Source organism: Molossus molossus, unplaced genomic scaffold (genome assembly GCF_014108415.1).
Source record: "Molossus molossus isolate mMolMol1 unplaced genomic scaffold, mMolMol1.p scaffold_m16_p_2, whole genome shotgun sequence".
In the NCBI taxonomy this organism is placed as follows: domain Eukaryota; kingdom Metazoa; phylum Chordata; class Mammalia; order Chiroptera; family Molossidae; genus Molossus; species Molossus molossus.
Window position 1 is genome coordinate 27,274,747 of NW_023425355.1, and position 67,281 is coordinate 27,342,027.

At 40.3% G+C, this 67,281-nt stretch overlaps 2 protein-coding genes across 3 annotated transcripts; one reads left to right on the forward strand and one right to left on the reverse strand.

Annotated features, from left to right (window-relative positions):
• Window positions 1-11,591: 11,591 nt before the first annotated feature.
• TSPAN6 (tetraspanin 6) lies at window positions 11,592-19,053 on the reverse strand. 2 transcript variants are annotated; one of them, XM_036270922.1, is made up of 8 exons: window positions 18,828-19,053; window positions 17,666-17,854; window positions 17,308-17,382; window positions 16,339-16,437; window positions 15,453-15,587; window positions 14,974-15,057; window positions 13,313-13,418; window positions 11,592-12,596 (listed from the first exon to the last, which is right to left on the reverse strand). In XM_036270922.1, exons 1-7 carry the CDS (start codon window positions 18,912-18,914, stop codon window positions 13,350-13,352), a joined length of 738 nt encoding a protein of 245 aa, XP_036126815.1. In that variant the 5' UTR covers window positions 18,915-19,053; the 3' UTR covers window positions 11,592-12,596; window positions 13,313-13,349. The 2 variants fall into 2 exon arrangements, with proteins under 2 accessions (XP_036126815.1, XP_036126816.1); XM_036270923.1 differs by having other exon boundaries at window positions 17,813-17,854; window positions 18,828-19,020.
• Window positions 19,054-25,859: 6,806 nt separating this feature from the next.
• SRPX2 (sushi repeat containing protein X-linked 2) lies at window positions 25,860-56,985 on the forward strand. Its single transcript, XM_036271284.1, has 11 exons — window positions 25,860-26,160; window positions 28,073-28,290; window positions 32,616-32,696; window positions 47,844-48,035; window positions 50,301-50,477; window positions 50,774-50,900; window positions 51,037-51,158; window positions 52,594-52,773; window positions 53,126-53,259; window positions 55,390-55,511; window positions 56,579-56,985. The coding sequence occupies exons 2-11, from the start codon at window positions 28,209-28,211 to the stop codon at window positions 56,757-56,759; spliced, it is 1,398 nt and encodes a 465-aa protein (XP_036127177.1). The 5' UTR covers window positions 25,860-26,160; window positions 28,073-28,208; the 3' UTR covers window positions 56,760-56,985.
• The last annotated feature ends 10,296 nt before the right edge of the window (window positions 56,986-67,281 follow it).

A 67,281-nucleotide genomic window follows, 5' to 3' on the forward strand; every position in this document is an offset into this window, starting at 1 on the left:
CATGCCAACAAATTGGACAACCTAGGTAAAATGGACAAATTCCTAGGATCATACAACCTTCCAAATCTCAACCAGTAAGAGTCAGAAAACTTGCACAACCAATAACAACTAAGGAAATTGAAGATGTAATCAATAAACTCCCTCAAAACAAAAGCCTGGTTCCAGATGGCTTCACAGGGGAGTTTTACCAAACATTCAAAGAAGAATTAACACCTATTCTCAAATGATTCCAAAAAATTGAAGACAAAGAAGACTTCCAAGTTCTTTTTATGAGGCCAGCATAATCCTAATTCTAAAACCAGATAAAGACACTACAAAGAAAGAAAACTACAGGCCAATATCCTTGATGAACATAGATGCCAAAATCCTCAACAAAATATTAGAAAACTAGATCCAGCAACACATTAAAAAAACTATTCACCCTGATTAAGTGAGATTCATCCCAGGGATACAAGGCTGGTATCACAAATCAATAAATGTGATACATCACAAAAACAAAATGAAAGATAAAAACTATATGATCATATCAGTAGATGCTGAAAAAGCATTTGACAAAATCCAGCACCCATCTCTGATAAAAATGCTCAGCAAAGTGGGACTGACTAGAGGGATCATATCTCAACATGACAAAGGCCATGTATGAAAAACCTACAGCCAACATCATACTCAATGGGCAAAAACTAAAAGTATTTCCCTTAAGAACAGGAACAAGACAGGGATACATACTTTCACCACTCTTATTTAACATAGCACTGGCAGTCTTAGCCACAGCAATTAGACATGAAGAAAAAATAAGAGGGATCCAAATCAGAAAGGAGGAAGTGAAACTGTCATTATTCCCCAACAACATGATACTGTACATAGAAGACCCTAAAGACCGCATCGAAAATCTACTATATTTAATAAACAAATTAGGCAAGCAGCAGGATACAAAATTAAAATAGAGAAATTGGTGGCATTCTTATACAACAATAATAAACACTCAGAAAGGGAAACTAAAAAAAAAAAAAAAAAATCCCATTTAACATTGCAACAACAATGAAAAATCCCTAGGAATAAATTTAACCAAGGAGGTAAAATATCTGTTCTCAGAAAAATACAGGACATTGAAAAAAGAAGTAAAGGAAAACATAAAAAAAAAAAAAGTGGAAACATATACCTTCTCATGGATTGGAAGAATTAACATCATTAAAATGTCCATACTGCCCTGGCCAATTTGGCTCAGCAGTTAGAGTGTCGGCCCGCAAACCGGAGAGTCCCGGGTTTGGTTCCAGTTAAGGGCATGCACGTCCGTTGCAGTTTGTCCATGGCCCCCGTTGGGGTTGTGCGGGTGGCAACCAGTCGATGTGTCTCTCTCACATCGATGTTTCTCTCTTTCTCTCTATTCCTCCCTCTTTCCGTCCTACTCTATCTGAAGATAAATGCAAAAATGTTCTCGGTGAGGACATACTACCCAAAGCAATCTACAGATTCAATGCAATCCCCATTAAAGTACCAATGGCATATTTCACAGATCTAGCACAAATACTCCAAAAGTTTATATGGAACCATAAAAGACAGCAAATAGCCACAGCAATCTTGAAGCAAAAAAAAAAAAAAAAAAAAAAGAACAAAGTGAGAGGGATCACAATGCTTGATCAAGTTATACTACAAAGCTGTCATAATCAAATAGCCTGGTACTGGCATAAGAATAGGCATATAGATCAATGGAACTGAACAGAGACCCCAGATATCAACCCATGACAGTATGCACAATTAATATTCAGTGAAGGAGGCAAGAGCATACAATGGAGAAAAAACAATCTCTTCAATAAATGGTTCTGGGAAAATTAGACAGCTACATGCAAAAGAATGAAACAAGACCACCAGGTTACACCACACACAAGAATAAATTCAAAATGTATAAAAGACTTAAATGTACACCATGGAACCATAAAAATTCTAGAAGAAAGTGTAGGCAGCAAAATCTCAGACATCATATATAGCGAGATTTTCACTAATATATTGCCTTGGGCAAAAGAAAAAAGTAATAAATGGACTACATCAAACTAAAAAGTTTCTGCACAGCAAAGAAAAAAAAAACGGTATCAAAATGAAAAGGGAACCCACTCTCTGGGAAAACATATTTGCCAAAGACACATCAGATAAGGGGTTAATTTCCAAAATACATAGAGTACTCATACAACTCAACAAAAGGAAGACACACAATCCAATTAATAAATGGACAGAGGACTTGAACAGACACTTCTCCAAACAGGACATACAAATGGCCAGGAGACATATAAACAAAATGCTCAACATTTCTAATCATCAGAGAAATACAAACTAAAATGACTATGAGGTATCACCTCAAACCTGCCAGAATGGCAGCCATTAACAAATTATCAAACAACAAGTGCTGGTGAGGGTGTGGAGAAAACGGGACTCTAGTACACTGCTGGTGAGAATGCAGACTGGTGCAGCCACTATGGAAAACAATAGGGTGTTTCATCAAAAAAATAAAAATGGAACTGCCATTTGACCCAGTGATCCCACGTCTAGGAATATATCCTAAGAAGCCTGAAACGCCAATCAGGAAGCATATATGCACCCCTATGTTCATAGCAACACTCTTCACAAGAGCTAAGATCTGGAAACAGCCAAAGTGCCCATCAGTAGATGAGTGGATAAAAAAGCAGTGGTACATATACACAATGGAATACTATGCAGCTGTAAGAAAGTTCTCTTACCCTTTGAGATGACATGGAAGAACCTGGAGAGTATTGTGTTAAGTGAAATAAGCCAGTCAGAGAAAGATAAATATCACATGATCTCACTTATTTGTGAAACTTAATGAATAAAATAAGCTGTCGACCAAATGAGATCCAGAGTCATGGAAGCAGAGAACAGACTTACAAACAACAGAGGATTGGAGAATGGGAGTGGTGGGAAGAGATAAACCAAAGAACTTATATGCATACATGCACAACCAATTGACACAGACATTAGGTTGGGGATAGCAGCACCATTCTGGGAGCCAAAAGGAGGGGTCAGTGGAGAAAAAGGTGGACATCTGTAATACTTCAACAATAAAACATTACAATTTAAATTTAAAATAATGAAAGTCTCACCTTGGCCCGTGTGGCTCAGTTGATTGGAGCATCCTCCCATATAGCAAAAGTTTGCTGGTTAAATTCTTGGTCAGGGCCAATATCTAGGTTATTGATTGGATCCTCTGTAGGGTTGGAGCACATATAGAAGACAACCAATCAATCCCACCCCCCTTCTCTAAAATCAATAAGCATATCCTCGGTTGAGGATTAAAAAGAAAATGAAAGTCTTATTTCCCTGTAACTGTTTAACTTTATGTATTCTTTTCTAAAATATCAGCCTTTTGTTTTCCTTTTCGAATGAAAAAAAATGGATTTGCCACATTACAGGCAAAATGTCAACCTCAGCCCTGGCCGGTTTGGCTCAGCGGTTAGAGCGTCCGCCTGCGATCCGGAGAGACCCGGGTTCGGTTCCCGCTAAGGGCATGTACCTCGGTTGCAGTTTGTCCCCGGCCCTGGTTGGTTGTGCAGGTGGCAGCCACTCGATGTGTCCCTTTCACATCGATGTTTCCCTCTCTCTCTCTCCCTCCCACTCTGTCTGTACAAAAAATGGAAAAATGTCCTCAGATGAGGATAAAAAAAAAAAATGTCAACCTCGAAGGGCAGCAAAAATACAAATCAAACCTCAATGTATCTTATATATGCCGAGGAAAAGCAGAGATGGTATTTATACTGTGTTAGAGTTTTTTCTACATGTACATACTAAAGCCCACACAGAACAGTCCGAAGGAACCAAAGTTCCTTCATTTTCAGAAAAGAAATGCATATATCATTTTACTTCTCATAATTTAATCAATTGGGTTAGCCACATCACTGGCAAAATACCAACTTGGATTCTGGCAGGAGGTTAAACACATCATGTCTCAAAGACTCCTGTGTGAGCTCTGAGGAAAAACAAAAATGACATTTATACCTAGTATTAGGTATTTATTTCCATAAATCTTTGATGCCTGCAACATACACCCAACCCCCTACAGGAATAGGTCAAAGCTGCCAAGCTTTCCACACTTTCAGAAAATATAACCATAGCTCTCTATTTCTCAAAGTGGAGTTCAGAGCTGCTTTGCAGAAAGCAATCTGGTGCCTGGAAGTAAGAAACCCACAGGATACCTTTGGCATGTCAAAGTGGAGGTGAATTTTACAGACCAGTATGCACATTGCACACATTGGCTATAAGGGACTTCAGTAACTAGAAAATAAAATAAACCTGCCTTAAAAATAAATACATCAACCCACCTTAAGGGTGATTTGTGCTGTGTTTTTTCCTTTCTCCTTTCCACATTTTCTGTTTTGTTTTTTTGTTTTGTTTTGTTTTCTTTTTAATAATGAGGGAAAACTTTTAACTTTAAAAAAACTACTTGAAGAAAACTTTAAAACGTTCTTTTAGGCCATCCTAGTGAAAAATATCTGTTGGAAAACTGCTCTGATTTCCTTTAAATATTTTCTTCTTTAGCTTCATTAATTCTGTCAACCAATGGTCCTTGAAGCCAATTCAACACCAATAGGAATCCCCAATTTGGGTTGCGGTGAAGGTAGAAACTGTAAACAGCTCAATTGTGATATAGCACGGCTGTTAGAAAAGCACGGCTTTGGAATACGTCAATAGTGATAAGGGTCAATTATGAAGCAGCAGGGCTATCGAACAACATGACTGTGAGGTAGCCCTGGGAGGAGGCAGCTCTGGGCTAAGGCTCCTATCCAGCTAGACTACTCTTCCCTGCTCTGCCTGCTCCATTCTGCTTAGCTTTGTACTGTTCTGTTCTATTCTGCCCTGCTCAGGTCTGCTCCTCTGTGCTCTGGTGCAATGTCTTTGGTGTTTCAGCTCCAGCTGGAGAAATACACTCTTCAGTGTTTGGTGGACCGGGAAAGAGTGCTTTCTGAACCAGAGAGGTAGAAGAAGATGAGTCCCTGATCCTTTATTGGTCTGTCCTCATGCAAATAAGGACTCCAAATCCTTGCAGTTTGATTGATCTAAAAGAAATTGATGGCATTCTTATACACCAATGATAAACTCACAGAAAGAGAAACTAAGAAAACAATCCCATTTACCATTGCGGCAAAAAAATTAAGATAACTAGGAATAAACTTAACCAAAGAAGTAAAGGACCTATTCACAGAAAACTACAGGTCATTAAAAAAAGAAATCGAGGAAGATATAAAAAAGTGGAAGCACATAACTTGTTCATGGATTGGAAGAATTAACATCATTAAAATGTCCATACAACCAAAGCAATCTATAGATTTAATGCAATCCCCATCAAAATACCAACGGCATACTTCACAGAACTAGAACAAATACTTCAAAAGTTCATATGGAACCAAAATAAAACCTTGAATAGCCACATAAATCTTGAAAAAGAAGAACAAAGTAGGAGGGAATCACATTATCAGATTTCAGGTTATACTACAAAGCCACTGTAACCAAACAGCCTGGTACTGGCACAACAATAGGCACATAGACCAGTTGAACAGAACAGAGAACCCAGAAATGGACCCAAGGCAATATGCTCAATTAATATTTCAAAGGTGGCAAGAGCATGCAGTGGAGTAAAGACAGCCTCTTTGATAAATGGTGTTGGGAAAATTGGACAGCTACATGCAAAAAAATGAAACTAGACCATCAACTTACACCATACACAAGAATAAACTCAAAATGGATAAAAGTCTTAAATGTGACCCATGAATCCATAAAAATCCTAGAAGAAACTGTAGGCAACAAAATTTCAGACATCATACGCAGCAGAATTTTTACTGATACATCACCTAAGGCAACAGAAACAAAGGAGAAAATGAACACATGGGACTACATCAAATTCAAAAGCTTCTGCACAGCAAACGATACAATCATCAAAATGGAAAGGCAACCCACTGTATGGGAGAGCATAATTGCCAATGATATATCAGATAATGGGTTAATTTCCAAAATACATAGAGTACTAATACAACTCCACAAAAGGAAGACAAAGAACCCAATTAAAAAATGGGCAGAGGAACTAAATAGACACCTCTCCAAACAGGACATACAAATGGTTAAGAGACATAGGAAGAAAAGCTCAACATCACTAATCATCAGAGAGATGCAAATTAAAACAACAATGAGGTATCACCTCACACCTGTCAGAATGGCTGCCATCAACAAATCATCAAACAACAAGTGCTGGTGAGGGTGTGGAGAAAAGGGGACTCTAGTACACTGCTGGTGGGAATGCAGACTGGTGCAGCCACTATGGAAAACAATATGGTGTTGCCTCAAAAAATTAAAAATTAATCTTCCATTTGACCCAGTGATCTCACTTCTAGGGATATACCCTAAGAAGCCTGAAACACCAATCAGAAAGAATACATGTACCCCCATGTTTGTAGCAGCACTATTTACAATAGCTAAGAGCTGGAAACAGCCCAAATGTCCATCAGTAGACAAATGGATAAAAAAGCGGTGGTACATATACACAATGGAGTACTATGCAGCTGTAAGAAAGAAAGATCTCTTATCCTTTGAGACGACATGGAGGGACCTGGAAAGTATTATCCTAAGCGAAACACACCAAACAGAGATGGACAGGTATCATATGATCTCACTTATTCACGGAATATAATGAACATAACAGTCTGGGAAGTGGGGTAGTCCCAGAGACGTGGAGGTGGGGTACAGACTGACAATCCCCAGAAAAGGGAGTGGTGGGGGAGAGATAAACCACAGAACTTATATGCATGTGTGCATGAACAATGGACCCGAACAACAAAGGTGGGGAAAGGGTGGGGAGTGAGGTGGAGGGGGGAATCAGTGGGGGGAAAAGGAGAAACATCTGTAACAAAAATAAATTAATTAATAAGAATTAATAAAAGTCACTGTTCTGATTGATAATGAAGCCACTCTGATTGTTAGGTAAAGATAGTGATTGGGATATAGCTCTGATTGGATGAGGTTGAAATACAATTCTAGAAACTCTTTCATACAGGCTGGCTCAGATGTCAGTGCAGGGCAGCAGTTCAGTGAAGGCTTTTCCCTAAAGTACAGTTTGTGTGAGATGCCCTTTTAGAAACAGCTTCTAGGTTTTGCTTTTATTTATTTATTTATTTTTTATTTTCACCTGAGGACATTTTTACATTTATCTTCAGATAGAGCGGGAGGGAGAGAGGGAGGAAACGAGAGAGAGAAAAAAACATCGATGTGAAAGAGACACTTAGAGTGGTTGCCACCCACACAAGTCGGGGTTTGGGACAAACTGCAACCAAGGTACATGCCCTTAGTGGGAACTGAACCCGGGACTTGCGGGTCCACGGGCCAATGCTCTAACCACTGAGCAAAGCGAGCCAGGACCTAGGTTTTGCTTTTAAATTTGAGCCTGATTAGCCATCAGGAGTTCTTATCAGTAGGTATCTTCTTTCTCAGTGTCTACAATTCCAATAGCCAAAAACTCTAATTTACTTCATTTGGGGAGCCACTAGTTTTCAACTGTTTTATCACTTTACCCGTCGAATGCTTTAATAGACAATATCCTCTTTCTGCAGTAACTCAAAGCATTTTAAAACATGTACTTGAACGTTATTAATATTCTTTAACTAGTAGTTTTTGTCCACTTTATAACTGTGATTGACTCCCCCATCCCTTACCATCAAATTCAAGGACTGTGTGGATGTGTGGCAACTATGAGCTAGGTTCTCCTAATAGATACACAAAGAAACTAAAACCGATAGGACTTCCAGTCAAGATGGCGGTAAATGCTGTACTTGCCTCTTCCCACAACCACATCAAAATTACAACTAAACTGCACAACATATATCCTTCAGAAATGCCTAAAATCAAGCTGAATGGAAGTCCTACAACTACGACATTAAAGACACCACAACAAAACTGGTAGGGAGGAGGCGAGGACAAGCTGGTCCCACATACACGTGTGGCAGATAAAAATCAGAAGGGACACCTCGGCTGTGAAGGTCCTCCCTGAGGAGCAAGAGGTCCCATCCCATACCAGGTGTTCAGCTTAGGGTTCAAATGCCAGGAAGAGAATCCCCACAGCTTCTGGCTGTAAAAACCAGTGGGAACTGAGGCTGAGGGAGGGTGAGGTTGCTGGAGCCCCAGGCAGTTCCTCTTAAAGGGCCCACACACGAATTTACTCGGACCGTTCCCTCTGAGATCCAGTGTGGAGGAGAGGCAGCTTGAAAGGCACCAGAGACATCAGGGCAAGGGCTGGAGAGGCAGCTTTCTTCTGGACAGACCTGCTGGCAGAGGCCTTTATTCTTTTGGTAAGCCCTTCTCCCACAGAGAAGGCAGACATTTGCCATATCTGGGACTCCAGCAACCTGGCTCACACTGTTTGCCATGCCCTGGTGATTCCCTGAGGCCCTGCCCCACCCAAGGTGTTTCCAGTGGCTTTACCAAGACTGGCCTGTTTCAGCTCCTGCTTCAGATTTTCCTAAATTCTCTCAAACAAGCAGCATCTGGCCACAACAAGCCCCATACCTCTCACAAAGTGGCCCCAGGCTTGGCATTAGAAGCAGCCAGCCGTGGTTCACAGCTTGGCTTTGCCTGGGCACCTCCAAGCCCAGCACAAGAAGCAGCCATCGGCATATCACTTTGCATCTTTTTCCAGGTGGCCCTGGGTAAAACACAGGCAGAAGCTGACCTTGTCCCAGAGCCAGCACACCCAGTGGACCACTTCAAACCATGTCAATGCACCACCACCCAACCACCTCCACAAGTGACACACTCAATGAGTGGACTCAGTGGGTACCAGAGCCCTGCTGAAGTAAGTCTTGCTCTGTGTGGTGGGCTCCTGCACAGCTGATCATCCAAGGTTGTCGGAGGTCAGTGGTCACTGGGCACAGCCAGTCCTTGCAGCTGATCATCCTGAGTAAATCCCTCCCGTTGATGTGCCAACAGCAATCAAGACTCAATTACAACAAAAAAGGTGTAAAGTCCACATGAGGGGTGCACCTCTAGGGCCCAGCTGGGTGACCAAGGAGGCTATGCCACTGGACCCTACAGGACACCTACAACCACAGGCCACCCTACGAAGCCTAGGAGACATAGCAATTCTACCTAATACATAGGAACAAACACAGGGAGGCAGCCAAAATGAGGAGACAAAGAAACATGTCCCAGATGAAAGAACAGAACAAACTCCAGGAAAAGAACTAAACGAAATGGAGATAAGCAATCTAACAGATGCAGAGTTCAAAACACTGCTTATAAGGATGCTCAATTAATTTAGTGAGAATTACAAGGAACTTAGTGAGGACCTCAAGAGCATAATAAAGGACTAGTCAGAAATGAAGGATGCACTAATTGAAATAAAGAATAATTTACATGAAATCAATAGTAGAGTAGGTGAAGCCAAGATGCAAACCATCGATTTGGAATATAAGGAAGCAAAAAAAACACCCAATCAGAACAGCAAAAAGAATCCAAAAAAAGAGGATAGTATAAGGAGCCTGTGGGACAACCTCAAGCGTACCAACATTTGCATCATGGAAGTGCCAAAAGCAGAAGAGAGAGGGCAAGAAATTGAAAAACTATTTGAAAAAATAATGACAGAGAACTTCCCTAACTTGGTGTATAAAATGACATACAAGTCCAGGAAGCACAGAGAATCCCAAACAAGAAGAACCCAAAGAGGTCCACACCAACACACATCATCATCAAAATGCCAAAGGTTAAAGACAAAGAGAGAATCTTAAAAGCAGCAAGAGAAAAGCAGTTACCTAGCTACCACAGAGCTCCCATAAGGCTGTCAGCTGATTCCTCAAAAGAAACTTTGCAGGCCAGAAGAGAATGGTAAGAAACATTTAAAGTGTGATGGAAAGCAAGGACCTACAACCAAGATTACTCTATCCTACAAAACTATCACTTAGAATTGATGGCCACATAAAGAGTTTCCCAGACAAGAAAAAGGTAGAGGAGTTCATCACCACCAAACCAGTATTATATGAAATGTTGATGGGTCTTCTTGAAGAAGATAAAAAAAAAATATGAACAATAAAATGGCAATACATACCTATCAACAATGAAATCTACAAACAAAATGAGCAAACAGAACAGAAACAGACTTGTAGATACAGAGAACTCTGTTTTGGTTGCCAGATGGGAGGGGGTTTGGGTGGAAAAGATGAAGGGATTAGGAAGTATAAATTGCTTATTAGACTGATGAACCTCAAAGGGAAGGGGGGAGGTGGGGCGGGAAGAGAGAAACCAAAGAACTTATATGCATATATGCATAACCAATGGACACAAGGGAAGGCAGGAGGGGGGTGGGAGTGGGGGAGAAGGAGTCGGGGGTGGGAATAAAGGAGGAACATCTGTAATACACACAACAATAAAGATAAATTTAATTAAAAATTTTTAAAAAGAAACCTAAAACCAAAGAATTGCCCCATTTACACTTGTTTTAATAATTTCCTTATTACCCTGAAGGTACTGCTTAACTCTATCCAACTTTTTAAAAATTTATTTTGATAGTATTACAGATGCCTCCCAATTATCCCCATCCACCCAGCCCCCACCACACTATTGTCTGTGTCCATGGGCTATGCATATATGCATATATGTTCTTTGGTTAATCTCTTCCCATCCATATCCCACTCCCCTCTGAGATCTATCTGTCTGTTCCATGCATCCCTGCCTCTGGACCTGTTTGTTCATCAGTTTATTTTGTTCATTAGATTCCACATATATGTGAGATCATGTGATATTTGCCTTTCTCTAACTGGGTTGCTTTGCTTAGCATAGTAAGAATGCTGAAACACCAATCAGAAAGAATATATGCACCCCTGTTCACAGCAGCACTATTTACAATGGCTAAGATCTGAAAACAGCCCAAATGTCCATCAGTAGACGAATGGATAAAAAAGATGGTACATATACACAATGGAGTACTATGTGGCTTGAAAAGAAAAAAAAAAGGGATGTCTTACCATTAGTGACAGCATGGAGGGACCTGGAGACTATTATGCTAAGCAAAATATTCAGCTTTTTTAAAAATATTTTTTCTTTATTGATTTTAGAGAGAGAGGAAGGGAGAGGGAGAGATAGAAACATCAATGAGAAAAAACCTAGATTGGCCACCTCCTGCATGCACCCCACTGGGGATCGGGCCCACAACCTGGACATGTGCTCTGACCCGGAATTGAACCGGTGACCTCTTGGTGCATGGGTCGACGCTCAACCACTGAGCCACACCAGCCGAGCAAAATATCCAACTTCTTAATGCAAACTGTACAATTTAAAAAGTTTGATCTCTAGGAGAATACTAAGAATTTGCTATTTCATAACAAAGAATGCAATCCTTTCACAGGGAATAGGTTATTGTAAACAGAGACTTTAATGTTTTGTGTGTGGTTTTATTAAATTTACTGGGGTGACACTGGTTAATAAGATTATATGGGTTTCAAGTATATCATACCAAGTAAAATAAATCAGACAGAAAAAGTTAAGAACCATATGATTTCACTCATATGTGGGATATAAAACTGAAAGCAACAAATGAATAAACAAGGGGAAAAAATCTCATAGACACAGATAACAGTATGGGAACTAATTTGTTTAAAGACAAAGTCAATAGCTCAGTTTTACATTTCATATGTAAAACTATACTCTAAGTAGAAATATGGGGCTTAGCTTTCTCAGTAGAAAACAACCATCCAGTAGATTTTCTAAAAGTGAATTTAAACACGATGATTTTAGAGGAAAACAACATTTATTGCGTAAAAGTCTTATACTTATTAAAGGCACAAACCAAAACTAAGATTATTAAAGTTGACCACAATATTGGTAATTAAGTCATATCAATCTGGTAAAGAAATACCAGCTACAGCTAATGAAGATGAGTTGTTTTAAATTTCTCAGGAAAACACAATAATCCCGACACCATTAATTAGAACCTTTCAAGTGATAGAGGTAATATAAACATCAGTATAAACACCTTAACTTGGAGGCAAAGAAATGTAAAGTATAAGTGTGCTGCTATCTGATGTGTCACAGAACATGGCAGTGCCCTTTAGTCTTGGGTACCTTAGGTCAGAGACCATTACCACCATCTGGCAACTCTGATGGATGCCATCCAACTCCTGGCTGGAATTAAATTACACAATGTCACTCTCCACCTACTAGCAGAACAGAGACTAATCGAAACATTTTAACTTCTTGATGCAGTTTATGCAATCAAACCAAATAACCTTATCAGAGAAGGGGCCAGTTCAAAGGGGTATAGTACATCAAAACAGAAAATCCACAGTGCCTTTCAAAAGCCCTACATTGAGAAAAAACAATACTCAAGCGGAACACAGCACTGTTTCATTTACAATTTACTAGCTCTTCCAGTGTTTCAGAGTGATAAGGGAATTTCAATGATCTTACATAATGAATAGGACAAAAGATGGACTTATTACATATTGAACACATGTCTAGATTGAATCAGACTATATTGGTGTAGTTTTTCGGTCTTTGGTGACATGAGGCAGTTTTCCAACCAGGTAATCTAGTAATTCACAGAGGGGAATGTAAATGTCCTAAAATGAAAGAAAAAAAAAAGTTGATTTACTTGTAACCCAAATTTCAATATCTATATTCACTTGCACACATTGTAATCTATTCTACTAATGAAGGCCTTCATGTGTTCCCACTTTGCCCTAAGCACTTTTCTAAGTGCCAGAGTAACAGCACTAAAGCACCGCCTCTGCCACTATGGAGTATATGGTCTTATTTTACACCATGTATACCCCTATTTTTAATAGTTCTTTAATAAACTATTATAGATTTTCAAAAAAAAACATGTGAAGGGGCCCAAGGGATTCATTCAGCCAGCAGCAGTCCTCACATTTTCCCCAAATCTGGTTCCTGGTTAGGCTAGATGAGTTTATGGCTCTAATAATAGTCCACTGAGGACTGTGATAATGAGAACTAGGTCAAAGACTAGAGGAAATGCCACTGTTGGTTAAGAGCAGGGTGTGCTTCCCAGGGAACATCATTTCTCTTCACTCTAGGTTCAAATTTGTTAGAAAAGGGACCACTTAGGATCTTTAGGCTGACATGTGTAGGTAAACCCAAAAAAGCTCTTCTGTCCTTTCTGGCCAGGCCCTGTATTTAGGGCTAACATAGTACAAGTAAGATTTGAAGGCACTACTGTACTGGACAAGACCATTTTGGCAAACTTACTCCATCCATCACATGCACAGGCTGAAGCAAACACCAAGACTGACACAGCTGAGGTCCAAAATGAACGCACCTTAAAGTTGGAGAGGAGTAAACCTGTGTAATGTTGGTTACACTATCTCATACTGGTTGTTTGTTATAGCGCGAGAGAGGCAGTAGGCGAGAAAGATTCCAATCACCTGGAAATAAAATACGAGCAAAATTAAACACACATACCAAAGAGCTTTAAGACCTCAGGGTATAGGTATAGTCTCTTTCACTTCTAATTCACTAATGATTTCCTTCCTGAAGTTTTTCTTGACAGTTATGTTTGATACTCTGCAGCACCTAAGTCACATTCAAAGAACATAAGTGAAGTTCTACTACTATTGTGACCTGGAATTTCACAACTGTCATTGACAAAAACCACTCAAGGAAAATCCTCAATGTCATAATTTGAGGAAAACTTTTCTTACTCTTCCTCTCAGTTATCAGAACAAACAGGGTATGGTTTAGAATAAGCAAAAATCTCCATCTGTGAGGACAGTGAGTTTCCTGGAGGGTCTAGAGCAGTGCTGCAATGCTCTGTACCACCTCTCCTGTCCAATTCGGGCTCCATGACCACCGGTGGCTTTTCAACACTTCAAATAGGGCTACAGTAACTGAGGAAACAAATTTTAAATTTTGTTTATTAGAACCTTTCAAAGGTGGCTAGTGGCTATTAGACAATGCAGATTCAGATATAGCTATGCCTGCTACTTTAGAAATATATTAAGATTAGACTTCATCAATTACATATGTCAAAATGCTTTTAGTCTTATCTCCACAATGTTTAATGGGAAAAACTCTATCCCCTATAAAAATGTCTAGAGCCATAATACAGACTTTTCATGCTATAGTGAGACATAGCAAAACTCCAGAAACATCATTTGAATCCACAATATAGCATCCACTCAAAATAATAGGTGTGTGGGTTGTATGATCTAAATTTTAATAGGCTGGGACTTATATGCAATTCATCAGGCAGCTGCAGCTCAAGAAAAAACAATTCTAATAATGTTTTAGAATCTTGACTAACTGCAGAGCAAAGCAAGGTTCCAGTCTATCTCATGTTTTGCTTAAATAAATATGATGTGCCCTGGCCGGTTTGGCTCAGAGGTTAGAGCATCAGGCTACGGACCAGAGAGTCCCGGGTTCAGTTCCCACTGGGCCCTAGTGGCTAGGGACACGTACCAAAAATAAATAAATAAATAAATAAATAAATAAATAAATAAATAAATAAGATGCTAGAAAGTTGCCATAATTAAGAGGGCACCAGGTCTTTCTACAGTTAACTGGTTTCAAAAGATATATACTGCTAGAAGTTCATTTTAAGCCTTGCTTTTTTGCATTTTCAAGGCATGACTTGTCATGGTGAAAAGAAAAGTAAAATGGTAATAAAAAACTTTGAGAACTCCATAACCGTGGAAAAATATAAAAGCCAAGACATCAAAAAATTGGAATGAAAACAGCAAAATATTCCCTTCCAAATAAGCTAAAGACCCAATCACAAATGATTTACTACATGTGCTTCATACACACAAAATAAGTATTTCTACACTGTGATGAGCAACTGAGTTCTGTGAAAACGTAACTTCTTTGAAAATGCCCACATTCTCCAGGCTTCCGAAGCAAAAACTTGAAGCCTTCAAAGTGGAAATCTTCTAGCTAACACCTACAAGAGTAATGAAATATTTCCTAAGTACAAGGCCTCACCTGGAAGCAAGCAACTCCAAAGGAAATTCCAGCAACAACTCCCATTTCTGATTCTATAATGGTCATCACCTTTATAAAACAACCCTAATGGGAGGGGGGAAAAAACATTAAGTACAGCACAAGCACTATTTTGATTATACCATCTTGGCAGAACAATGAGCTTTGGCTACCCTGGCCTTTGCCATTTTATTACAATTTACTGTTTCATGTAACAAATCCTGTCTCCTTTGAAGTGCAGTGTTTTTGACTGAAGTCTGAGGATCAGAAGTTCTATCTTTTGGATTATACATTTAAAAAGTATTTCTTGCCGGTTATATGAACTCAGGCCACAAATTTTCTGTGTTTCAGTTTCCTCATTTAGTCAGTGAGGATAATACCTGCCCTATTTCAGATCATGTGTATTGTGAATAAAAATTAAAAACTGAGTCAACTCTGTATTTAGTTAATAGCTTTAAAAAATAATTTAAAAGGCTCCTTACTTCACTGTTTACTTTATCGGCATCTCTCTGAGGAGAACAATCTTCAACTTTACAGCAGCTCTTAGGAAATCCTTTTTCTATGAAATAATCAGTCTTCTCCCAATCTCTAAAGTTGGTGGCACCACAACAATGCAACTGAAAAATCCCAACATAAACATTGATACTTCACATTACGACTGTAGTCAAACATTTAACCTATCATCTTAGATTATTTGTGTTCAAAACAACATTTATTATATGTAATGACATTTTTGTGTGGCTATCCTCAATTAGCATTATAATTCAAAAGATGAGCCCTGGCCAGTTTGGCTCAGCAGTTAGAGCTTCAGCCCGCGGATCAGAGAGTTCCAGGTTCAGTTTCTGCTAAGGGCATGTACCTCGGTTGCAGTTTGTCCCCAGCCCCAGTTGGGGTCATGTGGGTGGCAGCCACTCAATGTGTCTCTCTCACATCGATGTTTCTCTCTCTCTCTTCCTGCCTCCCCTCTCTCCCTCCTGCTCTATCTGTAGATAAATGCAAAAGAAAAGTCCTCAGGTGAGGATAAAAAAAAAAAAATGAGCATTTGTTTCAACATCAAATGTTTCCACAATTTTTATACTGGCCTTACATTCCTGCTATTGTTGGTGCTAACAGGACTTGGGCCATGATGTCAATGGGAACTGAAGAGTTGCGCAGGTAAGGAGAATGATCAGAAAAAAATTGAGATATGTCCCTTAGTATCATCACACTCTTCGTTCCAGGGACACATCTCCATTCTTTCCTAATCTAAAATTATAATTAGAGTATAGGACAAGTGGATAACACCTAGTAGTCAGGGCCCTATCCTTTTCTCTCAGAGGACAGGGAATGTGTTTCCCTCTATAAAAGCCACCACCTATGACCACTTACCGTATTTTGAATCTTGTCTACTGCATCGCTTCTATAATCTCCCGTAGCATTATACTGCTTTAAAGCTTTCTCATAATTACTCTTAAAGCTTGCCTTAATCTACAACAAAGAAACACAAGGCCAATAAATGAAGATTCTGAAAGTTCTTTTGATTTCTAGGTCAGATAAGAAATTCCCACATCTGACCAATGGTTATATCTTTGACCTAAGCCATATGCATGGTAATTAACTTCTATGGTCCAATCCTGTCCTCCATGGGATCTAGTTTAGCTGAGAAGACTACTAAGCAAAACATTACAATAAAAGATGGTTAACACTACAAGTTTAAAGTGCTGTGAGAACATGTATTTATTCCAGTGGCAGCTCTCTAATGCTGTATCCTCCACCCCCAGATCTTTATTCACTTTAAATACTATAAATTCGATGCCTATGGAATTTTTAAGCTACAAAACCTTACTTAGGGAGACTGCACTACCACTTTATAAGAAACACTCTCATTGATGAGTCTTCCCTACTCACAGAATAATTTCCTAGTCCCAGGCTTAACAGACTGATTTCTAATTCAGCATTATGGTTTTCATGATTTGCGTTAGGTATATGCAATATTTTCTAACTGTGTGGCATAAGTGGAGAGGGTATCAAATTTTTGCTTTAAATAGTTTCCTATCAAAGTTATAAATTGTATCAGCTCCACTTTAATAGGTGCTTATACACAGAAAAATTACTAGAAATACATGTAATTATGGGTACCTTTAATTTTGTTCTGGTGACTGTTAGTCTTCACGATTTTCTAGATTTTATTTTATATTAAACATGGGCTAGAATTTTTACAAGAAAGCTATTATTGTTAGCTACTGGTTGCAAAGTACAGCTTTAAACACAGCTGTAAGTGATTTTTAAACTAGTAAAAGTTGTCTTTGACTCTGTGACTTAAATTAATCTATTTTTATCTCTCAAACTCAGGCTTACCTCATGTCTGAAAACAAATCCTACGATGGCAGCAACCAGTTCAACCAAAAAAATGAGAGTCAGAAACATTGCATACTGCAGGATAAAAAGAAAGTCCAAGTCAGCATAAATAAGATACATCACAGCTGCAAAGGGAGTCAAAAGGAAAAAACGGTGTGTTCAATCAGCGTGTTTTCATTGAAAAGGACAGGGAAAGCACAACAAAAGTGGTAATTGGCAGCTGAACTATTACTTGTTTTCATAAGGAACAAGAAAAATCTTAAAAGGCCATGGCCAGTTCCAAGAAACAAAGCCCACAAGATAGCTGTAAGACTTTTCAGAAACCAAGAACTAGTTCTAAGGAAATATAAGGACTCACCAGTTTTAGCATCCACGCAGAAGCTCGGCAGGTAGCAAAACAGCCAAAGGTGCCCAAAAGAATGATGACAGTGCCAGTGCCAATGAGCACAAAGGGAACATTGGTGGCCTTCTCATTTAAAAGGGAAAAATAATTATCCAGGCTCACCTTGCCCCAAATGCCAACAGCGAGAAGGATAACACCAGTGATCTATGTGGGATATCACAGAATAGAAAGTTATACACTGTATACTCAAAGTTATACATGTATATTCCAACCACAAACCAACCACTAGGTATTTAAGAAATCACAGGTGTGACAATTGATTTAGCAGTCTGTGGCCACAGAGCTGTGGCTGAGATAGGGCACACAAGGGGGGGGGGGTTGATGAGAGGGGTAGGAAGGGGATCTGCAAGAGAGGGGTAGGAAGGGGATCTGCACAACCAGGACAGGTCTCGACAAATCCACACTCAGGATGTTAGGTTGACCTGGTAGCCAGAGGGCAGCTACAGAAGGCATCTTAATGAAATCTTGAAACTTCATCTGTTTTTTTTGTGTAAACAGAAGCCCAGGGCCTATTTGCCCTAGGGATCAACACTTTTCTTAACAGCGTTACTCCTACCTAAGGAAAATTTTCCTGGAGGGGGAGGGGTGTTTTTATGAATTCCAGAAACTTCCCCCTTCCCCCAAGTTCAGAGATGAGCACAAAGGGGTGGTGGTACACAAAAGCAAGCCCAAGGATAGACTGGCGGGAGTGGGGCCATTACCACACTTACCTGTGAAATACTCCCCTCTTATGAAGCAGTGAAAAGAAAGAGACTATTAAGCAAGCAAGCCCTCAGAGTGGCCGGCCCAGCCCTGCTTCCCGGACAGCCTCTGCGTACCCTGAAGGGTAAACTCTCTTCCTCGCCCCCCGCCCCCGCCCCACATGGAATTCAAACACTAGGCAAGTCTGGATCCCAGTGTTCAGCCTCCCGCCCGCCGTCGCCCCGCACTGCGACCCCAGCACCGGCGAGATGCCCGATCTCGAGCCAGGCGCCTAAGTCCCAACAGCCATCTCTGCCCAAACCTCTCCACCCGGTGTCTCTCTTAGAACCCGGGATCTGCGCTCCCTCCGCTCAAGGTTACACCCCCAATCCAAGCCCAGGATCCCCTCCCGTCCGCAGGCGCCTCGGTCTCTCACCCAGAAGATGAAAGTGTAGATCAGGAGGACGCTCTTGAAACAAGTAATGACTGGTTTAGTCTGCAGTCTCCTGGACGGGGACGCCATGACTAGCCCCGTACCCTGCCCCGCCGCACTAGGCGATCAGAACAGAGAAAGCAAGAAGCGGCGTCCCCGAGTCTCCCCGGAAACTGCCGAAAACACGAGCATCCACAACTGAGAAGAGCCGGAAACACTGTTCAGTTTTCTAGAGGGTAAAGTCCTGGAGGCTGTCCGGACAGTGACGACAATTTCCGAGCGCCCCCTGGCGAAGGTTACTGAAACTATGTACAAAGGTTCTAGTGTTGGGAATTTCTTAGATCTTTCAGTGGATTTTGCTTCCTTTTTTTACTAAGAATTTTTCCCGCCCCTCCTCCCCCCGCCTCTCCACCACTCTTATAACTTTATGTTGTTTCTATCACCAGCAGCGCCAGCGCTGAGAGATTCGGCCTCATCGGCCCCTAGTGCCCTAGAAGGAAAGGAAAGGAATAAAGAGAAGTTAAAAGTGACCTAAGAACATTTTATTACCTGGCAAAATACTCACAAGAAATGTATTTCCAAAGACAAAGCAGGCTGCAAAGCGATAGGATAGGTACTGTCACACGTTTTGAGACAGAAACTGAAGGGAAAAGAGCAATCTGCTTGAGTGGAGGGATTAGGCTGATTTTTTTTTTTTCACTTGTTTTGTGCTTTTCAATTTTTTGAACATTGTTTTACGCGGTGGGCAGAGGGCATAAGAATGAACGGATTGTGGGGAATAATCACTTGTTGAAAGAATTCCAAGTTAGGTCTGACCAATTGATAATAAATTTTAGAATTTCCTTTCTCATCATCCTCTAAGTAATTGGAAAAGTATTTAAAAGTAATTAATGCTGAAATGTAAATTCAGCCATTGGCTGCAAACTTTTAAAGGGGGAAGGTGCTACAGAGAATGTCAGGTAAATGTGCCCCCCCCCCTTTAAATGTTAAAACTGAAAGGCACTGTATATTCCAGCCCCCTGGTATTTCAGATTAATAACCAGCTGATCACAAAGAGGCTGAAATCTAAGGTCACACAGCTAATAGCAAACCAAAGTTTACTGTGCTAGTATTATTTTTCCTTTTAAATCCCGTGTAGGTAGTTCAGTGTTCCCATGTTATGTATCATGAGCAGGTGGATCCATTTTGTTACAGCACAGAGTATGTACTAAGGTTTCTCAACTAAAGTGTAAACTCTTTGAGATCTGAGGCTGAGAGTCCAGTGAGTGTGTATTATTTCTAGAGAAACAGGATTAGAAGACCATATCACTTGCCTGTCCAACCCATCACATCATTATTGACACACGCTTAACATCACAAATGAGCATTTAGTAGTATTGCTATGGCAAAAAGTCCTGCATTAGTGAAGGAAAGATGAATGCTCAAACCTTTTTACTTGAAACCTTGCTTTAAACATATACCACAGAACCAGAAAATAGGAAAGTTCCATTGACTTGTTAACACAGAGCTTCCCTGTACTTCGAATATTGACCTAGGACCAGCTCCTTTTAGCATCATGCCAGATGTCTGAGGTCCAAGACAGCAACTATTGGAGACTGAATTACTATACTACCAGGCTTTACACTAAAAGTTTATCCTAAAATTAGAAAAGCCTAACTTAAATACATGGCGAGAATGGGTAAATTATACATCTATATTCCTATTAGCAATGAAGAAAGATCATCAGGAAATATCGCATACATCAACCTTTCAAGCACCACATGTGCCATGGCTACAGGAAATAAGGTTTGAGGGGGATTCTAATTGTGTCAAAGCTTACTTCTGAGGCTAGATAACACTCTCTGAGGGGTTTTCCTATTAAATAAGTATAAAGGGAGGCCCTGCTAACTCCTTGTCATCTTAAATGGAAGTTTCTTCTGAAACTTAGGTTTCTACCGTGTCCTTGAAGGGATTTTTGTTGTGAGCCTCAGAGCAAAGAAATAGGTCTGTGGCTGCAGAAAAAAAAAAAAAAATATTCAAAGCAAAAGCCACATCTTATTTCCAAAAATGTGTTGATCTTCCTCCTCTCCCTTCCTCTGCCACTCACAACGCTGCTTTGTTTGAATAACAGTCGGTGCCAAATTAAACCAGAGGCTGACATAGAATTTAATATTCCTGTGGCCAGAACACCTTGCACCTTTGCCTCCCACCCTGCTACACCAGCCTCTACCACCCTCCCTCATCCCCCCCCCCTTCACCATGCCACCAAACCCAGAAGTTCAGTTTAGTTCAGATTCAAGCCTGAGTTTGGGTCCAAACTCAGACCAAGGGGGCATCTAATCACATCTAAGGCAATGTAAGGGGTAATTTTCTAAGTCAGAAGATAAATTCTTTAAAGTATTAATGATGACTGTAACATTGAGCATTGACTATGTACCAACACGAGTCATATCATGCATACATCACAAAAGCTGTTATTGTGATCTCAAGAATACTACTGGCAGCAGTTTACAGATAAGGAGACAGGTTCAGAGAGGCTAAGTAACTTGCCTAGGACTATGCACTGCCAACTTCTGTTGTCCTCATCAGAAATGGGGCCTACACTGTGATGAAATATGGCTGCCATTGTACAAACAGCTGTCTCAGCTGGGAATAACCCTACCAAAGGCTGCTATATTTATTCATTGAGCCACGAACAAGGGCTCTTTGGATCCCCTGAAGTATAAGAACCTGAGTTATTTCCCCAATTATTTTGTTTAGTTTTATGTTTGCCTTCACTCCAATAACCCAAACACCTAAAAAGTTACCCTGCCTGTCCCAGAGTGGTGTGTAGAGAGTTCTATACTTGTTTTGGTTCAACTTCTTAATTTCTCACTCTTTCTGATTACAAAAATACCTGTTTGATACTGAAAACACGGGGAAAAAAGAAAAATATTTTCTTAACTATTGTTGCTGCTTGTTTTACATTAAATATTTAGTAGGGATCTTTGTTGCTTCCCTATTAACTTGCTATAACCTTGGAGATTAGGTTTACATATTTTTCTTTGGCATTTAAACTATGCTTCCCTCAGCAAATATTATATAAACTCCTACTGCTTTTCCATTAAATTTCTGTTCCACAATAGACACACTATGATTCCTCCCCAATAAACAAAATGTTCCCTATTCCTTTCCCATCCTCCAGTCTCACTCAAAATTTCTACCCTCTACTTAAGTACTTAATGTTCAGCTCAATCTCAACTCAAAGAGAGCATTCTTCCTCCACCCCCCCAATATAACCCCACATTCTCTCACCACCCCATCTCCTCCCTACTTCCTACTTCTCCTTATCCCCACCCCCACCTTCCCCAGGTCCCACTAACCCTCCACCTCCCCCCACACTCTCACCCACCATATACATATACCTTTAACATCAGTACTCATAGTCTGACCACTCACATTAACTCAGACCCTTAGTTATTATGGTACCTGGTACTTGCCTTCTTCTCTACTTACCTATCTTATATCCTGCTGCCTACATGTTCAGAAACTACTTGAAGAGCCAGTGTGGCAGGCTCATGCACCCCCTTTTATACTCTCCCCAACACTCGAGGACACAATGCTCAATTGATGAGCTCATTTGGTGCTCAGCCAATCCCTGTTGAGCTCACTAGTCATAGCTAGTCTCTGAGGCTAATCACTTAGTAGTGACTCAAGGTTTGATTAATTTAACTTAATTAAATGTCTAAGCCATCACACTGTCATAAAACAGAAAAAATTAAGTTGAGCGGCTGCATAATGTCTTGGGATGTTACTCTACTCTGTCTTAGGAACCAGTAAAAAGACATCAACCATTTCACTCAGAATACGTCTTATCTCTTATTCACATAATGAGCTTTATCATTTTGATTTCCTAATACTTTTTCTAGGATTCCTTCAATTACCTTTGGCTAAGTGACTATCATAAAATTTTAAAGCATCTCCTACTTATTAAAACCTCATTTTACATTATTGCCAACAGATAAACATCATTTAAACATCATCGTTTAAATAAATAATTCATATGCACAGTTTTAAAAGTTAGTTTCCTGAATAGGGATACCTTTTTATTTGTATTGTTTCTTACATAGTCTCATTATTCCTTCTCTGAAATTCCCTTCTGTGTTCATTTTTCATTCACTTTTTTCCAATCACTCCTTTTAGATTCTCCATGAATCTTTTACTCCCTTTTCAGTCCTGATCTTGCCGTCTTCAAAAAAATCTTATACAGTTTGGGACACATAGAGATGAGAAGTACTTTTAAATGGTGTTAAAATTCACAATTCCAGGTTAATTTGCCTTAGTCCATTTTCTAAGAAAGTTGTTTCTAGTCTAGTCTGTTAATCTTTGCTGCAATCTCAGCTAGGCAAGTCAGTTACTAAATCCAATATTTCTTAAAGCAATATCTTATTGACTACTGATGGGCTGCATATTTAAAGTCTTGAAGTTGAAAATGATACTGAACTTTAAGAAATTTAAGAAATTTATGTTTTTGTCAGTCTCTTTGTCTTATCTTCCCAACCAAATCATATGGACAGGTGTTTTATTTAACTTTTTATCCTTGAAGTGTCTAATACAGTGTATTATCCACACATAATAGGCACTGAAGAATTTTTTTTTTTTTTACTTAAGCACACCTGTTTTAGGTAAGCTCTTTATATATATTATGCTTCATAGAATGCTGTCCCTCTTCTCTCATTTATCCCCTTACTTTGTTCTCCCTATGATTGCCATATTCTCCTCCCTTCACTTTCTTCTTGAACCTCTCTCTGCCACCCCTCTATCTTTTCTTTCCAGCTCTAATTGGAATGTGAGGCCTGATGCAGCATCTCCATCCTAGTGTGTGCTTAGACTGTGTTTGGTGCTGGGGAAATGAAGAAGACTAGGCACTCACAGTATAGTAGGGGACAGAGTTGAGTCTGAGATTAACAGACTAGCATAATAGCAGACAGAGATTGTCATAGACGAACAAGTGTGATATGTTCTATAATTGAGACATATACAAAGTGATATGATTAAAAGGAAGGTGAAGTAAATCAGCTCTGGCTGAAGTGGGCTGAGGGCAACTTCTGAGCAGCAAAGATGAATAGGTTTCCATTGACCAGGAAAGGAGGGAAAAGAATACAATGTAGAGTAAATATGTCTGTGTAAAGGCACTAAGGTGTGAAAGGAAGAACAAGAAGTTCAGTGTGTCCAGAATGAGAAGTTATGGGGTAAATGTTTAAAACTAATCTCAGGACATAGGTGGTGTTTGCTTGTGAAGAATTTGGTATGCCCTGCTAAGAGTTCAGACTGTACTCTCTGCCAAGAAGGAGCCAGTGAAAGAGTTTTTGTTTGTTTGTTTTTGAGAAAGAAAACAACCCTGGTAAAACTTATTTCTTCTCTCTCTAAATATCTCCCTTCTTTAATCTCTCTCTCTCTCTCTCTCTCTCTCTCTCTCTCTCTCTCTCACTCACACACACACACACACACATTTAATATATTCACTATTTTCTAACACATATGTTCAGAGTGAACACTTATTTTGATTTCAAGGGCCCCACAATATTGTCCTATTCCATTTATTCAACTTTGTTTACGTAACATTCCCCTGAACCCTCTAACCAGTTAACCCAGACCCCTCTGACCTAACAATGAACTCTTGTTTATGTCATCTTCCTTTCCAGAGAACAGACCAAGGGCCACCTCTTCCCACAGGGTGCTCAGAGAGTCCTCACAGTTTACACCATATATTTTGGAATTATATGGTCTCGTGCTATTTTCTAACTGTTTATGCCCCCCTTTCCTCTACTAAACATAAACACTCTGGAAGTTGGAGAATAAGCTCTTTAAGATCAAGGATCACACGGTTCTTACTCACCACTGTCCCCTAGTTCTTAGCTTATAGTAGATACCCAATGAAGGTTACTTTCCTAAGCATATAAAATTGTAATCAAGAACTGTGTTTTAATTTCTGTCTCCTTCATTCCATAAGAGCAAGGATTTTGTCTTTTTTGTTCACTTATGTCTCTCAAGTACCTAGAAGAGTGTGTGGCACATAATAGATACTTAGTAAATATTTGTTGAATTAATTATGGATTAGGATATCTGGGATATCTGTTCACCATCCTTAACAAGTAGATGTTTGATAAATGTATTGAATGAATGAGACCATGATCATATCTTCAACTTCTTTATACCACTATCACTGTTGAACACATGGTAAACACTCAATACATATTTATTATTGGTGAACTAGAAATTAAGCAGACTTGTTACTGAACTTTTTGTTATCATAAGCACATTTCTTCTCTTCATAGATGAAAAGAAGTTACCAATTTGCTTGCACACAGAGGAAAGAAACCCTTTCTACCACAATTAAAATATTTCTGCTATGATCACTGATTTTCCAAGGATGGAAATATCAAGTCTGAGGGGAGGAAGAATGTAAGGAGTTGGACTACACTGTGGTAGAATAGTCTCATTATCAGATACTAAAAAGAAAGCTTGCTTAGTAAATAGAAACATGTTTCTACATCAGAGGACACTGGGAAACAGCTTAGCAATGGCTATAACCTTGCCATGCACAGATCATCTAAATTTGCTTCAACAGCCTTCAGCTAAAGCCTCTCTAAGCATGCTTTCCCTCCACTTTTATCATGGGAAATCAGTCTTTATTCTTCAGCCAAGAAGTGCATGGTATTTTTTGTAAACAACATAATCTTATCAGAAACTGAAGTCCATAGAAGTTAGGTAATCAGTGCTAAGGTTTCAAAGTGTGTCTGACCCTGTACATATAGATGACAAGGCAATTTGGAGTGTGGGAGTACTAAGGAATTACAGGGAAATCTCCAGGGAATGTCAGTCAACTATGCTCTTCTCTTCTTCTTCGAGTTTGGGAAATTCCTTTTCATTCAAACTTGATGTGATGCTGAGTCATAAAAGGATGTGTTCTTCAGTACACCACATCTCTCGGGAGGCCCTTTAGCCAGCCTCTGTTAGTCATTACTATAAGCACTGGCATGGGGCCAGTGCCATTCACACTTTCCCCTGTTCTGCAGCAGACGACAGACCGAGTTCCTCTAATCCTTGTGTTCTTTCTCCCCAACCTCTTTAAAACTCCTTTCTGAGGAAGAAACAGCTATAGCTTGGGGGCTAATATAGCTTTAAGGAAACTTTTGGCAGATGCGGATGTCCTAACATCTGGGCAGTTTTAACAGAATCCCGGAGGCCCTGACAGACCGGGAGCCACTAGTTCTAGGAATGTTAAATTAGAAGTTTTTCGACTGATGAGAGAAGCAGAGAAAAAGGAGAAAGAGAACGAGGAGAGAAAAAGAGAGCACCAAAACCCATAAAACAGGTAAGATCTGCTGCTTAACCCTTCCACACTACACTGCCCCCCTTTCACAACCATGGGGGGTAACAAGACCCATGACTTGGGCAACATGGCTGGGGGTGAAGGTGGGGAAAGAAGTTATTTTATGAAACTGGGTCATATGCTGCTTTTCATTTGAGCTGTGACCTGGCTGCAGACACAGGTTCTCACCACCTTCCCCGATGCTCAGCAGAGGGATGGCTGACTCTGGTGAGTCAAATTCTCAGTCTGAAATTGTGGAGGAGGTGAGTGGGGAAGCCATCACAGTCTCAGAACATCAGATCTAGAAAGAAAAGCCCTTCTTGTTCCTGAACCAAAGAATTGGATTGAGGCTGAATGTGGGAGGCGGGTTCAGTGATTAGTTTATTTAGCTATTCATTTTCATGAATTTATCCTCTTTCTTATTTTTTGGTTCCCTCTTTCTGCTTTTATCTTTTTCCTTCAGCTCTGGCAGATTACTTCTCTTTCTAGCTTCCTTCTCACAACTTTCCTCTTTCCTTGCCCCCCTCATTTGCTCTCACTTTTTCTCTATCCTGCTTCCTTGCCACTGTCTAGACACAGTCTGAAGTCAAGTAGCAATAAATTGGAAGATGAATTTGTGTCATTCTTGGACTTCTCATGTCCCTTGGTGTCCCTGGCCAGAATCTGCCATCTTTTTATTTCTCCATTTCTGGGATTGACTCCTCCCCGAGCATGGCATTTCATTGAAAGTATATGGGTGAATAGGTGCTTACTGAAAAGTCCACTGGCTAGTTTATACCAATGGGCAGCAAATTTTAATACTGTCATTTATGAGGTATTTGCCTACTGGGAACCACAAAGCTCTAATTCTATTAGAGTGAGGATAGGACAGGAAATGAAAGGGCAATTGGAGCTTGCTCACCCTCTCCTCACATACCTCAGTAGGTTTTTCTCAACCTCGCTAGACTTCCTGCTGTCTCAGCAGGATAAAACTAGAAGGTTAGGCTGGACTTGAAAGCCAGAAGCCACTACCAAACCACTAAGCTTCAAAAACAAAAGCTGAGACCATAGCCAGGGTATAGGTACTGCTAAAGACATCTAGTCCTGTCCACTACAAAGTTAGTAATAATAACTAATATATATTGATTCTTTCCCTATGTGCCAGGAAACAATCTGATCTATAAAGGAGATACAAACAACAGTGTGGTGATTGCCAGAGGAAAGGAGGTGGAGGGAGGTAGAAGAGGGTATGGGGGGATAAATGGTGACTGAAGAATACTTCACTTGGGGTGGTGAACACACAATACAGCACACAGATTATGTATTGTAGAATTGTGTACTTGAAACTTATATAATTTTGTTAACCAGTGTCATCCCAATAAATTCAATGAAAAGGAAAAAATAAAGAAATAAAATAAGCTGGAATAAAGGTAGATGCTATTATTATTCTAATTTTATAGATGAGGAAACTGAGGCTCAGAGAAGTTAAGGAATTTTCCCAATGCCACATAGCTAATTAGGGCAGAATTAGATACATATTCAGATGTGTATAACTCCAGTGTTCAAACTTAGTCCATACAGGCTAATACTTTCCCAGATTAGTAGTTAAGGAAATAACAGTTAAATGGATGAAACCATCAACTGGCAGCCTTTAGATCGCAGGATTCCATCTTGATGCTATATGACTTTATGTTGGCCCTTTCCTGGTCTTGTTACTTCAATGACCCTCTCTATAACTTGGACCACGGAACATTTGCATCTGATCTCTCACCATGGTCAATTGAAAAGTGACTGTTTTATATTCTTCTCCTTCTGGGAAGAAAGAAGACTGTAAATTACAAATAGTCTTCTTATTCTATAAAATGGAAGATCCTTACAAAAGGGAGATGATATAACAGGCATTCATTAATTTAAAAATCTCTCTTCTTCCTTGCAGATCCCACATTTCTGCTTCTTGTCACTTTTGGAAGTTCATTGATGGCTGATTTATGAAAAGTATTTTTCTTTGTCCTGGTACTTCTGGCCACCTATTCCTATTCTTATTGCCCTAATAATTCCTACCCCTTAAAAGGATGACTGGTAAAATAACTCAAAGAGGAGCTCTCTCTCTGCTGCTGTTCCTTGCTCCAGCAGTGACACCAACATGGTTAGCAGGTAAGTTCTAGGAGCTGTGGCCCATTATTTCTATGGAGGGCAGGGCCTAGACCAAGTCTTGGAGAAGGGAAGAGGTAGACTGCAATGAAAGATACTTAAATTAGATACCAAGAAGAACTGTTCTCAAAAACAAAGACGGGTAAATGTTACAATAGGCTACAAAGGGAGGTGTTGAGGCAAACTAACAAGAGATATTTGAAATCAGACTGCACTGGCTAAAAAAGAGAAGGTTGGACTACATGGTTTTTGAGGCCATTGTCTCACCTGCTTTGCCTGCTTCTGCACTTAGCTTCCTCCCTCCCTCCGTCCCTCTGTCTCTCATTCCCAGATCTGATTTACCCAATGAGATTTTTATAGCCCCTTTCTGCCAAAGATGTTAATGACAATACAGATCACATTCTCTCAAACAGGAATTCCCCAGTTTCTTCTGGCTTGTTCCTTACTTCAGAAGAGATGGAGAGTTCTGGATTCCTGAATGTTTCATCCTTTGCCCCTGGAGACACAGAGAGTTGAAGAGAACAAACTCAGTGAGGAGAGAGAAAAGGGGAGTAGGAGGAATGATGGAAAGATAATGAAGGGGAAGACAGAGGTTTTTGATGGGGCCCAGCTGGCATTCCAAGTGCTAAGAATATTCTGTGGCCTGCAGTGTCTGCCTTCATGGGGGTTGGAGGAGAGTAGGGGAAACAGACAGTCCCAACCAATGGAATTAGGAAAATATCCAGAGATGAGTAAATAACAAACTGCTTCCATCATAGCCGCAGTCATTGCAGCTAAAATTTTCCACATGCCCTGGGCTTCTGGTGGAGGCCTTTGGCAATAGTTCTGTTTGCCTGGAACAGCTGCATGAAGCTTTCAAACAAATATGCAAACTTCTTCCCCTCTTTGGCTTAACCTGGCTTTGTAGGGGGTGAAGCACAAGGGCTGACATTGAGATGAAGAAATTAAAGTCAAGCCCTTTGCAGAGTGCACGCTATTTGGGGTTAAAGGAGCCATCCTCCCCAACCTTCCCAAACTTCAGTTCACGTACATAAGACCAAAACCCAGCCAAAGACCATTGAAGACCTGTAAGAAACCTCATGGAATACAAATGCTTTGACCTTTCCCGGGGTAGAAGCCTGAACTATTGAAGTCTTGAGGAAAGAGCAGTTTTATTTTAAAACTTAGATTCATATGAAGTTCTCAAAGGGCTGTTTGCAAAGGTGGCACTTCCACTTTCACAAGAATCACCAGGGTCACCACTCCTTCTGAGGAGCCAGTCTGTGAGATCTCTGACAGCCCTGCAAACCCCCTCATTCTACCCTATTCTGTTCTTAGGAGGCTAAATGGTGGGATAAATTTGGAAATTTTTCAATCCTTCTTCCCCAAATTGCTAGCTCAGCTGCCTGAGCTTGCTCCACTTATTTGTTCATTTATTCACTATATATATTGACCACTGTCTATGCATCCAGCACTGTTTCATTCCTGACTATAGTGTTGTTCTCAAATGGGAATGGTACAAAGAAAGCCAAGTATAGATTCGGGACAAATCAGTAATAGGACCCAGGAATAATAAGCAGGGGTTGGGAATGGTTAATCATATAAATAGAGCAAACAATGGGTTAAAGGTGTATATTGGCATATCTGTGCAGTTCAGGAAGTCAGACTGTATTTGCTATTATAAGCCAGGCATTAGTGTGGATCTGAAAATAGTCTTCAAATGTCAGTTACAGTTCCAACCATACCTTTGTGAAAGGCAGTAGAGGGTCTGATTGTACTTTGGAAGTTGGAGGAACTCAGTAACAGACCCCATAGTAACCACTGAGGAATGCTGCCCAGACCTCTCTCCCCCAGGACTGAAGAGGCACAAGCAGATAGAACACTGTGAAAAGGGTGACCCTCTAGTTTCTTATATCTCATCTCAGTATCCTAATATTTGCAAAAAATACCCAAAGACAGGCAGAGAAAGGACATTGAAAGCCTTAAAGTAGTAAGGTGGCTTAAGATCATTCCTGTCACAAAGCAAACTTGGCACTGGGTGCAGCTACCTCTGCACCCTGGTGGAAACTATAATTATCTGACTGAGTCTTCCCCTCAGCTTTCCCACATCCCCTGTAATTCTGGAATGATGTAAAATGCTTGGTGGCCTTCGATCCCACACAAACAGAGTAAAAAGCTGGATTGCAAAAAAGGGTTGGGATTTTTAGCCCTGCTGGGCATTGTTCAAATTCTCCCCTACTTCTATCTTTAGTGGAGTGTCTGATTTGGTATTGAGAGGGTCAGATAGCCCTGGGCTGGAATGTTCACTCTACTCTTTACTAGCTGGGAGACTTGAACTACTCTCTTCACTCCTCTGAACCTGTTTCCTCATCTGACATTAGAGAGAAATAAGGGTGTTAACCTCACTGAGAGGTTAGGATGATATAATGAGATAACACAGGTAACGGGCTGAACACAGAACACGTGCTGATTGATATTAGCAGTTGTTGTTATTATCCAGCCATAGGCCTCTGTCACTCCTATTTGCTCTTCTGGTAAACAGAAGCTTGCTCCCTGATGGCCATTTTCTGACAAGCAAAGCTCTGGAACAAGAGTGCAGGGACTGAATCCTTTAGGGAATCACACACATCTGGCCTCTTGTTTACAGAAGCTATAAGGCTTTGAGGCTAATGCTAAACTGAAACAGCTGACAAGAATTCTGCCCTTCACAAATGTCCCACATGAGAAGAGAACAAACCTGAACAGAAGTAAATGAAATACAGAACTGAAATGGGAAAATATAAAAAGTCAAGGGAAAGAGTAAAAATGAAGTCTTTCCTCTGGAATGAGGGCAAACCTACAAGGACATGATTTCATAAGGCAAACTTTCAATTTGATTCAGTCCCTTGTTCATCAAGTTGGACTGGTTTCCCAACACACACACCCACCCCCAGTCTGTGGGGAATGGAGGAGCTTCATCATCTAGCCCTCTACTCCACCCTTTTGTGAAGGGGGCCCTGAGCCTCTTCCCAGAGAGGAGGCAGGCGTGCTTGTGGTCTGAGTGTTTATACAGGCCAAAGGGCTCCAGCACTAAAATCCAGCCCTGTCCTGTAAGCACACTCCTGGAAGTGAGGAATTGTCTTTTGACTCCAGCACGGCTGGCTGCTGTATTCCTGTGCGTGCATTAGGGCTCGGGGAGAGTGGAAGGAGGGTTTCCTGAAACTTCACTCCGGAAAGGACCAAGTTGTATTCCAATTAGTTCGTGTTCATGACTGATTTCCTGCCGTCTGGTGAAACACACTGTTTAGTCTCCCAGACAGCCGCAGACCTGCCTGCACCAGAGACTGGGCCACTTAACAGAATGGGGGTGGGCTGGGAATGTTTTCCAGCTCATTGGCTACCTGCTAAAGCTCCTGCTGATTAGAGGAAACGGAAATTTCTCCAAAGGACCCTGCTTGCTTTTTCTTCCAAAACAGGACAAACTGCTCAGGACATTGAAACTATCTTCATTTCCCCTTGCCTTTTGAGCCCTCTTTCTTTGCCTTGGCATGCCACCCTTAGCAATGGCAACCAAGTGGCAAAAGGCTTGTGCCCTGTGGGCTAGTGGGAGCTTGAGAAATCATTTCCTTCTCAGGACTGTGAGCAGGCTTGTCTTGTCTCTAGTGGAAAGACCCTTACTCAGGCTCTATTTTTTTCCTTCTACCCGGGACAACTGTCCAACCTCAGAGCTTGGTCGTGAGCAACTCACAGGAAATGGGTCATTTATAGTCCAGACTGGCAGGATTGACAGGTGGTCAAGATGTTTGTTTGTTTGCTTTTTCTTTTAAATGAAGGCTTCTAGTGCTACCAGTACCCCTCTTCCACCTCACCTCAAAATCTCCCCCTTTATGCACCTGAGGTGCTGAGGTTTGCCCACAGTAGTTCTGCTGTTTTTTTTTGTTTTTGTTTTTTGTTTTTTTTATCCTCACCCGAGGACATTTTTCCACTTTTTGTTCAGGTAGAGTGGGAGGGAGAGAGAGGAACAGAAAGAGAGAGAGAGAAACATCGATGTGAAAGGAACACATCGAGTGGCTGCCACCCACACAACCGACCAGGGCCGGGGACAAACTGCAACCGAGGTACGCGCCCTTAGCGGGAACCGAACCCGGGTCTCTCAGGACCGCAGGCCGACGCTCTAACCGCTGAGCCAAACCGGCCAGGGCAGTTCTGCTGTTTTACAAGGCAGAATTTCCCCCACTAAATATCCATCTGGCTTGCCGCCCATAGAGTGTCATGTCCTTGGGAAGAGATCAAGTTGAAAAGAGGAAAGTTGGGAAAGAATTTGAGTGAGAAGTCAATATGTCACCTTGATATTGTCTTATTCATTTTAGGTTCAGGCTACTACCCAGATGAAAGCTACAATGAAGTATATGCTGAAGAGGTCCCACAGGTCCCTGCCCTAGACTACCGAGGTAATCTTCATTGCTTCTCATGCTTAGGAGGGTCTTTCCTGGCCTAAGGCCTAGGCCATGCCTAAAGCACCCTTTTTCAGTTTGGCTCATATGTGCCAAAACTGAAGCCCAGAGGATCAAGAGCTATGATTTCCAATCATGAACTTGGTTACTGATTTGCTGTGTGACTTTACCTTTCTAGCACTAAGGTTGCCAATCTCTTACTAATTGTTAAGTATTGACTGAGTACCTCCTGTAATCCTAATCCTGTGCAAGGTAAACCTATGAATGATACATAAACGTGTGCCCATGAAGGAGTTTACATTCCTCTGGAGGGAAGGATTAGTGAGGGGGCAATAAAATTAGCACATGAAGAGCAAGTGTGAAACAATGTGGTAGCAGCAAATGCAATAGGAGTTAAGAAAAAGAAGTCAGGGAAAGGGTCATGAAAGACTTTATTTAGATTAGGTTTTGAATGATGGGTGGATTTTGAGAACTAGAAAAGGAAGGAAAGGGCATTCAAAAAGGCAGATGCCCACAGATATAGAGGTAAGAACAAACCTCTTAGAGGAAGGAACTAGGAACCAGCCTAACTGGAGGAAGTAGCAGAAAATAAAGTTGAATATAAAATAGTGAGACCAAATTAGGAAAGGTTCCATGATCTACAAGGCTCTTCTAAGGAGGGACAGGAAGACTGTCTCTGAAGAATCCTGAATAGCTATTCTGTGCTAGAAGGAAAGTTAGACCAGATAATATCTCATTTCTCTTGCATTTCTAAGATTCTTTGTTTCTATGCTTTCAAGCTATGCAGAAAGTTTAGCTGTTGTACTATGATTTATAGAGAGCCATCATATGTGTTTGCCCAGGGGACTGACATGGTAAATGGTAATTTTAGAATATTAATCTCATTATTGTATATAGAAAGTAGGGATTTGGTAGGGGTAGAGCCTGAGTCAGGGAGACTCTCCAGGAATCAGTAACGGTAATGTTGGTTAGAGATGATTGAATGTAGTAGCAGAGAAATGAAGAATAAGGATGAGCCCCAGAGATGTTTCAAAGAAAGAGATGGCAAAACTTGGTACAGATTTGACGTACCAGAGGCTAAGAAGCAAAGGAATGTCTGAAAGCATCCAGTCTGAGTACCTGAAAGAACTGTAAGGCCCTGCTCAGAAAGATAAGGTTAAAAAAGAAAAGTGGTTTTGTGCAAGTGCTCTATAGATTGTGGGAGTAAAAAGATGGAGCTTTGTGAGTTATCTGCTTAGATGGATGAGCTGTCTGAAGGAGCAGAGGTCCAAGGTCAGAGCCTTAGAAGACATCTACAGATGTGAGTAGAAGAAGAGGAGTCAACAAGAGAAAAAGAGACAGTTAATGGTCAGCCATGAAGGAAGAGATCAAGATAGTATCTATTATAATACAGAAGCCACAGCAAAAGAGAATTTTAAGAAGTGTAAGGGACAAGAGATCTACTGTGTCAGATATTGCAGAGACAAATTGAGGGTATTGCAAACATAATATTTGGCAAGAAGGTAAATGGTAATCCTTGAGAAAATAGGTTCAATCAATAAATGATCAGAACTTTGGACTTCTATATGCTCCCTTCTTGATATCTTCTACTTATCTTCTTCTTGCTGCCAAATAGTCCTACTGCCTCTCTGTCTCAGCACCCACTAATTTCTAAACTCCCTACAATCTGTTTCCACAAATATCCATGCTTAAACAACATGCCTTGAAGATTACAATTATATCCCAACGCCCAAATCATATGGCCCTTTCTTGAGCTTCAATCTTCCCAGTCTCTCAGCAGCAGTGAGCACATCTCTCTCTTCTCAAGCTTCCTTCCTTAGTGTTCATAACATTTCATTATTCTGGTCAAAGTTGAAGCCAAGAAGAGAGAGGGGCTCTGTAGTGGTGATAAAACAGAGACTGAGGCATGGATCTGAACTTTGGGTGACTCTGACATGTCTCCTGAGTTCCTGGACTACATTTCCAGCTGCTATGGACACTTCCATTTGGAGATATCTAAAACCAAATTCTTTCATCTTCCTTGGAAAAGGCTCTACCAGATGATCTTCCTACTTTAGATAATGGTACCATCATTCTCTTAAAAATAACTCAATGGCTCCTTAACTAGCCCCCATCACCTTTAATAGCCCCCTTTTCCTCATCACTTCTCATGAGTCATTCATCAAGTAATGCCATTTCTTTATTGACCCATGGATTAAAACTTGTTATCTCACACTTGGATAGCAACACTTGCCTCCTAACTGGATTATCTGATTTATGTTTTCCCCCACTTTAAGCCTACTGGGCCACTGTGACGATTTCTTACAAAATTTAGCCTCAATCTAGCTGCCCAGCCTGGAAACTCATTACCCCTTCTTCCCACATGAAATTAATGCTTTACCCAGCTTAATAGAACTCTGCTCTGTTGCCTGACTGCGTTAGCCCACACTGAGCTTTTCCTCGTCCATTCATTCTTTTATTCATTTATTCAATGAATATTAATTGAGTACCTACTATGTACCTCTTCTTGAATAAATGTTTATTATCTGGAACACTCATTTGGCATTCATTATGTACTGCCTCTTTGGTTTACTTTTTATTACCTTCAACAAAATAGTTACCTATTTAACAGAAGGAGCCATGTACGATACCCGCTCAGAGCTATGTAAAGAGTAGATGCTCAAAACATGTTTACTGGCTGGTTGGCATTCTGGGAGCAGAAGCCAGATTGCAGAAGATTATAAATGGGAGAAGTGGAATAGGAAAAGCAACAGATGCAGAAGGTACTCTCAAGAGGTCTGGCAATTCTGTGATGAATATCAACTTGCCCCATTGGTTATTGTAAAACCTGTATAAAGCCCTTTTAGAAAAATATAAGCCATATGACAGCCTTTGGCTTTGGAGTCAAGTGCCTCCTGGCTCTCCTTGGGATTAGTTTCAGGGCATAAAGCTAACTGAGTGAGGTTATCAGTGTTGAGGGCAGAGGGGTGGCCAGGAAACTACAACCTGAGATTCCCACCCTCCCTTTTAAGATCTTTGTGATCTCATAATCCCAGCTTCACAACTGTAGTGCTTAAGAGACTTTCATAATTTGGGGATGTTGTCTCCAGGTGTTGTTGCTTGAAGCAGGATGAATGGTAGCTCAAACTTAGACAGTCCAGGGAATGCCATTTCCAGGACTAGATGTAGTTTACACACACAATTTCATTTGATTTTCAAAACAGCTCTATGAAACGGATTTATTGACCCCATATTACAGATCAGGAAACAAAGCTCCATTTAGAGAGTCCATTTAGGAAGCTACATTTAGAGAGTCATAGAGCTCAGAGGTGGCAGAGCAGGAATTTCAACCCAGCTCTGTCTGACTTCAAAGTCATTCTTATTCTATCTCTTTCATCAAAAATGTGACCTAGTGTTCTAAAAAGAATTTTAAAAATAAGAGTTAACCAGTAAAAACAGATCATTATTTTACCACCCATGGAGCTTGGTGCCATTTTCATTCATCTTGGACTTTCTTATTCTGACTCCTAGCTTGGAGTCAGATTCCCTTCTCTGAGGTCTGTCCTCAATTCTCTGAGCTGCCACATTCCCTGAGGATTTCAGCCCTGGGCAAGCTGGTAACTCTGCCAGGGTTGTCTGGAGATAATCACAGAGAAGGCCCTTTTAATACTGTTGTAAACACATTGTTTCCTTTGTAATTCCTGAAAAGTGATAGGTGAATAGCTGCACATATCAGAGACCATGGGCCTGAGTTCAAGTCCCAGCTCCTCCACCTTCCAGCTCTTTGACCCCAAACAAACACCTTTATGTGCCAGTCACTGTGCTATGTATTTAATAAATGTTATTTTATTTAAATAAATTACATGTTTGCAGTGGTATGGGAAGATCTCTAAAACACATTAAGTTTATAAAAAAAGTATTGATGGGAACAGTGGGCATAATATGCTACTCTATATGTTTAAAAGCAGAGAAAATAAGAATCTATAGCAATATTTGCTTGATATGCATAAACAATTAACAGTGGTTTTATAAGAGGGGAGCAAGTGGCAGTATGTGTTGGGAACAAGGGTGGGAGGGAGACTTTACTGTGTTACATTTCATACTTTTTGAATTTTGAACCATGTGGCTACATGACCTATTCAAAAATGTAAATGTGTATTTCAAAATAGAAACCTAACATGCTACAGTGGCAGATATTGTGGTTAGAAAAAATATTGGTTTTAGAGCCAGTCAAAGCTTGGGTTCAAAGGGTTCAAATCTCTGCCCCTTACTTGCTGAGGAACTGTGGGAAAGTTAGTTCCTCACTTGCAAGATAGGGATAAATGCTTCCCAACTGCAAAGGACTGTTGGGAGAACTATTTGAGATGATGGATGTGAAATGAAAATATAAAGCATGGCGCCTAGCACACAGTAGCTACTCAGTAATCACTAACACATTTCCTGCAAAATATTTTCACTGTGCAGTATTTAGCCATGTTCTTAGTTTCGGTTTCCATCAACATTCTTTAGGTACAGTTGTTCAGCGACTTATGAATCTCCATAACTGTACTGTCATATCTCCTGTATTTCTGCATCTCATCCATATCAATGGCATGAAGACATTGCCACATGCCTCACTTACTTCCACATAGTGTGCCCACCAATTTCTCCTGCTCTACCAGTCTTATGGCCATACCCCAAATGGAAATGAAGTCAGTCTTGAAGGACTGGTTCTTGAGGACACCTGAAGATCAGTACTTTTTTTTTTTTAATTTTCTTTTTTTTTCTTTTTTTTATTAATTAATTTATTTTTGTTACAGATGTTTCCCACCCCCTTGATTCCTCCTTCCCCCTCCCTCCCTGCCCTGTCCCCAGCTTTGTTGTCCATGTCCATTCTTCATTCATACATGCATATAAGTTTTGTGGTTTATCTCTCCCCCACCACCCCCTCTTCTGGGGATTGTCAGTCTGTACCCCACTTCCACGTCTCTGGGACTACCCCATTCCTCAGACTGTTATGTTCATTATATTCCACAAATAAGTGAGATCATATGATACTTGTCTTCCTCTGTTTGGCTTAGGATAATACTTTCCAGGTCCCTCCACGTTGTCTCAAAGGATAAGAGATCTTTCTTTCATACAACTGCATTATACTCCATTGTGTATATGTACCACAGCTTTTTTATCCATTTGTCTACTGATGAACATTTGGGCTGTTTATAGATCTTAGCTATTGTAAATAGTGCTGCAACGAACATGAGGGTACGTATATTCTTTCTGATTGGTGTTTCAGGCTTCTTCGGGTATATTCCTAGAAGTGGGATCACTGGGTGAAATGGAAGTTCAATTTTTAATTTTTTGAGATAACACCATATTGTTTTCCATAGTGGCTTCACCAGTCTGCATTCCCACCAGCAGTGTATTAGAGTCCCCTTTTCTCCACACCCTCATCAACACTTGTTGTTTGATGATTTCTTGATGGCGGCCATTCTGACAGGTGTGAGGTGATACCTCATTGTTGTTTTAATTTGCATCTCTCTGATGATTAGTGATGTTGAGCATTTCTTCATATGTCTCTTGGCCATTTGTATGTCCTGTTTTGAGAGGTGTTTATTTAGATCCTCTGCCCATTTTTTTATTGGGTTCTTTGTTTTTCTTTTGTCGAGTTGTATGTCTATGTATAAATTGGAAATTAACCCCTTATCTAATATATGATTGGCAATTATGCTCTTCCATACAGTGGGGTGCCTTTCCATTTTGATGATTGTATCTTTTGCTATGCAGAAGCTTTTGAGTTTGATGTAGTCCCATGTGTTCATTTTCTCCTTTGTTTCTGTGGCCTTAGGTGATGTATCAGTGAAAATTCTGCTGCGTATGATGTTTGAAATTTTGTTGCCTACAGTTTCTTCTAGGATTTTTATGGATTCATGAGTCACATTTAAGTCTTTTATCCATTTTGAGTTTATTCTTGTGTATTGTGTAAGTTGATTTTCTAGTTTAATTTTTTTGCATGTACCTGTCCAATTTTCCCAACATCACTTATTAACAGACTGTCTTTACTCCACTGTATGCTCTCGCCACCTTTGTCAAATATTAATTGAGCATATTGCCTTGGGTCCATTTCTGGGTTCTCTGTTCTGTTCCACTGGTCTATATGCCTGTTCTTGTGCCAGTCCCAGGCTGTTTTAATTACTGTGGCTTTGTAGTATAACCTGAAATCTGGTAATGTGATCCCTCCTACTTTGTTCTTTTTTTTCAAGATTGCTGTGTCTATTCGAGGTCTTTTTTGGATCGATATGAACTTTTGAAGTATTTGTTCTAGTTCTGTGAAGTATGTCATTGGTATTTTGACGGGGATTGCATTGAATTTATAGATTGCTTTGGGTAATATGGACATTTTAATGATGTTAATTCTTCCAATTCATGAACAAGGTATATGCTTCCACTTTTTTTATATCTTTCTCTATTTCTTTTTTCAATGACCTGTAGTTTTGTGCAAATAGGTCCTTTATTTCTTTGGTTAAGTTTATTCCTAGGTATCTTAAATTTTTGCTGTGATGGTAAATGGGATTGTGTTTTTAGTTTCTCTTTCTGTGAGTTCATCATTGATGTATAAGAATGCCATTGATTTCTTGACGTTAATTTTGTATCGTGCTACTTTGCCAAATTCATTTACTAAGTTAAGTAAATTTTTGATGGAGTCTTTGGGGTTTTCTACATATAGTATCATGTCATCTGCGAATAATGACAGTTTCACTTCCTCCTTTCCAATTTGGATCCCTTTTAGTTTTTCTTCCTGTATGATTGGTGTGGCTAAGACTTCTAGTACTATGTTAAATAAGAGTGGCAAAAGTGGGCCTCCTTGTCTTGTTCCTGTTCTTAAGGGAAATGCTTCTAGTTTTTGCCCATTGAGTATGATGTTGGCTGTAGGTCTTTCATATATGGCCTTTATTATGTTGAGATATGATCCCTCTATTCTCAGATTGCTGAGCGTTTTTATTACAATTGGGTGCTGGATTTTGTCGAATGCTTTTTCAGCATCTATTGATATGATCATATAATTTTTATCTTTCATTTTGTTTATGTGGTATATTATATTTATTAATTTGTGAATATTGTACCAGCCTTGCATCCCTGGATGAATCCCACTTGGGCAAGGTGAATAATTTTTTTGATGTATTGCTGGATTTGATTTATTAGTATTTTGTTCAGGATTTTGGCATCTATGTTCATCAGGGATATTGGTCTGTAGTTTTCTTTCTTTGTAGTGTCTTCTTCTGGTTTTGGAATTAGAATTATGCTGGCCTCATGAAATGAGTTTGGAATCCTTCCTTGTTCTTGAATATTTTAAATAGTTAGAGGAGAATGGGTATTAGTTCTTTTTTGAATGTTTGGTAAAATTCCCCCGTGAAGCTGTCCGGGCCTGGGCTTTTGTTTGCTGGGAGAGTCTTGATTACATCTTCAATTTCTTTTGTTGTTATTGGTCTGTTCAAGTATTCTATCTCTTCCCGGTTCACTTTTGGGAGACTGTGTTTCTAGAAATAAGTCCATTTTGTTTAGATTGTCGAATTTGGTGCTGTATAATTGGTCATAATATCTATTAATAATCCTTTGTATTTCTGTGGTGTCAGCTATTATTTCTCCTCTTTCATTTCTGATTTTGTGTATTTGGGTTCTCTCTCTTTATTTCTTGGTGAGTCTAGCTAAGGGTCCATCAATCTTGTTTATCTTTTCAAAGAACCAGCTCTTTGTTTCATTGATCCTTTGAATTGGTTTTTTGGTCTCCATGCCATTTATTTCTGCTCTGATCTTTACTATTCCCTTCCTTCTACTTGCTCTGGGGTTTTCTTTCTATATGCTTTCTAGTTCTTTAAGTTGGGAGGTTAGATAGTCTATTAGAGATTTTTCTTGCTTCTTGAGGTAGGCCTATAGTGCTATGAACTTCCCTCTCAGAACTGCTTTCGCTGAATCCCATAGATTTTGTGTTGTTGTGTGTTTATTTTCTTTGTTTTCCGGGACATTTTTCATTTCTTTCTTGATCTCCATAGTAATTCATTCATTGTTCAATAACATGCTATTAACTCTTCATGTTTTCCAATGTCTTTGCATGTTCTTGTTGCAATTGATTTCTAGTTTCATGCCATTGTGATCTGAGAAGATGCTTGATATGATTTCAATCTGCTTGAACTTGTAGAGACTTAGTTTGTGCCCTAACAAGTGATCTGTCTTTGAGAATATCCTATGCGCACTTGAGAAGAATGTGAATTCTGCCGTTTTGTGGTGTGATTCTCTGTAGATATCTACTAAATCCATTTGATCTAGTGTTTCATTTAGAGTCTGTGTTTCCTTGTAAATTTTGTGTCTAGAAGATCTGTCCAGTGATGTCAGCGGGGTGTTGTAGTCCCCTGCTATGACTGTATTGCTGTTGATTTCTCCTTTTAAGTCCTGCAGAAGATTTTTAATATATGTTGGTGCTCCTAAATTGGGTGCATATGTTTACCAAGGTTACATCTTTCTGTTGGATAGATCCTTTCAATTTTATGTAGTGGCCTTCTTTGTCTCCAGTTATGGCCTTCATTTTGAAATCTACTTTATCAGAAATGAGTATTGCTACCCCAACTTTTATTTCCTTTTGGTTTGCTTGAAATATTTTTTTCATCCCATTACTTTCAACCTATGAGAGTCTTTTGCTGTGAGGTGGGTTTCTTGTAAACAACATGTATGTGAGTCATGCTTTCTTATCCAGTCAGCTACTCTGTGTCTTTTTATCGGAGCATTCACATTTAAGGTGATAATTGATATATATTTATTTATTGCCATTTTTGTTTAGGGTGGTTATATTATTCTTTCTGTTTCTTCTACTAATTACAGAAGTCCTTTTAGCATATCTTGCCATGCTGGTTTGGTGTTAATATATTCTCTTAGCCTTTTTTTTTTTTGTCTGGGAAGCTCTTTATTTGACCTTCCATTTTTAATGATAGCCTTGTTGGATAGAGTACTCTTGGATTCAGATCCTTGTTTTTCATGACCTTGGTTACTTCATGCCCTTCCCTTCTGGCCTGTAGTATTTCTGTTGAGAAGTCAGCTGAGAGCCTTATGGGGTTTCCTTTGTAGGTAACCTGTTGCTTATCTCTTGCTGCTTTTAAAATTCTCTCTTTGTCTTTAATTTTTTGCATTGTAATTACTATGTGTCTTGGTGTGGGCCTGTTTGGGTTCTTCTTACTTGGGGCTCTCTGTGCTTCTTGAACTTGAATGCTTTCTTCCTTCACCAAGTTAGGAGAGTTTTCTGTCACTATTTCTTCAAATATATTCTCTAACCCTTGCCCATTTTCTTCCTCTTTGGGGACTCCTATGATGGGAATGTTATTACGTTTCCAGTTGTCCCACAGTTCTCTTAAGCTGTCTTCCTATTTTTTAATTGTTTTTTTCCTTTTGGTTTTCTGATTGGTTGAGTTTTTCTACCCTGTCTTCTAATTCACTGATCCCGTCCTCATCTTCCTTGACTCTGCTGGTAAGTCCTTCCAATATGTTCTTAATTCATGGTATGTCATTCTTCATTTCTATTTGGTTGGTTTTCAATGTTTCTATATCTTTACTCATGGTGCTGATGTCCTTTCTCATGTTGTTGAGCTTCCTCAAGATCATGGCTCTGAACTCTACCTCTGACAATTTGCTTAGCTGCATTTCATTTATCTCATCTTTGATAGAGTTCTCTTGTTCTTTCATTTGGTATTTGTTTCTTTGTTTCACCATTTTGGCTATCTCAGTGGGTTTTGGAGCCTACTAAATTTTCCCTGTGGGTGTTGGTGTTCTGCTGTTTGTGGCTCCCTCTTCTGGGTTTGGATGACCCTGCGTGGGCCCATGTTAAACACCACTGTCAAGTGTTACTTTCCTGGGTAGATTTGCAAGCCCAGGAAAGGATCAGTTATCCTCTAGCTTTTTCCTGGATGCTAGTAGTCTCAGTTACTCAGTGCCTTGGAATGTAGCCCTGGTGTTCTGCATAAGAAGATTTCCAGAGGGTGGGATAGATGCTGGTTATTAATGAGCCTCAATTTGCATTTCTTTCCCTCACCTGGCTGAATCTCCGAGGTGGGGGTACTGCTTTTCCCCACATCTCGAATAAGGAGCACAATGGCCACAGTCCTTTGTGGCTGCAGCTCAACAAAAACTCTGAGTGCCCTCCAAATCCCGGGTGTCCCCACAGTGGTGCATCCCAGTCTGCCTCCCTCTGCCGTAGCCCCCAGGTGAGTGGCTGTGGCTATTTTAATACTCTGTCCTGGTTCTCTGCACTGTGGAGAGGGCTTGGTCTTTATTCCCCAAGGGCATTGCTCACAGCTCAGACTGCTGCTGTCCATGGGCTCCCAGCCTGCCACCCTCTTATGCCTCCGTGGATTCTACCCATGTCCCTGGTTATATGGTCCTGTCCTACTGCTTTTCTGTTGCTTTTTTTCTGAGGATTTGTCTTAATTTTAGTTGTAATTCCCGTTTGGTCCTGGGTGATCATCTGCGTAACTTCTATTCACTCTGCCTCCATTTTTCACTTCCTCTATGCCTATCTTGTGTACAGCTGAGCTGCAGAGCCCTTCCTGGTGCCCCAGCACCCTGCAGGTCCCGTGGGTGACTGGATCGCACAGTCCCTTTGGGGACCTGGCTCTATGCCTATGTTATGGGCTGCTGGGTTGCACAGGCCTCTCTGGTGCTTCAGCACCCCGCAGGTCCCACAGATAACTAGATTGCACAGTCCCTGCAGGATCACACAGGCCTCTCTGGTGTCCCCGCACCCTGCAGGTCCCTCAGGAGGGCAGCTGGATTGCACCAATCTCTCTTGGGCTCTGGCTTCCCACTACTCTTGTGAGCTACTGGACTGTACAGGCCTCTGTGGAGTCCCCCAGTACTTCTTTTATTAACTGCGTATAAGCCTCTGCTTAAATATCCTAAAATACTATGGTATCAATGTTATCAGTCTCACTGGGCTATAGTTCCCAGAGGCTGCCTTCTTCTTCCTTCTGGGGATCTAATGTACAGCATGGTGACTATAGTTAATAATACAGATCTCTTGCCCTGGCCAGTTTGGCTCAGCGGTTAGAGCGTCGGCCTGCGGTCCGGAGAGACCTGGGTTCGGTTCCCGCTAAGGGCACGTACTTCGGTTGCAGTTTGTCCCCGGCCCTGGTTGGTCGTGCGGGTGGCAGCCACTCGATGTGTCCCTTCACGTCGATGTTTCTCTCTCTCACTCCTTCCTCTCTCTCCCTCCCACTCTATCTGTACAAAAAATGGAAAAATATCCTCGGGTGAGGATAAAAAAAAAAAGAAAAGAAAAATAATAGAGATCTCTTATCCTTTGAGACTACATGGAGTGACCTGGAAAGTATTATCCTAAGCAAAACAAGCCAAACAGAGAAAGACAAGTATCATATAATCTCACTTATTTGTGGAATATAATGAACATAACAGTCTGAGGAATGGGATAGTCCCAGAGAAGTGGAAGTGGGGTACAGACTGACAATTCCCAGAAGAGGGGATGGTGGGGGAGAGATAAACCACAGAACTTCTATGCATGTATGCATGAACAGTGGACATGGACAACAAACTGGGGACAGGGCAGGGAGGGAGGAGGAGGGGGAATCAGTGGGGGGAAAAGGAGAAACATCTGTAACAGAGATAAATAAATAAATAATAAAAAATAAATAAATAAATCTTTTGCCCTGGCCGGTTTGGCTCAGCGGTTAGAGCATCGGCCTGCGGTCCGGAGAGACCCGGGTTCGGTTCCCGCTAAGGGTGCGTGCCTCGGTTGCAGTTTGTCTCCGGCCCTGGTTGGTTGTGCGGGTGGCGACCACTCGATGTGTCCCTTTCACATCGATGTTTTTCTCTCTCTCTGTTCCTCTCTCTCTCCCTCCCACTCTACCTGAACAAAGAATGGAAGAATGTCCTCGGGTGAGGATGATAAAAAAAAATAAATGAATAAAAAATAAATAAATAAATCTTTTATCCATTTTGAGTTTAAAAAATAATAATACTGTATGCATGGTGTCAGGTGCATACTAGGCTTATCAGGGGGATAACTTCATAAATTATATAAATATCTAACCACTATGCTGCATGCCTGAAACTAATATAAAATAATATTGGATGTCTACTGTAATTTACACAATGGAATACTATGCAGTTATAAGAAAGAAAGATCTCTTACCCTTTGATATGACATGGAGGTACCTGGAGAGTATTATGCTGAGTGAAATAAGCCAGTCAGAAGAAGACAAGTAACCTATGATCTCACTTATTTATGGAACATTGTGAGCAAAATAAGCTGTTGATCAAAACAGATCCAGAGTCATGGAAGTAGGGAACAGACTGACAAACCTCAGAGGAATGGGGGGAGGGTGGGAGGGGTGGGAAGAAATAAACAAAATAACTTATATGCATATATTCACAACCAATGGACACAGATATTAGGTTGGGGGAAGTAGGAGGACGGTGGGAGCAGGGAGGAGGGGGTCAATGGGGGAAAACAGGGGAACATCTCTAATACTTCTACCAATTAAAAATAAAATAAATTAATTATAAAAAATCACATTGTACACCTTAAACATATACAGTTTTATTTGTCAAGTATACCTCAATAAATCTGGGGGGGGGGGGGAATTGGGATCATGTTTTTGTTCTTTTCCAGCTTCCCAACATGTTTTCTTTATAGCAGGATTCCTCTGGGCTAACAAATTTCAACTTATTTACAATAGCTAAGCCCTAACTTATTATTTCAGTATTTATCCTTGGCTCTATATTTCCTTTTACTATGTTTGCTTGTTCTATCTATTCCAATTTGATGTGTATTTTTCTTGACAGAATATGAAAGAGAAATAGAATGGAGGGATTGTTGAGGTCCCAGCCTCCCATATAAAGTCTTTGTGATGTGTTGTGATCACATAGTCAACAGCTCTACAACTGTAGTGCTTGACACTTTATGTAATTTGGAGATGGTGTCTCCAGATGGCAGCCTTGTGTCACAGCCACAGGCTCAAAACTAATGCTGAAAGCCACAAGTGTGTTGTTGATTGGAGGATAGCTTTCTCATTGTCATCTGTCTTCATTCTCCAGCTGCCTTCAAGAAGAGGGTCCAGCCTTTCTTTCTTCCTTTAACTCCTGATGCACTTTTATTCAAAGCCCCCTTGTTTTTGTCCCATAGGATTTGAGAATTGAATGAGCTCACATGGGGCTTCAGCCTTCCTGACCTTAGACTAACAGATTTTTGTCATACTGTGTATGCACCCTTGGACAGGTGGCCCTCTGCCTGTTTATAGGTTTCCCTTTAAAATCTGAACCCGCCCTGGCCAGTTTGGCTCAGCGGTTAGAGTGTTGGCCCACGAACCAGAGAGACCCGGGTTCGGTTCCTGCTAACTGCGTATACATTGGTTGCAGTTTGTCCTCGGCCCCACTTGGGGTCGTGTGGGTGGCAACCAGTCAATGTGTCTCTCTCATGTCGATGTTTCTCTCTCTCTCTTCCTCCCTCTCTCCCTCTTGCTCTATCTGAAGATAAATGCAAAAATGTCCTTAGGTGAGGATAAAAAAATAAATAAATAAAATAAAATCTGAACCCACTGAAGAGTCATGTCTATTGTGTAGCCAATGAGGTGACTTTATGATGCTTTTATGATTCAATGACCCTATTTAATACCTTTTGTGCTCAATACTGAACTAGGATTGGACTTTCATTCTTAAGCAGCCTTGTTTGATATTGCATTCCCTTTGTCTCTCTAGCTTCCATCTTTATATCATTTACAAATTATGTTAAATTTACTTATTGTAAAATTTATTCTTTTTGGTTCAGAGTTCTACAATCTTTGACAATTTCATAGTCATGTAACTACCACCACAGTAGCAAACATCAAGAACTTGCCCAGGGCTGCCTCCTTGAGCTTATCCCAGACCTCTACCCCTGATTTATGGAAACCACTGATCTATTCCTATATTTTTGCCTTATCCAGAACATTGTATAACTGGAATCCTACAATATGCAGCCTTTTGAGACTGGCTTGTTTCACTTCACAAACTTCATTGGAGATTCATCCATGTTGTTGCATGTATCAGCATTTCCTTCTCCTGTATGAATAAACAACAGGTAGTTTAACCATTTGCCCATAGAAGGACATTTGAATTGTTGCCAGCTTTGGCAATTATTAATAGAGATACTTTAAAATATTTTTGTACATAATTTTGTATGAGCACAGATTTTCATTTTACTTGGGTAAATACCTAAAGTGGGGCTGCAAAGTTACATGGCAAATGTATGTTTACTTTTATAAGAAACTACCAAAATATTTTTCCAAAGTGGCTGTCTCATTTTGTTTCCCTCAAGAATGCACAAAAGTTCTAGTTTCTCTCCATCCTCACCAATATTGGTTTTATCCTTTTTTTTTTTTTTTTTTTTTAAGTTTAGACATCCTAATGAATATATAAGGATATCTTGTTGTGGTTTTAATTTGCATTTCTCTAATAACTTATGATGCTGAACATCTTTTTATGTGCTTATTTGCCATCAGTATATCCTCTTCAGTGATGTGTCTGTTCATGTCTTTTGTCTATGTTCTAACTGAATTGTTTGCTTTTTTACTGTTGAGTTTTGAGAGTACTTTATGTATTCTAGATACCAATTCTTAGCTGGATGTGTGGTTTGCAAATATTTTCTCCAAGTTTGTGGTTTGTCTTTCATTTATTAACAGTGCTTTTCATACAATTTTTTTTTTATTTTGACAAGGTTCAATTTATTGATTTTTTTTCTTTTATTAATTGTGCTTTTGATATCTAAGACCTCTTAGCTCTAGAACCCAGAGATTTTCTCTGGTGTTTTTTTCTAAAAGTTTAATGATTTTACTTTTTACATGTAAATTCATGGCCCATTTTGAATTATTTTTATATGAGGTGTTAGACTTAGGTCAAGGTTCTTTTCTTTTCTTCTTTTCTTTTTCTTTCTACCTATGGAAGTTCAATTGCTCCAGCAACATTTGTTCAAATGGCTGTCTTTCCTCCATTGAATTGCTTTTGCATCTTTGTCAAAAATAATTTAAACATACTTGTGTGGGTCTATTTCTGGGCTTTTTTTTTTCCTGTTCCATTGATCTATGTTTCTGTCCTTTCACCAATACACTGTCTTAATTACTGTACTTCTAGTTTGCTTTTCTTCTATTGCTACAGTCCCCAGATGGTGTTATACATTAAATATCCAAGACGGAGAAGCCACATGCTACTCACCAAGGGGAGGGAATTATCACAGCAGCCTGGGCACTCGTTGTGAGCTCTCCTGTGACCGGGGATTTCGACTGATTGGACGAAGTTCGGTGCAATGCCTGCCAAGCCGCCGCTGGTCTGGAACCGCCTATTGCAGGCGTAAGTGGTGTGTGTGCAGATGCTGATGTGTGTATATAAGGGAGGCCGGCCAGCCAGCCAGACACTGAGTATATATGCATGGAGGTGTTACTATGCCCTCTGTCAAGTGCAAATTGAGAATTTTCCACAGGTGCCCAAAGTGGCCTTGCCCCATCCTAACGTTCTAGCTCATTTCTTCAACCTGTGGTTATTGTCCAGTTAATATGAATATTTAAGTATCAATCAGCCCTTCTGGTTTGGGGGGCCAAGGAGTGAATTTAAGACTTGGCTCTGGGGCCTGATAAACCTGGGCCTTCTTCTGGAGCTCTCAAGCATGTGTGGTCTCAGACTCTTTCCCACCTGTGGCAAACTGCTATACTTCCTGGCCTAAGGTTTTGGCAGTGAAGAAATGAGACATCTGTTACTCTTGTATTTCTTTGGCCAGTCACTGAGAATCCTTAGGCTAGAATGGGGGGGGGGGGCTAATACACATACATTTCAAATCATGTACCTCTTGGCTCCCAAATCCCTAACTTTTATTCAAGCTCTACAGCCTACCCGTTTTTGCCAACTGTGCTTGTCTGTTCATATGTCTATCTCTGAATGCCATTTGTAGGACACTCATGTGTGCAAGGCCCTGTACTGGTTTTTTCAGGAGCTTACTCAATTCCTTAGTTAACCCAAGGCAACTTATAGACTAATGGATAGAAACACAAATGTGTGCACATGAAGATGGTGTGACCAGATATAGAATGCTGAGCAATCAGAGAGAAATTAGGTTGGTCAGAAAAGATGCTATGGAGGAGAAAAGCTTGATAGACAGAAATAAGGCAGCCACCACACCCCTCTTGATAACTGTAGTCAATTTGTTTTAATATTTCAACCCCATTGTTTCCAAAATAAATTTGAATTGGCCTCACAAAATTAAATAATATAAGTGTATAAATGAACATAAAACCAGTTAAAAGAATGAAGATGTACATATTTCCAGGTGCTTAGAGTGAGTTAATTACTATATTTGAAGAGTGAATCTGACTTTGCCCTTCCTCATAAGAGACAAAAGGGCAAACACTTTAGATATATCATTTTCACTGCCACATAATACTAAGAAAAGAAATTCATCTGCGAAGACAAACTTTTTTTTTTCTTGGCCCTGATTTCAAAGAGGCAATTTTTGCATAAAGGATACTAGAAAACATAAAAGGCAATAATCTTCCAGTCTATTTTGACCAAGAAGCAAAATGAACATAGCTTATAGAATCTTTATGCAAAGCTCCAGTAATTGAATTTATGCAAGGTTAGAACTTAGAAATGTAAAGGAATGTGTGGCTTGTACACTTCTTTCAAGTATCAGGTATCTCAGATTAGACTTTGGCCACGCACAGGCTCACAAGCAGCTCATAGTAGCAGTCTCCACTTCTGGCACATGTAGTATCCAAAGCACATGGATTTCTCTCTCTTTTTTTTTTCTTTATTGATTTTAGAGAGCGAGATAGATAGAAACATCGATGAGCGAGAACATCAATTGGCCACCTCCTGCATGCCCCACACAGGATCAGGCCCACAACCTGGGCATGTGCCCTGACTGGGAATCGAACTGGTGACCTCCTGGTGAATGAGTCAGTGCTCAACCACTGAGCCACACCGGCTAGGCCATGGATTCCTCTTTAATTAAATACCACCAAAGTTGGCCCTCTAGGCAGTGGCCTGACTTGTATTCTCACCTGGACACAGGGCCAGCCTACTTTCACATGTAAGTGAGCCTCATGTGAAGAGTGCTTGTGGCAATACCAAAATTATACTAAAAAAAGGAGCTTTGAATTTGCTCAAGGATATCTAACATTTGAGGAACAAGAGATAAAAACTAAGAGCAGCGGAGGCTCTAAATGAGCCCAGAGGTTTATATGCATCATCCCTTTTAATCTGCACAACAGTTCAATGAAGTAGTCACATTTTAGTGGTGAAAACACTGAGACTTAGAGAAATGAGGTAATTTGTTCAAGTCAGAGAGCTTGCAATGGGTGGAGCTGGGATCTAAACTCAAATGTGATTCTCAAGTGCATGCACTTGAAAAGTAATCTACTTCTTTGAGAAACACCCCTCTCCAGCATTTCTGTACCTTATAATATAAAAATAAGAAAGCAGTTAAGTACAAAAATGTAAGGGCAGTTTGGGGTAGTGTTTTCTGTATTTTATGCTGTCTCTGATATCCCTGTGCTAGATGCCCAGGCATCACCTCCAGATAGTCCCACAGGCCACTGAGCTTGCCACTTGGTTTTCTTTTAGAGATGAGATGTCGCACATTGCCATTCATCACGAGTGGCACCTACACCTGCACAAATGGGGTGCTTCTTGACTCCCGCTGTGACTACAGCTGTTCCAGTGGCTACCACCTAGAAGGTGACCGCAGTAGAATCTGCATGGAAGAAGGGCAATGGAGTGGAGGCGAGCCTGTATGTGTAGGTAAATGTTGGTTACCCCCAGTTGTCCTGATGCAAAGAGTCACCCTGGTATTGTGTCCACAAAGAATGTGGAATCCTTACCGCAGAAGGCATTTCTGCTTGCTATGAGGGTGGCACTCTGGGTACATGCTTAAAGAAGCGATCACTTTCCCTGCAGCTGGGCTTTCTTCCCCAGTTTCATTGAGCATCTTAAATAGTGTATCTTTTACCTACCTAGTGGTGTGGTAGTGCTTCCATGGGTTCCCTCCAGGGAAGACGGGGGCTCACGAGTCAGCACCTGATTTCTAATCTTGGCAGACATAGATCCCCCCAAGATTCGTTGTCCCCACTCACGTGAAAAAATGGCAGAGCCGGAGAAACTAACTGCTCGAGTATACTGGGACCCACCTTTGGTGAAAGATACTGCTGATGGTACCATTACCAGGTAAGTAACAGATTCCCCTTATGCTTCCTAGAGAAGCTTCTCCCAGGCTCTAGGGCTGAGGCTACTATGATGACGTTCCCCAGACCTCTAACCTGAGGATCTCTTTTCAGTGATTTTTTCACTCTGTCCCATGTAGGGTGACACTTCGGGGCCCTGAGCCTGGTTCTCACTTTCCTGAAGGAGAGCATGTGATTCGTTACACTGCCTATGACCGAGCCTACAACCGGGCCAGCTGCAAGTTCATTGTGAAAGTACAAGGTCAGAAAGAAGTCTTCCATTTCCACATTGCGTATTATTCCTGTTCTGCCCTGACTCTCTAAGTGCTCACCACAACCCTCTCTTCTCTATGCCTGAAACAGACACCTCATTTAGATTCGGAGAGGGAAAAAACAAGTTCACTAAAAAAGGGTCATTCAGGAAGTCTGCATGATATTGTGCATACACATGTTTCAGAAATCCTGACTCCCCAACAGGATTTTCTCATTCTCCTAAATCTACATACATTTCTACAAAGATACTCTGTATCTATTTCTTTTCTTGACCTAATTATCAAATCTAATCAGCCTTCATTCTCAGTCTTTTGCCTCTGCTGAAATCAGTGGTGTTGCCTGCCTGCCTGATCCTTCCTCTTTGTTTAGTGTTGTATTGTTTTGCTTTTTTTTTTTTTTTTTCATTATAAATATAATTCATACTCATTTTTGAACACTTGGAAAATATAGAAATATACAAAGGAAAAAAGTCCATTATTGCATTGTCCAAAGGCAATTGTTGTCAATCTTAGTATTTTCTTTCCAGCCTTTCATCTACACATACTGTAATATATATATAGTTGAGATCATATTGTATATCCAAACTTAGATAACCCTTTATAAGTTTTCATTATAATACAACTAATTTTCCCATTTTCTTTAAAAATTCTTTAGAAATATTTGTTTTTCTTATATGATTTAAGAATTTTTTAATTAATTAATTTTTATTTTATATTTTCTAACACCATTTTTCCCCTCTATATCCTTTTCCACCTCCACCTACTCCCTTCACCCCTATTGCCACCAGAAATATTTTTAATGACAGCATAATGATCTACTTCTAAGAATATAATTTGCTTAGTACTTCTCCCAGTGATGGATATTTAAATCTTCTCCTATTTATTTTTAATATTAAAAGTAATTTTATAAGATGGTTATCTTTATGTAGGGCGTCCACAGAGTCTGAAAACAAAAATGGCAATATTAGCCCTGGCCTGTGTGGCTCATTTTGTTGAGGGTCATCTGATGAACCCAGAGGTTGCTTGTTCAATTCCTGCTCAATCCCTAGTAGGAGGCGTGCAGGAGGCAGACAATCAGTGTTTCTCTCTCATTGATGTTTCTCTCTCTCCCTTCCTCTCTCTCTCAAATCAACAAAAACATTTTTTAAATGGCAATATTAACTTACAGAATAATAAAGTATTTTGATGACAATATGTATACTCAGCTGTGCTTCCAGATTTTATGAACACCTTGTCGTCATTTCAGATTTAATTCCTTAAGAAAATGAAAATTTGGCTCTATTCCTAGCCATTGGAAACACATGAAAGTCATTCATTCTGACCACCCTAGGTCTGATCTAGAAAACCCAGCATGGCCACCCTCTTAACCATTTTTTTTTTCTAAAAGAGATACCATAGCCCCTAACTTGAACTCCCCATTGACAGTGAGACGCTGCCCAACACTGAAACCACCACAGCATGGGTACCTCACCTGCACCTCAGCGGGGGACAACTATGGTGCCACCTGTGAATATCACTGTGATGGAGGTTATGAACGCCAAGGGACCCCCTCCCGGGTCTGCCAGTCCAGCCGCCAGTGGTCAGGATCACCACCCATCTGTGCCCGTGAGTGAAACCAGGGAATGGGGAGAGTGGACATATTGATCAGGGCTACTATGAAGGATTTCCCAATGTGTATGGCGCAGGGGTTCAATGGTAATATGTGTGATGTGGGAATGAGGGGGGGAGATGTTCTAAGAAGTACTTATTTTAAAGGGCAGTGTTCTCCTTCAAAATACTCTTACTCCAAGATGAAGGATTTAAAATCTGCAAGTGTTCTTTCAGGATTTACCCCAAGGAAAGGGAGAAGCAACCAAAAAGGGTTAACCTGAAAGATTGGAACTCCTCAAGAAGTTGTTACCCATGCTGGGATGAAGGAGAAGGCCATACTCTGACTGGCCATCTGCTTCTGTCCTAGCTATGAAGATTAATGTCAATGTCAACTCAGCTGCTGGCCTTCTGGATCAGTTCTATGAGAAACAACGCCTCCTTATTATCTCGGCTCCTGATCCCTCCAACCGATATTACAAAATGCAGATCTCTATGCTACAGGTGAGACCCACACCCCTAATTAAGGTTTAGCTCTTTATATACCTTCTAAACTCACCCCATTACTCCCTTACCTCTTCCAAATCAAAGAGTTGTTCTTTTTTCAGCACAAACTGTACTTCCTCAAACAGTGGACATTTGATCAGTTTTACTCTAGACAAATTAAGCCCATTTTAAAAACTGCTATGTTTTTACTAAAAAGACAGTGAGGACCCTGGAATGGTAGGTGTGACTTGCAGGGGTCTTGGTGAAGGGTAGGAAAGGAGTTTGGCAGAGCACTGTAGAGAGGCTTGTAAAATAGGTATGATCAAATGTAAATTAAATTATCTTTAGGTTTTCAAGGAATAATAGCATTAACAAATATCTAGATGGTAAGTGCTAGATAGGTACCAGGTATATAAGTATGTGCTTTACACATATACACTTAATTCTCAAAACAACCCTTAAGATATAGGTACTACTAGTATTTCCATTTTAAAGGTAAGGAAACTGAGGCAGAGAAAGTTTAAAGATTTACCCAAGATCACTAGCTATTAAGTGACTGAGCCAGGATTGAACTCAGTCTTATTCCAGGACCTGTGCTCTTAACCACTACTTGTAGCAGAAGAGATGGAAACGTGTTGTGATATTTCAAAGTAAAATGAGGGAATGGCACAACGATTTTTAACGCACTACACGGTACCTAGCCAAAGTCACTTGTGGGGAAGGAAAGGTGGATAGGATGAAATAGATATGACCATTGGGACTTATAAAAAAATAGACTAAGTTCTTAAAGAGAACTCAGGGTATGATGAAAACACTAAGAGAACCAGCTCTAAGGAGCTGCAAAGGGGGCTGGATATCCAGGTAAAACAAGAAGCTATTTAGAGGTTTTCTAAAGGTTGAACCTTATAAGTGTCCCAGTCAATATTCAAAGGCCCATGATGGAAGCAGCTTTATCAAAAGCATGACCCTCGGTATCTAGACCTAGTTCCTCCAGGGATTAAAAAGAAAAAAGGCAAACAAAGGCAATACCTCAGCTTAAACAGAAAGCAAGAACAAGAACTGGAACCAGCCAATGAGGACAGTGACTCTGAAGGTTAGGACTAGAGGTGTAGCCCAAAGATTAGACAAGGGTTTGGGCACCAGGGAGTGTTCACCAAGGCTTTAAAGCTTGCCCTAAGTAATTGGCAAAGAGATAACCCTACAGAACAATGCAGGACAAAGAGCCAGGGTAGGATTACAGGGTGTCCTGCCTAGTATAAGGAAGGAAACAAAGGGTAATGAAAAGAGCACTTGCACTATTTTGGAGAAATTCTGGAAATGGAGATTGTAGACTAATGGTAAAGACTACACACTTGGGTAGGCAGTGGCAGCCCTAAATTTAAATCTTGGTTTAGCATTTTATGGTCATGCAAATTTGGGCAAGTTACTCTTTTCCTCTATGAAATAAGAATATCACCTGCCTTATTAGGGGTATTATGAGGATTAAATTATATTATGCCTGCAAAGCATTAGGTATGTGCATTCAGTAAATAATAGCCATTATTATCATATCACAATTGCTATCCATTAAGAACCTATGTAGCTTCCAATTGTAATATAAATAAGTCATGGGGACATAATGTACAACATAGTGATGATAGTTAATAATATTGTATTATATATTTGAAAATTGCTAACAGAGTAGATCTTAACAGTTTTCATCACAAGAAAAACATCTATAACTATGTATGATGATAGATGTTAACTAACTTATTGTGATGATCATTTCATAATATATACAAATATTGAATGATTATGTTTTGTATCTGAAATTAATGTTGTATGTCCATTAGTATCTTTTAAAAAAGAACCTACATAGTTTAAAACCTGTGCAAAACTAAGCAAGAATGGATTGTGTTCCTGCAATTTATAAATTACATTTCTCCTTTCTACCAGCTTCACACACTTCATTAGAATAAAGGAAACACTGTTAGGGCAAGTAAATCAGGAATCATAGGGGAAAGAGATTGTAGACCCCATCATATGATGGTTGGGAGAGAAACCCCTCTGTTCTCACACTGCCTCAAGGTAGTCCCTGAAAAAAGCAGCTAAGTGGTCTTAGATTTGAGTCTGAGGCCCTATTCCATAAAATCTTCTCTCCCCTCTCAGCAATCCACCTGTGGACTAGACCTGCGGCACATGACCATCATCGAGCTGGTGGGGCAGCCACCTCAGGAGGTGGGACGCATCAGGGAGCTACAGCTGTCAGCCAATATCATCGAGGAGCTCAGGTCCAGGCTGGAGGGCCATTGGGAAGGGGTGGGCAGAAACCCTAGGTGAAACACTGGTAACAGGACGGTTGTGGGAGAATCAGTTAGACTACTTTCTTGGGCACTACTTGTGTGTGAACTCTTTGGGTGCATTAATTAAGACCAGAGAGTGGCAGAACATCAGAATCAAATGGAGGGGCACTTAAAATACAGATGACCAAGCCCCATCTCAAACCACCTCAAGACTGTGTTTTGTTGTTGTTTTTTTAATAAGGCGCCTCACAAGACTCCGAAGCACAGCCAGTGCTAGACACAGACCCAAACATGACTCAGATAAGCCTCTGATACTGTTACCCCACGGCCTCATCTCTTTGCCTTCAGTCTCCAATAGGCAGTAAAATCTGAATCATACCCATCTTCCTCTAGGGAAGAACAGACTATAGGTGATACATGATAGTTGACTTTTCTCTTTATCTATTCATTATCACTTTTCCAGTGCCTCCACATATACTCACAGCCAATAAAGCCATCACTGCTTTCTGTTCTATATACACTACCTGCTTCTAGGTCTCGTTCTCAGTAGAGACAGATAAATTCAGTCCCAGCTAGGGGAGAGAGAGAGAAACACTCAGAGGAGAGACACTGTAGACTTTCAGCCTCAGATAGAAGAACTGATCAGGATTGATCTATGAGCTATCATGTATAGTTGTGCAGGTATGCCCATTTCAACTCTAGAAAACACTATTCACATCATAGTGCATGTGACTGGTACTCCGTGGAGTTTTCCATGCAGCTCACATTGCTATATTGGTTAGCCTTGTGTAAGGGGTCTATGAGGGAAGCAGAGTCTAGTAATAATGTGCCTGCTCTATCTGGGGTGAGCTAGACATATAAGGACAGCAAGTCTAGGGTCTTACCAGAAAAAAAAACAAAGGGATTTGAGATAGGTAGTGGAGGGGATGGGGACAAGGGATCAGTTGGGGAAGGAATTAGTCCATCAGTAGAGCTGCAAAAACTCAGAGGGTAGTAGAGCCTGGTGGGATAGAGCCCAGACAAGATCTCACACCTCTCTGGGCTCCTCTCTCTAGGCAATTCCAGCATCTCACTCGCTCCTACTTCAATATGGTGTTGATTGACAAGCAGGGGATTGACCGGGAACGCTATATGGAACCTGTTGCCCCAGAGGAAATCTTCACATTCATTGATGACTACCTACTGAGCAATCAGGAGCTGACCCAGCGCCAGGAACAAAGGGATGTATGCGAGTGAACTTGAGCCATGGCATGGTTGAAGTCAAGGGAAAAGTTCCCCTGGTTGGCTGAAACCTGGGCCTAATAAAAGGAGGAAATGGTTTCCCACAATTCTAGGGACAGGGCTCTGAGATGGGTGAGATTCACCAATCTTGAGACATTTCCAGACACCTTTTTAGAGCTGTGTAATTGTTTCCCTAAGCAAGTGTCTACTTTAGGTAGCACTGGAGGAGCATAAGGAGCCGAGTGGGAACTGAGGAGAGATCCTGGGCAGTGGGTTGGTGGTAGAAGGTTTTTCTTTTTTAACCTGGGCCTCTCCCAGCTCTCCAAAGCCTTCCAAATAAGTAAATCCTAAATTCATTCACTAACTGGCTGTGGGCTTCGTGTGTTTTTTGACATTAGTCAGCATTTAATAATATTGTTTGGCCATTTTATACGTCACTATTCTTAGTGACTCCTTTTTGTATTGGGGGCTTATGAGATATACATAAACATTTAAATTTGGAACAAGTTTGAGGTTGTTTGTGTTACAACATGTATAACATGTTTCTTGAAGGGCCACCTGGGTTTGATGAACTGCCAGATTGGAAGGGGAAACCTGGTGACACCAGACCATCTGCAGCCAGGACAATGATTAGAGGCTTTATTTTCACCCAGCATAATCAGACCACAGCAATTCCTTCCTGTCCAGAAGGAACAGAGCCGCTCTATAGTGGGTTTTCTCTTCTTTTTGTACAAGGAAATAAACAAGCTCATGGAGAACTTGGATAATGTCCCAGTTACTTTGTTCCAAATACATATTGTAAACTTTTATGGCATAGGGTACTTCTCTCTGAAGTTAAGTATAAACAATCAATTTTACAGCACTTTTTAAAAGAGAGTAAACAAAACATTGGCCTCATGTCTAATTTCCATTCTGGAATATAAAATATTTTAAAAGGATAATTAACATACAATATTATATTAGTTTCAGCTATATAACATAGTGAGATTTCACATATATATACTTTACAAAGCGATCGCCACAAAAAGTCCACTGTCTGTCACCATACAAAGTAATTGTGATATTATTGATTGCATTCCCTATACTGTACTTTACATCCCTGTGACTTATTTATAACTATAAGTTTGTCCTCTTAATCTCCTTCACCTTTTTGCACATACCTCTACCATTTAACCCTCTGGCAACCATCAGTTTTTCTGTATCTATGAATCTTTTTTTTTATTCTTTTGTTTAGTTTTTTAGATTCCACACATAAATGAAATGATACAGTATTTGTTTTTCTATGACTGATTCACTTAGCATAATACCCTCTAAGTCTATCCATGATATTGCAACTGGTAGGATTTCATTCTTTATTGTGGCTAAGTAATATTCTAGTGTGTGTGTGTGTGTACATATATATTTACTTCTTGTTTATCCATTCATCTACCAATGAACACCTAGGTCGTGTCCATATCTTGGTTATTGTAAACAATGCTGCAGTGAACATAGGGGTGCATATATCTTTTCAAATTTTGTTTTGTTTTCTTCAGATGAGCACCCAGAAATGTAATTGCTGGATCCTTCTTTGTTCCTTGTTATAGCCTTTGTTTGTTGTTGTTGTTGTTTTTTGTTCAGATAGAGTGGGGAGGGAGAGAGAGAGAGAAACATCGACGCGAAAGGGACACATCGAGTGGCTGCCACCTGCACAATCCAATCAGGGTCGGGGATAAACCGCAACCGAGGTACGTGCCCTTAGCGGGAACCGAACCCAGGTCTCTCTGGACCACAGGCCGACGCTCTACCGCTGAGCCTTACCGGCCAGGGCTAGCCTTTGTTTTAAAGTCTATTTTGTCTGATACAAGTATTGGTATCCCAGCTTCTTTTTTGTTTGTTTCCATATTCATGAAACACCTTTTCCATCTGTTTACTTTCAGTCTGTATGTGTCTTTCCATCTGGACTCTCATGTGGGTAGCATATGTAAGGGTCTTGTTTTTTTTTTTTGTTTTTTTTTTTTATCCATTCAGTCACCCTATGTATTTTCAATAGAGAACAGAGAACTTAGTCAAATTATATTTAAAGTAATTATTGATAGGTATTTATTTATTGCCATTTTAATTGTTTTCATACTAGATCTATACGTGGTTTATCTACTCTCTTTACTATATCTTTGCCTTCATTAGTGAGTTTTTTGTCATTCATTTATTCTCTTATTTCTAGTTTTGGCATTTTCTTTTCCACTTAAATAATTTTCTTAATGTCTCCTGTAATGCTATTTTAGTGCTGATGAATTACTTTAGCTTTTGTTTCTTTGGGAAAATCTTGTTTCTTAATCTCCACCTGCCTTTCTATTTTTATTTTCTAAAGTTTATTTATTTATTTTTGTTACAGATGTTTCTTCTTTTTCCCCCATTGACACCCTCCTCCCAATCTCTCCCCCACCCGGAGCATTATTGTCCATGACCTTGTTCACCCATACATGCATATAAGTTCTCTGGTTTACCTCTCCTTTAATTGTGAACGATAACCTTGCTGGGTAGAGTATTATTTTTTCTTTTAAATAATTAATTTATTTTTGTTACAGACGTTTCTCCTTTTTCCCCCAAAGATACTCCACTCCCCCGACCCCGACCCTGTCCCCAGCTTTGTTGTCCATGTCCATTGTTCATGCATACATGCACATAAGTCCTGTGGTTTATCTCTCCCCCACCACTCCCTCTTCTGGGGATTGTCAGTCTGTACCCCGCTTTCACATCTCTGGGACTACTCCATTCCTCAGACTGTTATGTTCATTATATTTCACAAATAAGAGACATCATGTGATATTTGTCTTTCTCTGCTTGGCTTGTTTTGCTTAGGATAATACTCTCCAGGTCCCTCCATGTTGTTTCAAAGGATAAGAGATCTTTCTTTCTTACAGCTGCATAGTAATCCATTGTGTATATGTACCACCGCTTTTTTATCCATTCCTCTAATGATGAACATTTGAGCTGTTTCCAGATTTTAGCTATTATAAATAGTGCTGCTGTGAACATGAGGGTAGATATACTTTTTTCTGATTGGTGGTTTAGGCTTCTTAGAGTATATTCCTAGAAGTGGGATCACTGGGTCAAATAGAAGTTCAATATTTAATTTTTTGAGGTAACACCATATTATTTTCCATAGTGGCTGCACCAGTCTGCATTCCCACCAGCAGTGTACTAGAGTCCTCTTTTCTCCACACCCTCACCAACACTTGTTGTTTGATGATTTGTTGATGGCGGCCATTCTGACAGGTGTGAGATGATACCGCATTGTTGTTTTAATTTGCATCTCTCTGATGATTAGTGATGTTGAGCATTACGTCATATGTCTCTTAGCCATTTGTATGTCCTGTTTGGAGAGGTGTCTATTTAGTTCCTCCGCCCATTTTTTATTTGGGTTCTTTGTCTTCCTTTTGTGGAGTTGTATGAGTACTCAAAATATATTGGAAATTAACCCCTTATCTGATGTATTATTTTCAGTTATGCTCTAGCATAGAGTGGGGTGCCTTTCCATTTTGGTGGTTGTATCTTTTGCTGTGCAGAAGCTTTTTAGTTTGATGTAGTCCAATGTGTTCATTTTCTCCTGTGTTTCTGTTGCCTTAGGTGATGTATCAGTGAAAATTCTGCTACGTATGATGTCTGAAATTTTGCTGCCTACATTTTCTTCTAGGATTTTTATGGATTCATGAATCACATTTAAGTCTTTTAACCATTTGGAGTTTATTCTGGAGTATGGTGTAAGTTGATGATCTAGTTTCATTTTTTTGCATGTAGGTATCCAATTTTCCCAACACAATTTATTAAAGAAGTTCTCTTTACTCTATTGTATGCTCTTGCCACCTTTGTCAAATATTAATTGAGCATATTGTCTTCCATCCATTTCTAGGTTCTCTATTCTGTTCCATTGTTCTATCTGCCTGTTCTTGTGCCAGTACCAGGATGTATTGATTACAGTGGCTTTGTAGTATAACCTGAAAACTGGTAATGTGATCCCTCTTACTTTGTTCTTCTTTTTCAAGATTCCTGTGGATATTTGTGGTCTTTTCTGGTTCCATATGAACTTTTGAAGTATTTTTTCTAGTTCTGTGAAGTATGTTGTTGGTATTTTGATGGAGATTGCATTGAATCTATAGATTGCTTTGGGTGGTATGGACATTTTAATGATGTTAATTCTTCCAATCCATGAACAAGGTATGTGCTTCCACTTTTGTATATCTTCCTCTATTTCTTTTTTCAATGACCTGTAGTTTTCTATGAATAGGTCCTTTATTTCTTTGGTTTAGTTTATTCCTAGGTATCTTAATTTTTTGCTGCAAAGATATATGGGATTGTTTTTTTAGTTTCTCTTTCTGTGAGTTCATCATTGGTGTAAAAAGTGCCATCGATTTCTTGACGTTAATTTTGTATCCTGCTACTTTGCCAAATTCATTTATTAAGTCTAGTAAATTTTTGATGGAGTCTTTGGGCTTTTCTACGTATAGTATCATGTCATTTGCGGATAATGACAGTTTCACTTCTTCATTTCCAATTTGGGTCCCTATTATATTTTCTTCCTGTCTGATTGGTGTGGCTAAGACTTCCAGTACTATGTTAAATAAGAGTGGCAAGCCCTGGCCGGTTTGGCTCAGCGGTTGGAGCGTCGGCCTGCGGTCTAGAGAGACCCGGGTTCGGTTCCCGCTAAGGGCATGTACCTTGGTTGCAGTTTGTCCCCAGCCCTGGTTGGTTGTGCGGGTGGCAGCCACTCGATGTGTCCCTTTCACATCGATGTTTCTCTCTCTCTCTCTCTCTCTCTCTCTCTCTCTCTCTCTCTCTCACTCTCTCTCTCTTCCTCTCTCTCCCTCCCACTCTATCTGTACAAAAAGTGGAAAAATGTCCTCGGGTGAGGATAAAAAATAATAATAATAAAAAAATAAGAGTGGCAAAAGTAGGTCTCCTTGTCTTGTTCCTGTTCTTAAGGGAAATGCTTTTTGTTTTTGCCCATTGAGTATGATGTTGGCTGTAGGTCTTTCATATATGGCCTTTATTATGTTGAGATATGATCCCTCTATTCCCACATTGCTGAGCATTTTTATCAGAAATTGGTGCAGATTTTGTCAAATGCTTGTTTAGCATCTATCGATATGATCATATGATTTTTATCTTTCATTTTGTTTATGTGGTGTATCACATTTATTGATTTGTGAATATTGTACCAGCCTTGCATCCCTGGGATGAATCTCACTTGGTCATAGTGGATAATTTTTTTTGTGTATTGCTGGATCTGATTTGCTAGTATTTTGTTCAGGATTTTGCCATGTATATTCATCAGGGATATTGGCCTGTAGTTTTCTTTCTTTGTAGTGTCTTTTTTGGGTTTTGGAATTAGAATTATGGTGGCCTGATAAAACAAGTTTGGAAGTCTTCTTTCTTGAATTTTTTTTGAAATAGTTTGAGGAAAATGGGTATTAGTTCTTCTTTGAATGTTCAGTAAAATTCACCCGTGAAGCTGTCCGGGCCTGGGCTTTTGTTTGCTGGGAGAGTCTTGATTACATCTTCAATTTCTTTTGTTGTTATTGGTCTGTTCCAGTTTTCTATCTCTTCCTGGTTCAGTTTTAAGAGACTATGTGATTCTAGAAATTTGTCCATTTTGCTTAGATTGTTGAATTTGTTGCTGTATAATTGTTCCTAATATTTGTTTACAATCCTTTGCATTTCTGTGGTGTCAGTTATTATTTCTCCTCTTTCATTTCTGATTTTGTGTTTTTGGGTTCTCTCTCTTTGTTTCTTGGTGAGTCTAGCTAAGGGTCCATCAATCTTGTTTGTCTTTTCAAAGAACCAGCTCTTTGTTTCCTTGATCCTTTGAATTGTGTTTTTGGTCTCTGTGCCATTTATTTCTGCTCTAATCTTTACCATTTCCTTCCTCCTACTTGCTCTGGGGTTTTGTCTTTGTTTCCTAGTTCTTTAAGTTGTGCAGTTAGATAGTCTATTAGAGATTTTTCTTGCTTCCTGAGGTAGGCCTGTAGTGCTATGAACTTCCCTCTCAGAACTGCTTTCACTGAATCCCATAGATTTTGTGTTGTTGTGTGTTCATTTTCCTTGGTTTCCAGGACATTTTTCATTTCTTCCTTGATCTGCATAGTAACCCATTCATTGTTCAATAACATGCTATTAACTCTTCATGTTTTCCAATGTCTTTGCATGTTCTTGTTGCAATTGATTTCTAGTTTCATGCCATTGTGATCTGAGAGGATGCTTGATATGATTTCAATCTTCTTGAACATGTAGACACTTAGTTTGTGCCCTAACATGTGGTCTATCTTTGAGAATTTCCAAATGCACTTGAGAAGAATGTGAATTCTTCAGTTTTGGGGTGTAATTCTCTGTAGATATCTATTAAATCCATTTTATCTACCACTTCATTTAGAGTCTGAGTTTCCTTGTTAATTTTTTGTTTAGATGATCTATCCAGTGACGTCAGCGGGGTATTGAAGTCTCCTGCTCTGATTGTATTGCTCTTGATTTCTCCTTTGAAGTCCTCCAGAAGATTTTTAGTATATGTTGGTGCTCCATATATTTTTACCAAGGTTATATCTTCCTGTTGGATAGATCCTTTCAATATTACGGAGTAGCCTTCTTTGTCTCTTGTTAAGGCCTTCATTTTGAAATCTACTTTGTCAGATATGAATATTGTTACCCCAGCTTTTTTTTTTCCTTTCCATTTGCTTGAAAGATTATTTTATATCCCTTCACTTTCAACCTATGTGAGTCTTTTGTTGTGAGGTGGGTTTCTTGTAAACAACATATATGTGAGTCATGCTTTCTTATCCAGTCAGCTACTCTTTGTCTTTTTATCAGAGCATTCAAACCATTCACATTTAAGGTGAAAATTGATATATACTTATTTATTGCCATTTTTGTTTAGTGTGGTTATATTTTTCTTCCTATTTCTTCGACTAATTACAGCAGTCCTTTTTGCATATATTTCAGTGCTGATTTGATGTTAATATATTTCCTTAGCCTTTTTTTTTTTTTTTTTGGTCTGGAAAGCTCTTTATTTGACCTTCTATTTTAAATGATATCCTTGCTGAGTAGAGTAGTATTGGTTTCAGTTCCTTGTTTTTCATGACCTTGATTACTTCATGCCCTTCCCTTCTGGCCTGTAGTGTTTCTGTTGAGAAGTCAGCTGAGAGCCTTATGGGGTTCCTTTGTAGATAACCTGTTGCTTATCTCTTGCTGCCTTTAGGATTCTTTCTTTGTCTTTAATTTTTTGCATTGTAATTACTATGTGTGTTGGTGTGGGCCTGTTTGGGTTCTTCTTACTTGGGATTCTCTGTGCCTCTTGGACTTGAATGCCTTCTTCCTTCACCAAGTTAGGGAACTTTTCTGTCACTATTTCTTCAAATATATTCTCTAACCCTTGCCCAATTTCTTCCTCTCCATGGACTCCTATGATGCAAATGTTACTATGTTTCCAGTTGTCCCACAGTTCTCTTAAGTTCTCTTCCTATTTTTTTATTGTTTTTTCCTTTTGGTTTTCTGATTGGTTGAGTTTTTCTACCCTGTCATCTAATTCACTGATCCGGTCCTCAGCTTCCTCTACTTTGCTCGTTAGTCCTTCCAATGTGTTCTTAATTTCTTTTCTTTTCTTTTCTTTTTTTTTTCCTCACCTGAGGACATTTTTCTATTTTTTGTTCAGATAGAGCGGGAGGGAGAGAGAGGAAGAGAGAGAGAGAGAAACATCGATGTGAAGGGACACATCGAGTGGCTGCCACCTGCACAACCAACCAGGGCCGGGGACAAACTGCAACCGAGGTACGTGCCCTTAGCGGGAACCGAATCCAGGTCTCTCTGTACCGCAGGCCGACGCTCCAACCGCTGAGCCAAACCGGCCAGGGCTGTTCTTAATTTCTTGTATGTCATTCTTCATTTCCACTTGGTTGGTTTTCAGTGTTTCTATATATTTACTGATGGTGCTGATGTCCTTACTCCTAGTGTTGAGCTTCCTCAAGATCATGGCTCTGAACTCTACCTCTGATAATTTGCTTAGCTGCATTTCATTTATCTCATCTTTGATAGAGTTCTCTTGTTCTTTCATTTGGGATTTGTTTCTTTGTTTCACCATTTTGGCTATCTCAGTGGGTTTTGGAGCCTACTAAATTTTCCCTGTGGGTGTTGGTGTTCTGCTGTTTGTGGCTACCTCTGCTGAGTTCAGAGGAGCCTGGGTGGGCCCACGTTAAAAACCACTGTCAAGTCTTACTTTCCTGGGTAGGTTTGCAAGCCCAGAAAAGGTTCAGTTATCCTCTTGCTTTTTCCTGGAGGCTAGTAGTCTCAGTTACTCAGTGCCTTTTAATGTAGCTTTGGTGTTCTGCATAAGAGGATTTTCAGAGGGTGTGATAGATGCTGGTTATTAATGAGCCTCAATTTGCATTTCTTTGCCTCATCTAGGAAATGCTGAATCTCAGAGGGAGAGGGCTGCTGCTTTTCCCCTCAGCTGGGGGAAGGAGCACACTGGCCACCATCCTTTGTGGGCACAGCTCAGCAAAAACTCTGAGTGCTCTTCAAATTCCAGGTGCCCCAACAGTGTTCCAGCCCAGTCTGCCCTCCCTCTGCCATATCCCCCAGATGAGTGGCTGTGACTATTTTAGTGCTCTGTCCCAGCTCCTTGCGCTGTGGAGTGGGCTTGGTCTTTATTCCTCAAGGGTGCTGCTCACAGCTAAGACTGCTGCTCTCCGTGGGCTCCCAGCCCGCCATCCTTTCGTGCCTTCGCAGGTTCTACCAGTGTCCCTGGTTATTTGTTCCTGTCCTGCTGCTTTTCTGTTGCTTTTTTCTAAGAATTTGTCTTTATCTTAGTTGTAATTCTTTTTTGGTCCTGGGAGATCATCTGTGTAGCTTCCGTTCACTCTGCCTCCATTTTCACATCCTTTACACCTATATTGTGCTCAGCTGGGTCGCACAAGCCTCTCTGGTGCCCCTGCACCCTGCAGGACCCATGGGTAACTGGATTGCACTGTCCGGGTAGAGTATTCTTGATTTCAGGTTTTCCCCTTTCATCACGTTGAATACATTTTGCCACTCCTTTCTGGCCTGCAAAGTTTCTGTTGGAAAGTCTTATGGGCACTCCTTTCCATGTAATTAGTTGTTTTTCTTTTGCTGCTTTTAAGAATCTCTTTTTATTTTTAACCTTTAACAATTTAATTATAATGTGTCTTGGTGTGGGTTTCTTTGGGTTCATCTTGTTTGGGATTCTCTGTTCTTCCTGGACTTGGATGTCTGCTTCCTTTGCCAGGTTGGGGAAGTTTTCAGTCACTATTACTTCAAATAGTTCTCTCTCTCTCTCTCTCTCTCTCTCTCTCTCTCTCTCTCTTTCTTCTTCATCTTCGTCTTCGTCTTCGTCTTCGTCTTCTCCTTCTCCTTCTCCTTATTCTCCTTCTCCTCCTCCTCCTCCTCCTCCTCCTCCTCCTCCTCCTCCTCCTCCTCCTCCTCCTCCTTCTTCTGGAATGCCTATGATTCGAATGTTAGTATGCTTGATGTTGTCCCAAAGGTCCGTTGTCCTATGTACTCATTCTTTTTACTTCTTTTTTGTCTTTTTGATCTTCCAATTGGGTGATTTCCACTATCCTGTCTTCCTTGTTGCGGATCCATTCTTCTGCATCATTTGATCTGCTGTTGATTCCCTCTAGTGCATTTTTTTCATTTCTGATGTTACATTCTTCAGTCCTGATAGGTCCTTTTTTTATCATTTCTCTCTGTTGAAGTTCTCACTGAGTTTATCCACATGTCTGAAGAGTGTGGTGAACATCTTTATGACACTTACTTTGAACTCTTCATCTAGTAGACAGCTTACCTCAGTTTCGTTTAGTTCTTTTTCTGAGGTTTTGTCCTGCATTTTTGTTTGTTTGTTTGGAAGATTTTTTTTCTCTCCTTATTTTGCTTGTTTGTTTCTATGTATTAGGTAGGTCAGTTAAATCTCCTGGTCTTTAAAAAGTGGCCTTATTTGTTTATTATTACTATTTTTTAATCCTCACCCTAGAATACTCCATTTATCTTCAGATAGAGTGGGAGGAAAGGAGGGAGGAAGGCAGGGAGGGAGGGGGAGAGAGAGAGAGAGAGAGAAACATTGATGCATGAGAGACACATTGATTGTTTGCCTCCTGCATGACCCCAACCAGGGCTGGAGACTGAACCACAACTGTGGTACATGTCCTTGACCAGAATCGAACCTGCGACTCTTTGGTCCACACGCCAATGCTCTAACTGCTGAGCCAAACCTACCAGGGCAAAAGTGGCCTTATTTAAAAGGTGTCCTGTCAGACCCAGTGGTGGAATCCCCCTTGTCACCAGAGTGAGGTGCTCCAGAGATGTTCCCTGGGTAGACTAGTATGGCCTCCTGTTGTGGTTGGGCCACAACTTCTATGGACACACTAGCAGGCAAGACTGGTCCCTGGGCCACATTCTGTGAGGCCTGGCCACAAGTGTTTTGGGCTCACTGGTGTGCAGGGAAAGCCTTCAGTGTGGCTGGCTGCAAGGCCCAGCCATGCTGTTGCAGACACACTGC

Coding starts and splice junctions, on each gene's coding strand:
- SRPX2 (XM_036271284.1), top strand. CDS start 28,209: ATGACTGGTAAAATAACTCAAAGAGGAGCTCTCTCTCTGCTGCTGTTC. Junction 48,036..50,300: donor TGGAACCGCCTATTGCAGGC/GTAAGTGGTGTG, acceptor GTTTTCTTTTAG/AGATGAGATGTCGCACATTG. Junction 52,774..53,125: donor ATCACCACCCATCTGTGCCC/GTGAGTGAAACC, acceptor CTTCTGTCCTAG/CTATGAAGATTAATGTCAAT.
- TSPAN6 (XM_036270922.1), bottom strand. CDS start 18,914: ATGGCGTCCCCGTCCAGGAGACTGCAGACTAAACCAGTCATTACTTGT. Junction 17,383..17,665: donor CTGCGTGGATGCTAAAACTG/GTGAGTCCTTAT, acceptor TTTATCCTGCAG/TATGCAATGTTTCTGACTCT. Junction 15,588..16,338: donor TAGACAAGATTCAAAATACG/GTAAGTGGTCAT, acceptor GGGATTTTTCAG/TTGCATTGTTGTGGTGCCAC.